General features: G+C 39.6%; 2 protein-coding genes and 1 non-coding gene across 5 annotated transcripts; all 3 read left to right on the top strand.

The window, feature by feature from the left end:
- The first annotated feature begins 5434 nt into the window (after positions 1 to 5434).
- Positions 5435 to 9645, top strand: RPL34 (ribosomal protein L34). Of its 2 annotated transcripts, none has more exons than XM_009207335.3 (5): positions 5435 to 5490; positions 6887 to 6960; positions 7041 to 7140; positions 7453 to 7556; positions 9515 to 9645. In XM_009207335.3, the coding sequence occupies exons 2-5, from the start codon at positions 6896 to 6898 to the stop codon at positions 9597 to 9599; spliced, it is 354 nt and encodes a 117-aa protein (XP_009205599.1). In that variant the 5' UTR covers positions 5435 to 5490; positions 6887 to 6895; the 3' UTR covers positions 9600 to 9645. The 2 variants fall into 2 exon arrangements, with proteins under 2 accessions (XP_009205599.1, XP_009205598.1); XM_009207334.1 differs by having other exon boundaries at positions 5480 to 5602.
- A 24787-nt stretch (positions 9646 to 34432) lies between these two features.
- OSTC (oligosaccharyltransferase complex non-catalytic subunit) lies at positions 34433 to 51901 on the top strand. Of its 2 annotated transcripts, XM_003919592.5 has the most exons (4): positions 34433 to 34646; positions 39411 to 39504; positions 41335 to 41532; positions 50870 to 51901. In XM_003919592.5, the coding sequence occupies exons 1-4, from the start codon at positions 34508 to 34510 to the stop codon at positions 50886 to 50888; spliced, it is 450 nt and encodes a 149-aa protein (XP_003919641.2). In that variant the 5' UTR covers positions 34433 to 34507; the 3' UTR covers positions 50889 to 51901. The 2 variants fall into 2 exon arrangements, with proteins under 2 accessions (XP_003919641.2, XP_021794381.1); XM_021938689.2 differs by lacking the exon at positions 41335 to 41532.
- On the top strand, positions 35989 to 36093 carry LOC116274258. Its single transcript, XR_004182894.1, has one exon. It is a non-coding gene; the product is annotated as a U6 spliceosomal RNA (small nuclear RNA).
- Positions 51902 to 72089: the final 20188 nt, after the last annotated feature.

Genomic DNA, 72089 nt, shown 5'->3' with positions numbered 1-72089 from the left:
ATAGTGTAAATATACACTATATATTTATATCTATTATTTATTATATATTATATACAGTATATATATTTGTATATTTATATATACTATATATTTATATACACTATATATATACACTATAAATATATATAGTATATATAAAGTGTGTAGTGTTTATAAAGTTTACTATATTGTATAGTAATGTCCATTCACTCACCACTCACTCGCTGACTCACCCAGAGCAACTTCCAGTCCTGCAAGCTCCCTTCATAGTCAGTGCCCTACACAGGTGTACCATTGTTTATCTTTTATACCATATTTTTCTTCTACCTTTTGTATGTTTAGATATGTGCACATACACAAATACTTACCATTGTGTTACAATTGCCTACACTATTCACTGCAGTAACATACTGTACAGGTTTGTAGCCTAGAAGCAGAAGGCTATACTATAAAGCCTAGGTGTGCAGTAGACTCTACCATCTAGGTTTGTGTAAGTACACTCTATGATGTTCACACAAAGACGAAACCACACATTTCTCAGAATGTATCTCTGTCATTAAGCAACACATGACTGTAATTGGCCTATTCACAAATAATCACAGGATTAATAAAGGAATTTTGTAAGAGATCAAGTAAAAAGATTAAAAGCAGGAAAATAGCGTGAACCAGGAGGCGGAGGTTGCAGTGAGCCAAGATCACACCACTGCACTCCAACCTGGGTGACAGAGTGAGACTTCGTCTCAAAAAAAATAATAATAATAAATAAAATAATGAGAAAAATATACTATAGTCAATACATAAACCAGTAACATAGTCATTTATTATCATTCCCAAGCATTATGTACTGTATCAAGTCATTTATTATCATTCCCAAGCATTACGTATGTATCACATTATGTTTGTGAGAATTCTAAGCTTTATAGAAAGGCTATATGTAGTTGCTCTGGTTGACAGTTCCACATGAGAGCCCAGCCTTTGAAGCAGCCCAATCCAGGCATTAAACTAAAAAGAATTCAGATAATTCCACCCTCTACCCCCACCCCGTGATGATTAATTTCTTTTTTTTTTTTTCAGATGGGGTCTCACTCTGTCACTCAGGTTGGAATGCAGTGGTACCATCTCAGCTTACTGCAACCTCTGCCTCCCAGGCTTAAGTGATCCTCTCAGCCTCCTGAGTAGCTGAGACCACAGGTGTGCACCACCATACCTGGCTAACTTTTTGTATTTTTGGTAGAGATGGGGTTTTGCCTTGTTGCCCAGGCTGGTCTCACACTCCTGAACACCAGCAATCTGTCCACCTTGGCCTCCCAAAGCCACTGGGATTACAGGTGTGAGCCACCATGCCCAGCCTGATGATTAATTTCATGTGTCAACTTGACTGGGCTAAGAGATGCCCAGAGAGCTGGTAACATTATTTCTGTGTGTCTGTGAAGGTGGTTCCAGAAGAGATTAGCATTGGAATCAGTATACTAAGTAAAGAAGATTGCCTTAACAGTGTTGGTGAGTATCATCCAATTTGTTGAGGGTCTGAATAGAAAAACATGTGGAGGAGAGTGAAGTTTCTCTCTGCTTAAGCTGGGACATTCATCTTCTCTGTCCTTGAACATCAGCCCTCCTGGCTTTTGGGACTCTGGACTCAGACTAGGGCTCATACCACCAACTGTCCTGGTTTTCCAGCTTGCAGATGGCAGATTGCAGGGCCCCTCAGCCTTCATAATCACATGAGCCAATTCCTATAATAAATAAATAAATGTATATCCTATGGATTCTGTTTCTCTAGAGAACCCATGCACACCTTAGCTGTTCAAGTTACCCCTGAGTTGAGGCTCCAATCATTACATAGTAAAGGCAAACTATTCTCATTATACCATGTAGAAATTCCTGATCCATGTAATCAATGAGCATACTAAAATGGTTATTTTATGCCACTAAGTTTGCAATGGTTTGTTATGCAGCAACTGATTACCAGGAAAAATATCTTGAGATACAGTGATATGGGTACAGTATGCAACTGCAGTCCCAGAAAGAGAGTGGGGAATGGGGCAGAAACAATATTTGAACAAATAAATGGGTGATAAATTTCTAAACCTCATGAAAGAGATCAAGATATAGACTTAAATATCCCTATCAACCCACAGAATAAGAAGAAGAGCAAACCTAAGCATATCATACGAAAACTACTAGAAACTAAATCTAAAGAGAAAATGTTTTAGAGGACTACCAGAGAAAAAAGACAAATTCTCTTTAAAGAAGCAAAAAAATAATAATAATAATTTCTGACTTCTCAATAGATTATGGAAGTAAAAAAAAAATCCAATATAATTATATATTCAAAGTACTGAAAGAAAGAAAAAACAACTGCCAATAATGAATTCTATTTTTAGCATAACAAAAGCTGTTGGTGTCTTGTAACACATTCCTTCATTCTCCTTCTAATTTTGGCTTCATTTTTAGTCTACAGATTAGTAATCATAATCACATGTACAAAATCCCTTAAAAATTTTTTTTTAGAGACAGAGTCTCTCTATGTTGCCCAGGCTGGCAAACTTCAGCGGAAATGCAGTGGTGCAATCTTGGCTCCCTGCAACCTCCACCTCCCAGGCACAAGTGAATCTCGTGCCTTAGCCTCCTGAGTATCTGCAATTAGAGGTGCCTGCCACCACGCCCAGCTAATTATTGTATTTTTAGTAGAGACGAGGTTTCTCCGTGTTGGCCAGGCTGGTCTCGAACTCCTTGCCTCAAGTTATCCACCTGCTTTGGCCTCCCACAGTGCTGAGATTACAGGCGTGAGCCACCACACCCGGCTTAAATAATCTCATTTATTTTTTTAATCTCTCTTTGTTCTCTGTTCATTAATTTCTGTGTGCACTTACTACATATTTTACAAATTTTTGTGAAATTAAAATAAAGTGAACCTATCATACTTTTTTTGGCTTGGACTGGGAATCTTTGAGGTTTAACATTTGCTTATTTAAGGGTTTTTGGATAAAAGCTATTAATTGTAATGTGGTCAGATTTATTGGTCTTTTCTGAGTTTGTGCTTTTTGTGTCATATTTAAAAAATCCTTTTCTACTCCAAGGTCTATAAGATATTCACCTATATTTCCTAATAAATTAAAGCCTTATTATTGACTCATTTAAGGTTTTTTTTTTTTTCTGTGTAGAATGACTTAAGGATACAATTTTTTTTCTTTTCATATGTATAACCATTTTTCCCAACTTCATTTACTGAATAGTCACAAATCTTTCCCCACCAATCTATTACCTTTGTCATATACCAAAGTTTCATACATCTATTATTATTATTATTATTGAGACAGGATCTCATTCTGTTGCCCAGGCTGAGGTATGGTGGCACAATCATGGTTCACTGCAGCCTCAAACTTCTAGGCTTAAGTGATCCTCCAGCCTCAGCCTCCTGAGTAGGTGGGACTAAAGGCATGTGCTACAACACCTGGCTAACTAAAAAAAAAAAAATTGCAGAGATGGGCATCTCGCTATGTTGCCCAGGCTGATCTTTAACTCCAGGTCTCAGGCGATCTTTCTGTACCAGCCTCCTGAAGTGCTAGGATTAACAGGCATGAGCCACTGTACCTGGCTGTCTTTGAAGTTTTTAATAAGATCGCCATCTCTCTCTCAAGACTGATCAAGAAAAAATGCAAATACAAATTTAAAGAGAGGGAAAAATAGTATTATGGAACTGGATTAAGTATCTTAAGGGAAAACTACAATAATGAGACCACTATTCTTATCTACTGGGGTGGGCGAAGGCACGGACAGAGATGTAAACAACAATATAATGTGGCAAGGGCTCCCATCTCCTGTTCTCTTCTGCTCTGCAAAGTTTCTCTTGAAATATAGAGAACATATTGCAAGTAAATATATTCATTTGTGCATTTATTCAAAAACCACATTTGTCTCTCTATGCAAGCTTCCATCTCAATGCCTGGCACAGAGACGAAAAAGATTTCAGAAGACAAAAATCAAAGGACTGGAAAAGAGGGAAGCAGTTGATGACAAGGTCAGGGGAGAAGCAGCTATTTGAGAGTGAGCAGAGGGAAGGATATAACCAGAGCCTTCCATCTGGTGTTGTGACAAAGATGGCAGTGATGTGAGGCCTGATAGAATTAATAGGCCTCACAGTTCAAGACAGACTACATGCCCTCAGTCACTTGCCTGCTTTCTTGATTTGCCAGATGGATTAGAAATCCTAGAAGGAAATTTGAGTGGGTACTGGGATATTCTACCCAAATCCTCTCTTCTGGGGCAATGCAGCTGCCTCACAGCTCTCTTCCTCACTGGACGTTACCTTCAGCTTCAGGAAAGTGCTTCACCCATGGTCAGGGAGCAGCATGCCAAGAACTGGCTGATGTGGGAGCACAAAGGCAGAGCTTCCTAGCTTGTTTGGGACAACTATGATGTTTATCCTAATTCCAGAGCTCCCTGTTGGAACAGCTGAGGCCTCAGTTGCAACCACGTTGTGAATCACCTGACCCCACCTTTCTCAGCTTCCTGGAGGTGCATTCTAAGAGCGCGCCCCATAAACCAACACTCAAGTCTCTCTGAGGTGTGTTTCCAGGGAGCCTAATCTAAGACTAAAAACTTAAAGGTCCCTTTTAGCATTCTCCCTTAGAGCCCAGGCAAAGAGTTCTTTACTTTTTTAGAGGTCATGAATCCCTTTGACAGGGTGATGAAAGCCAGGGACCCTCCTCTCAGAAAAATACACACGTGCACTTAATGTAAAATTTTACGTACTGTTTTAAAGGTTAAACTTTACCACCCATGAAAAGCCTCAAGTAACTCTTTGTACATAATCATAAGATTAGCAATCATTTACTGAGCACTTCCTCTCTATAAGGCCCTGTGCTAAGTGTTTTAACTTCATAATGCCTTTGATCATGACATAACACGGCAGGGTAGTTCCTAATATCTTTCTTTTAGAGATTTAAGGGCTTGCTCAAAGTAACACAGCTAATAATTAGCAGACACTGGATTAAAATCCCAATTTGTTTGTAAAGCTTGTGCTCTGAATAAATGACAAGGAAAGAGAAGGGAAGGTTAAAGAAGGGAAGGTCCTCGAAGGTCCCTTAACCATAAATGTCAAGAGTTGGGATTTAAACACAGGTCTAACGACAGAGCTGGAGCCCTTTAGATTAAACATGTAGCTTCCATGGAAACGAAGGAAGTTGACTTTGTCCCACCTCTGCCCTTTGCGGCTTGTCATTTGCGTTTGTTTCTACAGCGATTCCCAATAGATTTCTGCGTGGCCTTGATAGAGACAGCCAGTTTGCATCCCCGCCCACAGTGGGGCGGCAAGTTGCTTGCCGTACAACGTGGCGGTTCCCTGCATCTCCGCCCACGTCGGAGAGGTGCGTCGGCTTCCGTACAACACAGATTCGCACTCTCCGCCGTGCCGCTGGTTCTGACGCAACTTCCTGTCCTGCGCAATTCTATTTGACCTTTGAACTCGCAAAGGCATTTTTCTTCCTCTTCCGGGGACGTTGTCTGCAGGTATGGCTGCTGTTCTATTTTCCCTGTCTTTATTTCCTTCACAATCGGCTGCCATCCGAGGAGCTGAGGAAGCCTAGCGCTCTCAGGAGCATTCATTTGAGCTGGCGTAGGGGTAAGGGGCACAACAGGGAGGTTGGTGGTGAGGAAGTTCCTTTCTTTGATCTTCGGAAATCCCTTGTTCTTGGTGGCCCCTCCAAAGCCGCGAGTAGCCAGAGCTCACCACTCGGGAGTTTGCTCCTTTCCAAGTGCAGCGTTTGGAGACAAACGAGTTGTGGTTTGGCGGTCTGAGACTGGGAAATCGCCGAACGTTTTCAGATTTTGCACCTACGTTTCCACAGCACGCCTGTACACGTCCTTAGTCTTTGGGAGGCCGGGGACCGGCAAGTTCGGGTGGTGGTTTCGCTATTTGGCTTCTGTTTCCAAGGCCCATGTCTAGGAAGAGAAAAATGTGTTAGAAGTTTCTATCTTGCTTTTGGAGATGCAAACAGAATAGTGGCTTCATAAATCACTCGCACTGACTTTACGTGTCAAGTTTTGGTGTCTGGTGGTTCTGTTTGAGTTTAATTTTATAGGGAGAGGCTTGTGACAACAAATGCAGGCTCTTTTAAATAACAAAATAATGTTATGAAGTGATTACAAGGTGCGGAATGGGAAGACAATTAGTTCAAATGTTGATTATGTTTTACTTTGGGTAGTTCACTTAACGAAGTTGCTCATATGCATATCTGTATAACCGCTTTGCTAAATAACATCAAGTTGCCAGAAGTGGGAAGAAAGCAGGTGTCATAACCCAAGGAAACTTGTGTAATACCAAAATTAGTATTAAAGGGTATGCCTTTACGCAGGTGGTGCTTTAGGGCAAGACATTGAACCCTGATACATGTTCCAGGCATTGTGTTGGGAGGGATAGCTCACGTCGTTTAATCCTAATGACAGCTGTATAAAGTAGGCAGTATTCCCATTTTAGAGAGAAGGAGGCTAGCTCCTTGCCCTGTGTATTCCCAATAAATGGCATAGTTAAGGATTGGACTTCAGAGTTCACTTCTTCTGCTCTTTGTTGAAAGCAGTGTTTCTCCAACTTGTCTCGTAGCCCTTTTCTGGACACCACTCCAAACAAAATCAGACTCTGAGTAAGGAGCCTGGTCATCACAATGTTAAGGAAGTACCACATTTGATTACCATCAGGAAAGCTAACGTTCTTGGCCTCTTGTTTATCAGTCACCTTTAAATACAAGTAGTTTTGAAAGGTGGAAATGTTCCATAAATAATACATCTTAATTTAAGGGTGTTACATACAAGGATTTGTACGTGAATGAAATAGACCACATAATGCTGTTTTGAGATTTTATCTACTATTACAATGGAAAGACTTGATATTACTCTGTTCTTAATTTAGGCACTCAGAATGGTCCAACGTTTGACATACCGACGTAGGCTTTCCTACAATACAGCCTCTAACAAAACTAGGCTGTAAGTATTTCTAAAAATTTTAAGTATATATTATCATTTACTCTACAAAATGCTAACCTATTGACTGTTTCACTTTCTAGGTCCCGAACCCCTGGTAATAGAATTGTTTACCTTTATACCAAGAAGGTTGGGAAAGCACCAAAATCTGCATGTGGTGTGTGCCCAGGCAGACTTCGAGGGGTAAGTGTACCTTTTACTTTGGGCAACCTAACAAGTCTTGAACTTGTTGAGCTTTCATCCCTTCATGATGGAATGAATCAAGGACAGGTTACCACTAAGAGGGTTGAGAATTACTAATCATCCATGAGCCAAATCTGCCAAGAACGTAGACTTTTTAAACCAATCTGAGAAATGCGGTGAAATGCCTTTCAGATAAATCAGTATACTATTTCCCTTTGTAACCTACTTTAAACTTGCCCTTAACACTTAACAAAATTTAGGGAAATTTCTGTTAAAGCATCACAAAATAATCTTAATGTTTTTCTTATGCAGGTTCGTGCTGTAAGACCTAAAGTTCTTATGAGATTGTCCAAAACAAAGAAACATGTCAGCAGGGCCTATGGTGGTTCCATGTGTGCTAAATGTGTTCGTGACAGGTAAGTTAAATGCTTAAATGGGCTTTCTTTAGCAGATTCTTGTGTGTGTATGTTACACTGTGTGCTAATCAGTACAATGGTGAAACAACTCATTTTAAACCAGTTGCATTCTTGAGAATCCTTCCTTCACTATGGATAATTGATGCTGCACAAAGCAAGAAATGATATTCAGAGTAACAATTTGGGGACATATTTATGCTAGATGTGGAGATTAAAAGGAACTTGGTTTTGTTCAGGAAGTGGGTAAGAAAGTCTCTTAGTGGTTTGGACAAACATAGATGGAGTGTGGAAGGTGTTAAAAGTGTAGGAACAGAAGAGCTGTGTGTTCTCATGTGCCTGGAGCATAGGGTTTCAGGAGATGATGGACAACAAAGATAGAAAAGCCAGATTATGGCCAGGTGCAGTGGTTTACGCCTGTAATCCCGACACTTTGGGAGGTGGAGGCAGGCAGATCACCTGAGATTGCGAGTTTGAGACCAGCCTGACCAACATGGAGAAACCTCGTCTCTACTAAAAATACGAAAAGGCGTAGTGGCGCATGCCTGTGATCCCAGCTACTCAGGCTGAGGCAGGAGAATTGCTGGAAGCTGGGAGGCACAGGTTGTGGTGAGCTGAGATTGCGCCATTGCACTCCAGCCTGGGCAACAAGAGCGAAACTCTGTCTCAAAAAAAAGAAAAGAAAAGCCAGATTATGAGGGATTTTGCAGAATAAAAGGTAGATTAGCTTTATTTATTTATTTAGAGACAGAGTCTTGCTCTGTAGCCCAGCCTGGAGTGCAGAAAGGGCATTCCAGGCAAGGAAAGTACAGACTGATATGGCACATTGTGGGTGAAAATGGAAATGTACATTGGATTTAAGTCATGAGTTTTAAGCTGAGGAAGTTTGGCTTTTTTCCCCCAGCCTTTGGTTCTAAAACTTTGCTGAACACAAAATCAGATGGGCACATTTATTAAAAATTTATTAAAAATACAAATTCTCAGGCCTTATCTCCTGAAGATTTGAACTTAGGTTTACAGGATAGCCTAGAAGTTAGCATTGTTAGCTGTGATGCTGAGCAGGTCTACGTGTGGTCTGTGCTTTAAGTAAGTTAAGGGAATTTTTAAGTGACATCAGTTGTATGTGTCTCTGATAGGATCACTTGGGGGAGATTTGAAGAAATTAGAAAACCCAGAGTTTTGAGGCTAGGTTATTTGATAACCAGGGTTACCAATGGGAAATGGGGTGGGGGAAGGTTTAAGTTGAAGCAGGAGGAGTGCTTTACCTCTCTTGGTAACTGATTGAACAAATGCTAGGAAGACCTGCTTTTTGCTAGGTCCTGTACAACACTGTAATGATAGTGATCTGTAAAATGCACTCCCAGATGGAGGTTCAAAGACGAGAAAATCTTTCCAAATTTAATCTTCATAAACTGCCTGTTAAATAGGTGTGAAACTATTTTGTACCTTAATATACAGAAGGTAACTTGTCCAGTGTGCAGCTAGTGTATGGTGGAATTGGCCGTAAACAGGCTCTAAAATCCTAGCTTTTGGTGAGGTTGCTAATATCCCTTTACCTTTTAATTTAGTTTTTAGCACATAGCCCCTTCTGTGTTGTTTTTTACTGGGAATTTTCATAAATATGGTTAAAATATTCTAAGACGTTTTGCAAATCAAGAAATACCACTATTCCTGGATCCTAACAATAAATTAGAACTCTCATAAGTGGTCTCCTGTGGGGATGACTTTATAGTTTATCTTGACTGAGAAGAACAGATAACTACTGGCATGAAATTGAAGGATTATCCTGCTTTAAATGAATTTTAGCTTTTAAGTTTTACTCTGTATTTGTGGGCTTCCTGTAGTTTCCTGGGTTCCCTGATTGCTTTGCTTAGTTGTTTTACCATGTTTGCCTTCTCTATGCTAAATCAAAAATGAAGTTCATTTTAAAGAAACGATTAATTTGGTATTTTCCTTTCTAGGATCAAGCGTGCTTTCCTTATCGAGGAGCAGAAAATCGTTGTGAAAGTGTTGAAGGCACAAGCACAGAGTCAAAAAGCTAAATAAAAAAATGAAACTTTTTTGAGTAATAAAAATGAAAAGACTTGCTGTATGTATGATTTTTTTCTTTTTCTGTTATAATGTGTTAGTATACAAATTTTGCTTCTGTACGGTATTTGGAGACCCTGTAATTTTTAGATTACTTTTTCTTGTTTTTTTTGTTGGTTTGGTTTGGTTTTTTTGAGACGGAGTTTCTCTTGTTGCGTAGGCTGGAGTACAGTGGCACGATCTCGGCTCACCACAGCTGCTGCCTTCTGGGTTCAAGTGATTCTCCTGCCTCAGCCTCCCAAGTAGCTGGGATTACAGGCATGCGCCACCATGCCCAGCTAATTTTGTATTTTTTAGTAGAGACGAGGTTTCTCCATGTTGGTCACGCTGGTCTCAAACTCCTGACTTCAGGTGATCCACTCACCTCGGCCTCCCAAAGTGCTGGTAATAAGGTGCGAGCCACCACACCCAGCCAGTGGGTTACTTTTTCTGAAGAAACAACTGGTGGTCACTGATTGCTAGAATTTTTTTGGTGACAGCTCTACCGCTGCATTGGAGCATAATGTCCTTCCCTTTGTGGGCTAAGACTTAGGGGTGATTTGGGAGGAATGACCCTTCTATTTGAACCTTTAATACCTTTTGATCTTTATTATAGTATCTCCTTTACATCAGCAAGTTTCACGGCATAGAAACCTGGGTATTCTAGTTCCTTGGAATGGAACCTTTTTAAGATTGTTTTTTTTTTTTTTTTTTTTTTTTTTTTTTTTTGAGACGGAGTCTCATTGTGTCTCCCAGGCTGGAGTGCAGTGGCGCGATCTCGGCTCACTGCAAGCTCCGCCCCCCGGGTTCACGCCATTCTCCTGCCTCACTCAGCCTCCCAAGTAGCTGGGACTACAGGCGCCCGCTTAAACCCTCTGTTCTTTTAGGTCACTTCAGTTCAAAAATGGTATCTTGGAGAGCTCAGAACTCCTTATTTAACAAATGAGTGAGCTACTGTATATAAAACCTTGGGTCAAGGGTATAGTTTCTGATCTACATTGGATTTATTATCCAGACCAGAATATTAAAATTCAGACCTCATTTTTCTTGGGAACTATGTAGTGTTTTTGCCAGCTCAGACAACGTTTCACTCCTGCTGCCCAGCCTGGTGTGCAATCGTGACTTGCTGCAACCTCCACCTCCCGGGCTCCAGTGATTCTCTGCCCCAGCCTCCCAAGTAGCTGGGACTGCAGGTGGGCACCACCATGCCTGGCTCATCTTTGGTTTTTTTTAGAAACAGTTTTACTGTGTTCCTAGGCTGGTCTCAAAACTACTGGGCTCAAGCAATCTGCCTGCCTTGGCCTCCCAAAGTGCCAGGATTACAGGCATGAGCCACTCTGCCCAACTTGTTGGCTGGCAACTTTTTTTTTTTTTTTAAGTGGAGCCTCGCTCTTGCCCAGACTCGATCTCGGCTCACTGCAACCTCCACCTCCTGGGTTCAAGCAATTCTGCCTCAGCCTCCAGAGGTTTACAGGTACCCACCACCACACCCAGCTAGTTTTTGTATTTTTAGTACAGATGGGGTTTTGCCATATTGGCCAGGCTCGTCTTGAACTGACCTCGAGTGATCTGCCCTCCTCGGCCTCCCAAAGTGCGGAGATTGCAGGCGTGAGCCCCTGCACACGGCCAGGACCATCTCTTAAAGCCATAACAAGCTTATTCCAATCTCTGAGTAGAGAGCAGAGACCTTCAACCATCAGGGAATGCAGAAGCTGAAGTACCTGGGGAGTACAGTAAATTTTGACTATTTTCCTCAGTTGAGGAAAATGTATCTACTAACTGGCATGATGTAACTACTTAGCAGAGGAGAGTTACCTCTTATAAATAACGCTTTTCTGGCTGGACGCCATGGCTTACGCCTGTAATCCCAGTACTTCAGGAGGCCAAGGCAGGCGGATCATGAGGTCAGGAGATCGAGACCATGCTGGCTAGTACGGTGAAACCCGTCTGTACTAAAAATACAAAAAATTAGCTGGGCGTGGTGGTACACATCTGTAATCCCAGCTACTCGGGAGGTTGAGGCAAGAGAATTGCTTGAATCTGGGAGGCGGAGGTTGCAGTGAGCCGAGATCGCTCCACTGCACTCGCCTGTGCAACAGAGCGAGACTCGGTCTCAAAAAAACAAAAAACCAAAAAGAACATGCTTTTCTTAGACCAGACTCAGGGTCTCGCGCCTGTAGTCCCATTCCCAACACTTGGGATGCTGAGGTGGGAGGATCACTTGAGGCCAGGAGTTGGAGACCACCCTGGGCAGCTCGCCAAGACCCTGCCTAAAAAATAAGAAAAAAATAAGAATACCTCTTAAGGTAAAAGGCAAGAAAATAGGACCTCATAACACCTTTACCCCACTGCCAGCTAACTTGTTCTTGGTATATAAAATTTTTAATTAGCATTTTGCAGAAGAAGAGAGGAGTCACAGAACTAGTAAGTGGCAAAGCTGGCGCTTGAACTCACTTTTAAGAATTTCATTTTAACCACAGTACACCTGATTGGCTGTGTGCCTGACTCCACCAAATCTGTTTTAGTCCTCCCAGCAACTGCAACACCTTTATTCCTATTTTACTGATGAGAGAAGAGACAGAGGTTATAGAAAACCCAGAGCCATTTGTACTGTTGGTAGGATTTTTGCAGCTGTGTTGGTGAGTAAGTCTAATGATCGGGCACCCTGATAAATGCCAGCAGAATCAATGATAGCTGGGATTCCTGTTGTCAACATTCATAGTCTCAAACGATTGAGATCCGTTAGCTTTCCCCAAACACCTGCCAATCCCAAAGATTGTTAAGCAACCAGCATAGTAGAATTAATTATCTTGTATAATACTTAATCACAATATTGAAAATATTATAAAATGGGGATAGAATTGAAAAGCTTGAATTCTAAGGCAGATTTACATCACTTCCTCATGATTTAGGCTTACATATACTGCACCAAGCAGTTTTGTGATCATGTTTTATTGTGTTTGATGTAACAATCTAAAAAGTGGCACTTTCAATAATGTGCCTTAAAACTTAAATTCAATTAATTGGCTGCTCTTTAGGCCAGTCTAGTTTTTGAAAGGTTTGAGATGTAATTTCTGAAAAATTGCTGTGGAGGGGAAAGCCTGTTTGCCACCCCAGCCTGAGTTCTTGCTGGTGGAGGGAGGCTTCTCCCTCTCCTTGCTGCTGCAAGTTAGGTACAACAACATGACTGGCTCTAGCTGGTGGGAACTATCAAGTTTCAGCAAAATACGAAATGGGTGAACTTTGAGAAACATAAGGAAGTGAAGGAATTGAGGTGTACATTCTTTTCAAAGAATTTCTTGTATGTTAAATTGTTTTAATTACAAACATCTTTGTAGACTTTTTGGAACGTTTGGAAAAATAGAATGATAAAAAAATCTCAAGTTCGCTACTTAGTCTTTGTATTATTTTTTTGGAGACAGAGTCTCACTGTGTCACCCAGGCTGGAGTGCGGTGATGCGATCTCAGCTCACTGCAACCTTTCCCTCCCGGGTTCAAGCCATTCTGCCTCAGCCTCCCGAGTAGCTGGGACTACAGGCGCCTGCCACCACATCTGGCTAATTTTTGTATTTTTAGTAGACACAGGGTTTTGCCATGTTGGCCAGGCGGGTCTCGAACTCCTGACCTCAGGAGATCCGCCTGCCTCGGCCTGCTAAAGTGTTGGGATTACAGGCTCGAGCCACCACGTCCAGCCACTACTCAGTCATTTGTGATAGTTGGATGTTTTTCTTCCCATCTTGTTTTCCAGGAATAAAATAGATATTTTAAGTAAAAACTGGAAGCCCACTGCATATATAAACTTTCAACTCTTTTTTTCCTCCCACATAACCCCTGTGATTATATTTCTTTTCAAAGAATATTTTAGTAGCTGCATGCAGTATCAAATTCACATGCTATAATTTAGACATTCCCTTTATTTTGAACGTTTGGGCTATTTCCAATTTTTCTCTATTTTAAAACATGAGCATTCTTATGTATCTGATTATTTCACTTACACTGAATTATTTCTTAAAATTCACAAGCTGGTGTTGAAGTTCAGTATTTAGAAGACAAAGAGCATTGATTGGTGTTAACATAGTAACGACTCTGTCCGAATGACCCAGATGAATTCTGTAACTCTTCTGGGTTTTCATTTTTGTAAAAAGCAAAATGAAGCTCTTACTGAATCCAGTTCTAGGTGTGTGACAAAGTATTCTTGATAGGTTCCTAAAAAGACATGTGAATGTAGTCAGTGGTCTTCTTTTTAAAGTCTAATATTTCTCCTTCCATTGAATTGCTTATAGATTCTGTTACAAGGTTGAAAGGGTTCTTTTAACCTTAAAAACATTAAATCTCCAAATGTTTAAATAAGCAAATCAAGTTTGTTTTAGTAACTTAACAACATCCTATAATCTTTACCCTAATGATTAAGAGCTTGGGCTTCCAGAGTTTTGATAGTCAGGGCTATGTCCAACTTTCACTGTAAACTATGCATCTTCAAACCAACTAAAATCACATAATCCTCACAGAATAAGATTGTGAAGCAGTTCTGAATGTTACGATTTTTCTCTAAAGTAGATTATTTATTGCTGGTAATAATTATTCTGCCATTATTAGGTCCAATAGTACAAGTTGGTGTGTTGGAGCTACCTCACCTCCGCTTGCGAGAGCCAGTTGTGGGCATCTCTTTCCAGCTTTGCATCCAATGACGTCTGGTTGGCACCTTGAGACTGTTACGGTGAGAGTATTAACACCTCAGCAAATGCTACAAAATCCTGTTTTCCCCCAGAGAGCTGGAGGTTAAATACTACCAGCACATCCCTAGATATTACTCAAGTTATAGTCTGTGATCACAACTACTATAGTATGCTCTTGGTACCAGGAGCTCTGATATATATGTGGTACATGTTTGATAATGACTTGTACTTTACAAATTTTTGTTGTAAGTACTTATTAATACTGTGATTCTGTAAAGAGTTTGGGGTTTGATTTTATAAAATCCAAAACAAGCCTTTGATTGAATCCAGTTCTCTGTGTGACCAGTTCTCCGCATGAATGGAAGGGAAAAGAATTAAAAATCTTGCAAAGGGGAAAGTTTCATCTTCTTAAAAACTAGATGTGGTAAACAGTATTCTAAACCAGGTGTAGAAAAGCTAACACTATCTGGCTGGACACGGTGGCTCACGCCTGTAATCCTAGCACTTTGGGAGGCCGAGGTGGGCGGATCACGATGTCAGGAGATGGAGACCATCCTGGCTAACACGGTGAAACCCTGTCTCTACTAAAAATACAAAAAATTAGCTGGGTGTGGTGGCAGGCGCCTGTAGTCCCAGCTACCTGGAGGCTGAGGCAGAAGAATGGCATGAACCTGGGAGGTGGAGCTTGCAGTGAGCCGAGATTGTGCCACTGCATTCCATCCTGGGCTACAGAGCAAGACTCCGTCTCAAAAAAAAAGAGAAGTTAACACTGTCTTTATGAATTTCATTTCTGTCTCAGTTCACGCTACTGTAACAAACTACCACACAGACTGAGTGGCTTGAACATTTATTTCTCACTGTTCTGGAAGCTAAGTCCAAGATCAAGACACTGGCAGATTCCATGTCTCTTCCTGGTTTGCAGATGGCCATCTCTTTGCTGTATCCACACGTGGTGGAGAGATCACCTATCTCATGTCTTTTCTTAGAAGGGCCTCATCTCGTCATCAGGGCTCCATCCTCAAAATCTAATTATAATACCTCCCCAAAGCCTCACCATCCCATTGGGAGTTAGGATTCCAACATATAAATTTTGAGGGGGACACAAACATTCAGTCCCTAACATTTTCTAAATTAAAGGATAAGATCTGCGATAATTCTGAATGAAAAGATGCTTTTTGGGTTTCCAAAATATTAGCTATTCAATAATTTTTAGTAAATCTTCTTAAATGTTTCTTAACCTAAAGGATTATGTAAGTGTTTTTGCCAAACATTTACATTCTTTTATAATTGCTTTGGCTTTCATTCATTCACTCGACAAATATTAGAAACTACCCTGTACCAGAAACTGTGCTGCTGGGTAAGTGTTAATACAGTAATCAACAAAGCAGATGAGACTCTTCTCTTGCCTCGTGGCACACAGGAGAGACAATGTTAAATGGGGAACATAAACACATTTGTTGTTGCACACACTAGGATTATAGTCACAAAAAGAAAGTCCACAGTGCTGTGAAACAATATGGAAAGGGAACCTCATGGGGGAGTTAAGGGAGGCTTTTTCTGAGAAAATGATGTTTAAGCTCACAACAAAGATAAGTAGGTGTTGGCTGGGTGACAGAAAGGGAGAACACTCCAGATATAGAAACCAACATGTGCAAATGCCTTAAGTCAAGAAATAGCTTGTACGAAAAACAAAACACAGGCAATCCAATTCACTCTCAATATTTAGAGGCCAATAAACCTGAAATGTGTGAACTAATCGTTAATCACTAAGAAGGAACATCCCTGTCAGCACATAGCTTTCAGTATACCTGTGTGGCCCCAGGGCTACTTTCCCATCCTAAGGGAGACCAGCAAAAGAAAAGCTTTCCTAAACTGTTTTAGTTAGGAGCAAATAAATCCTCCTCTGCATTAGGGGATATTTAAATTATGCAATCCCCTAGATAATTTAGGCACCAACTACCTACCATTAAGGAGGAAAAGGATCAAATTTGTTGACCAAATTCCCTTGATACTCATTCAGCTTCTATATTCCTTGGCCTGTGCAAATAGCCTAAAGGCTTTACTCTCTCAGCTCTCTCTCATTCTAGGGTTGAAAATAAGCTTACAGCTTGACTTGTCTAAAGAACAAATGGTCTTGAAGAAAATTCACATGTTTATTGCATCTTAGTGTAAGTCATATAAAGATGTCACAGGCCATATGGTCTCTCTGTCACAACTCAATTCTGCCATTGTAGAGTGTCAGTAGCCCTAGACAATACATAAACAAATGGTCATGGCTATGTTCCAATAAAGTTCTGTTTACAAAAACTGATGTCAGATTTGGTCCTTAGCTCATAGTTTGGGACCCTGCTCTAGATGACTGCTTCTAGCCACAGCTGCCATCTGATTGTGATTGCATGACAGACCTTAAGCAAGACCAGCAGAAAACTGCCTTGTTAAGTCTAATCAGCCCAATAAATGGTGGGAAAAAATAAAATGGCTGCTTTGTAAATCCCATTCAATTTTGAGGTGATTTGTTAGATAGCAGCATACCACTAAAACAATGGTACAGTGCAATGATCTTTAAATATTTTTACTTGAGTACTCCTTAACATTTTGGAAAGTTATGTAGACTCTTGCACATTTTCAGATTGTTATCTAAAAGTTTTCACTCAAAATATAAATCCTTGCAAAGGATATAATTTCCAACAGAGTGAAAATTGTAATACTTTTAAAGAGAACTTTTATCAATTTTTAAGCATATCAAAAGGTCCATAGTAGCCATTTTTTGAGTTTTTATATATGTATTTATTTATTTTTAACTTTTAAGTTCAGTGGTATATGTGCAGGTTTGTTATATAGGTAAACTTATATCATGGGAATTTGTTGTATAGATTATTTTATCACGCAGGTATTAAGCCTAGTACCCATTAATTATTTTTCCTGATCCTCTCCGTCCTCCCACCCTCCACCCTGCGATAGGCCTCAATGTGTGTTGTTCCCCTCTGTGTGTCCATGTGTTCTCATCATTTAGCTCCCACTTATAAGTGAGAACATGCAGAATTTGGTTTTCTGTTCCTGCATTAGTTTGGTAAGGATAATGGCCTCCAGCTCCATCCATGTTCCTGCAAAGGACATGATCTTGTTCTTTTTTATGGTATAGTAGCCGTTTTCAAAAAGACAGAAATAAGCTTTTCTGACATTTGGAAGTTTTATATTCTTTCTTTTTCTTTTTTCTTCCATTTTGTTTTGTTTTGTTTTTTTTTTTTAGAGACAGGGTCTTGCTCTGTTGACTGGGCTGGAGTTCACTGGTGCCATCCTAGTTCACTGCAACATCAAACTTTTGGGCTCAAACAATCCTCTGCTTCAGCCTTCCAAGCAGATGGGACTACAGGCATGTACCACCACACCTGGCTAATTTGTAAAATGTTTTTTGTTTTTAAAAAAAAAAAAAGATGGAGTCTTGCTGCATTGCCTGGGCTGGTCTCAAACTCCTGGCCTCAAAGCAATTCTCCTGCCTCGACCTCCCAAAGCAATGGAATTATAGATGTAAGCCACTGTGTCACCCCTTTTTCTTTTTGACATATATATGTATTTTTAGGTGGAGTCTTGCTCTGTTTCCCAGGCTGGAGCACAGTGGCGCGATCTCAGCTCACTGCAAGCTCCGCTTCTGGTTTCACACCATTCTCCTGCCTCAGCCTCCCAAATAGCTGGGACTACAGGCGCCCGCCACCACACCCGGCTAATTTTTTGTATGTTTAGTAGAGACGGAGTTTTACCGTGTTAGCCAGGATGGCCTCGATCTCCTGACCTCGTGATCCGCCCGCCTCAGCCTCCCAAAGTGCTAGGATTACAGGCGTGAGCCACTGTGCCCAGCCTTTTTGACATACATTACCATTCCATTTCCTCCATAGAATTTTAAGCTAATATATGTTTATGTTGAAATATTTTCCTGATTGGCAATTCCCACAATTTTCTATCTCTTTTTTTTTTTTTTTTTTCCTTTTTTGAGACAAAGTCTAGCTCTGTCGCCCAGGCTGGAGTGCAATGGTATAATCTTAGCTCACTGCAACCTCCACCTCCCAGGTTCAAGTGATTCTCCTGCCTCACCCTCCCTAGTAGTTGGGATTACAGGCACTCACCACCACGCCCGGCTAATTTTTGTATTTTTAGTAGAGACGGGGTTTCGCGTGTTGGTCAGGCTGGTCTCGAACCCCTGACCTCAGGTGATCCACCCGCCTTGGACTCCCAAATTGCTGGGATTACAGGCGTGAGCCACCGCGCCCGGCCCTACAATTCTATCTTTAAGAGAGAACAAGCAAAAGAGAGAGTCATGGAGTCTTGCCACTCCTTTATCCCATGGATAAAATAAGGTGTTGATTGCTGCCTCTTCAACCATGCTCTCTGTGTCATTCTCAAGGGATTCCCTCAGGAAAATTCATTTTTTTGACAATGTGGGGCAGATGAAAGAGGATAAGGTTGCTAAATGAAAATCATCATCATTCTCCCTCACCCCATTCAATATTATCTCTGAGTTCACGTCGTCCCCTAGTGACAGCCAGGATATCCTGCTCCAATGCCTAACGTTTCCCTTATATGTAAGATGGGAAAGACACCAAGCCCCTGATTTTTAAAATTTCTTCACAATCAGTCAAGTTTTATTTACAATTCGTTGACTATACAAAGTGCTAATGTAGGCACTAAGATGAACAAAATAGACAAAAATCCCCGCCTTACTGGAGGTTACCTTCCAGTGAGGGCTGACAATAAATGAATGAAGGAATAAGTAATATGTCAGTAGGTAAGTAAGTAAAAAACATGATATGAACAATAAATGCTATACAAAATAGAAAGCAGGTAAAAGGGATAGAATGCAGGGCGAAAGTAGGGGGTTGCAGTTTGAATACACTGGTGAGGGGAGGCTTCCCTAAGAAGGGGACATTGAAGCAAAGACCTGAAGGCAGTGAGGAGGGTGGCCATGAGGATATGTGGGAAAGAGCTTTCCAACAGAGAATAGTCTGGAGGCAGGAGGAGGTCCTGAAGCTGAGGGAAAGCACAACAGAAATGAGGTTAGGGAGTTCTCCAGGCGCCAGGTTGTCTGGGTCCTTACCATTCATCTCTAGGATCAGTGCGGCCCTCAGACAAGGGGCCTCTCCTCTGGGTCCCGTGCTTTAGAGGGTGCTGCTCTGGCTTTCTCCTGCCAATATCCCACCCCAAAAGCAAATAATTCAGTGGACCAATGGGCATGCTAACCCTAAATGTGTGCTCCCCTTCTGGACATAATCCTGGAACCCCTGCCCAAGACACCCAAACCCACGCACATGCTCGTTTCATGTGAGTCAACGTGTTCCCTCCTTAAGGAGTGTTTATATTTTTAGTTTTGTAATTGCTGATGGTGGGTTGAAAGACTGACTTCTTCTGAGGGAATTTCAAGCAGAGGAAGCTGGTAACTCAGTCTGTTTAGAGTCAAGGATCACTCTACTCAATATAACACAAAGCTAAGAGGTAATGCAAAGGACAGGATCAGCAGTGAAGAAAACACTTGGGATTGCCATGTCTTCAGAAATTGGCATCAGAAGCTCCCATGAGGTTTGTCTTCTGAAATTTCCTTTTCTGTTTCAAAAATCTGAACTTAACAATATTGTCAATGGTCTCACACTTTAGATTCACTAGGGATTCTTCTGGGAAACTTGTTAAAATTCAGGTACCCGAGCTCCATCAAAGATGTTCCCAAACAGAACTTCTGCAAATCAGACCAAGAATTTTCATGGTAACAGATTTCCTAGCTGATTTTCACCCAGATGGATCTTGAACTGTCCTTTCACAACGATGTGGTACAAACTGTGTATGATTGGGTGTTAGACAAACATGGGTTTAAATCATAGGTCTACTATTAACTAGTTAGGTGACTAAGCAATTTTCTTACCTTCTTTCCATCTTAGTCACCTCACCTGTAAAAATGAAGATAAGTAATCATAATTTCAGAGGTTCTGAAGGTTGCTGAAATACCTGGTGTTGTCCATGTCACAGAGCACATGGTTCATGGTAGAGATGCTCAGTAAGCCTCTTTCCTGCTTGCAGTACAAGAGCTGTCTTCTTACCTACTTACAGAGAAACACGGAAAGTATGTCAAGATGGCCAGGATGAAGTCTTCTCATTTTGAACGATTGAAGAGCAGTGATAATATTGAAAATAAACCAGAAAGCCAACTGATACCCTCCTGTATCATGTTTTACCCAAAATGATTTTTTTTCTCTCTTTGTAAGAAATTACACACACACCCACACACACACAGACGGGCTGATAGTATCAAGCTGTCTTTGATTACTTCTGGGCAAATGCATGGCAGGGCATCTGAAAACCACAACTGGAGACATCATTTCTGATGGGCCTAATGCTCTGGGTATTTCCTTTCAGCTGAACTTGGGGAAAGTACTTTGATATAATGCACATATGGAAATATTTTACAACATTCTTTAAAAGTTAGATACTTTATTCAGGATATATGTAAAACACACTTTTCAATGTGTATGGCTAAATTCCTTGTCATTTCTAAGCTAGAATATTTTTGTTTTGTTTTGTTTTGTTAAATTGATCTCAGTGTGTAAGAAAGGACCATATTGACAGCCCAGGAGATAGAGTCTTTTTTCTGAGCTTCTGGCAGACAGCAGGAACAGCTGCTGCTTAAGCATACCCCAAATGTTTTACCTCTGGAAAGATCGTTTCTGGAGGTGAGCAGGCACTTTGATTTCCCATTCTCTCTGAAAGGTGTCAGTGGGAATGGTGGGGGAATAGCTGGCCATTTACTTGGAGTTTTGGTTCTGAGGCCATCGCCACATTTCACATGTGCAATCAAATTGCAACCTGGCTTCTGGTTCAAATTATTTTGAAGTGATTAAAGCCTGTTGTTTTAAATGCCTTCCTAATCTTAGGGTAAAACATTCCTTGGGAAAATGTTCTTCAATCGCAAGAATCTAACAGTGGTTACTTTCAGGGAGAAGCAATAGGGAAGGGGAGAAGATGATAAGGGGAAGGTGACATTTGCTTTGCATTTTTAAAATTATTTGTACTCTTTGAATTTATAACTCCAAACATGTCATCTTATTTTTTAAAAAGAGGAATCATCTGTATAATGGTGTTGTAGACCATTTTTGTTATTAATTCTCTTTAAATTTCTGAATTGAAAAATGAAATCTAGTAAGTATACTTTTGAAAGCTTAGCTAGAAATTATTTATTTTTAAGATTCAATTACCAAAACGTGCCAAATACACTTTTTTTTTTCTTTTTTAGTTTACAAGCCTATGTGTAAAATATTTGTAAGGCAACTAGATATAAAAAATACCATGGGTTTGATATTTTATTCATCTGAAAATGATGCTTTCACAAGATTTTTTCTTTCATCATTAAAGAAGTAAATCATTTGCATTTTAAAGATATGCTCAAATGCTGTGGGATGCAGCTTTTCCCATTTATGTAATGTTTAATTGCATTTACTTGATCACAGCATTGAGGCAAGTTTCTTTAAAATAAGTTTGCCTTTTCATTATGCTTGTGAATATAGTTTGTAAATCTCAAAGTATCAAAAATACACTTGGTTGAGGATAAAATTATGCAGGACTATGGTTCCTATAAAAGAGAACTCCTGCCCTACTGTGGCCACAGAAAGGAATTACATGTGGGCAGCTGTTAGAAAACCGCTGTTGTTATTTAGTTGAATTGCAACAGCTTTGCAAGTGAGGTAAAAAACGTGTAGATCTACAGTTATTTTTCTTTAACACGTTTTAATATCTATGTGCATGTGTGGGTGTTTTTTTTTAAATCTGGGTCCCTAATGTTGCAAAACAATTTATTCTTCACAGTGGCTGTTCCAACTCTACCTCTCTTCCTAATGCAACACTCAGTCTTACACCCAGCAGCCTTCTAATACCTGTAAATGTAGAAACTATCAGTTATGAACTTCTGTAACTCCCTTTTCATCTTTGGCACCTCAAAACTTTAATGTCTGTAAAAGCATGGGCTTTGAAATTGGCAAACCGGAGCTCTATCAATTTCTGGCTGTGTCAACTTGAGCATGTTGTCCAATTTCTATGAGCCTCAGTTTTCTTATCTAAAAAATGAAATTAATAATGCCTAGTCCAAAGAATTATTGGATGGATTAAGTAAGACAACCTAATACAACTCCTGTGCATAGTAGATACTAAGTGTTGGTTGCCTTATGCCTCTACTCTTCTTTCTGCTCTCTTTTCTTTAGCAGATGGCATGCATCTTTTCCAGGGTAAATTTTACCGCTGTTGAACTCTATCCCACACTCTCTTGCCATGACCCTGATTCTATTCAGTTACTTAACTCCTTCCCCTCCCTCTGACATCTTTGGTCCCTTCCTCTCCACAGTTTTATTCTCTCGTCTTATACAAACATGCCCAAGTCTCATCATCCGTAAAAACCTCTGTCATTACCACTTCAGCTGTCTTCTTTTGTTCATACACAGCTGTGTTGAGTGCCATGTATCATTCACTACTATTATTTTTGAAATCCCTATCACTACTTCTGCCCTCTGCAATCTGGCTTCTCCTGCCAACATGCTACTGAAATTAATGAATTAATTCATCTAATATTTACAAGCATTCATCATGATACCATGTCCCAGGCACTGTGCTCAGAAACTCAAGTCATTATAATACTGTGTGCTTGACAATATATTGTACTTACTGGCCAAAAGTCACCAATGTCTAATTGTCAAGCTAAATGTCTTCTTTCAGTTTCACTCTATCTGACATGCTGGAAACTTCCCTTTCCAAGGCTTCTTTGCTACCGCTCCCTTGGCTCTTCTGTTCCTTTGATCTTGCTGTATTTACTTTGTAGTATCCTCCTAATCATGGGGGTGATTCCCTAGGCATCCATCTTCAGCTTTCTTCTCTCTCATTCTTTTAACTTTACTCTGTGAATTTCCTATAATTATACACTACATTTGGTGTGTGTGTGTGTGTGTGTGTGTGTGCGCGTGCATTTTTCTAGGAAGGAGTTCATAGAAGGAGTCCACCTTATGTGCAGTCACATTCTTCCACTGTGATGACTTCCATTATCGTCTACATGCTGCTGATTCCTGGATCTCCAACCCTAAACCTCTTTCCCATGCTCCAGCGACCATCTTCCTGACTCTGCCAAGGTCCCTCCTGGAGGGTCCTTCTAGAATAATCATTCTTATCAGGCAGGTGGCAGAACCTCTGTCTCCCACTCCTTGCACGTCCCTCCGTGAGGCTGGGATGGGTTGAGGGTGATGGGAGGGGTGCATGTATAATCCGAGTCCCTGGGGTGCAGAAGCTCTGTTCTGACCTTGCCTCTTGCTATCCATGGAATTACTGCTTGACCCTGGCCATTTTCCCATTCTCCCCTGGTTCCAGGAAAAGTCTTCTCTGGTCCAGCTCTTGGACACAGCTGTAGTGTTGCCTGGAGCCATTGTTACACAATTCACTTTCATCAGAGCCCTCTCTTTCCAGAGTGTTCAAGCCCTACATTTATTTTTAATCAAATTCTCATATTTCTATCTGCACAGAAAGATCTTATGGTGGGGTGCGGTGGCTCACGCCTGTAATCCCAGCACTTTGGGAGGCCAAGGCAGGCGGATCATGAGGTCAGGAGATCGAGGACATCCTGGCCAACATGGTGAAAACCCATCTCTACTAAAAAATATTAGCTGGGCGTGGTGGCAGGTGCCTGTAATCCCAGCTGCTTGAGAGGCTGAGGCAGGAGAATCGCTTGAACCAGGGAGTCAGAGGTTGCAGTGAGCCGAGATCAAGCCACTGTACTCCAGCCTGGTGACAGAGTGAGACTCCAGCTCACACACACACATACACACATACACACACACTATATATACTATATATCTTTTATAGCGTTTGCTTTACCACCACCCTCCCTGCTCTCCTCACTCCCAGTCTGTCTCAGCCCCTCGCTATCTCTCATCTGGACTTCCACACTAAGGTCCTAAAATGTTTCTGTGCCTCAGGTCTTTCTGTCACCTCATCTATTCTTCCAGACACAATACTAATCATTTCAAGTTTTAAAATCCTTCAATACTTCTTTATGTCTAAATAATGAAATCTAAAAGCATCATGACATTGAAAGACCCTCTCTATTCAGGCTTCTTCTTTTTTAGGTTGCATCTCCACTTTTATTCCTCCATCATCACCATCACTCTGTTATCACCTTCTTTGGGGCTTTCCCATCTCTCTGCCTTTGCTCAGCCTTGCCCACATGCCTGAAAGCCTTTTCCCAACCCAGGAATCCAGCTCTTCGATCAATGCTGCAGCTCAAATGTGAGCACTTCTGTACGCCTGCCTTTTCCTTATCTGTTTGAGAATTTTTTTTTTTTTTTTTTAGACGGAGTCTTGCTGTGTCACCCAGGCTGGAGTGCAATGGTGTGATCTCAGCTCACTGCAACCTCCGCCTCCTGGGTTCAAGCAATTCTCCTGCCACAGCCTCCGAGTAACTGGGATTACAGGCATGTGCCACCTCACCCAGCTAATTTTTGTATTTTTAGTAGAGGCAGGTGTCACCTTGTTGGCCAGGCTGCTCCTGACCTGCTATTCCTGACCTCAAGTGATCCACGCTCCTCGGCCTCTCAAAATGCTGTGATTACAGGCGTGAGCCACCGCACCCTGCCTACCTGTGAGAATTAATCACTATTTCCTCAGGTCTCTCCAAGTCCAGTTGGCCCAAACCTCCGATAGGCATGTGCTTCTCAGGCAGTTCTGCCATAGCGTGCATTCTCCTCAGTCTAGGATAACAGTTTCTTGGGGATAAGAGTTATGCACTGGTTATCTTGGCACTGACAGCATTTAGGACAGCTTGTTTCTGCTACGTGCTCCATAAATGCTTGATGAATGAATGAATGAATGAATGGTGAACGTTGTCATCACCAGCACTACTGCCTACTGTCTTTTTTTGTTTGTTTGATTTTGAGATGAAGTCTCTCTCTGTTGCCTAGGCTGGAATGCAGTGGCAAAATCTCGGTTTACGGCAGCCTCCACCTCCCAGGTTCAACTGATTCTTGTGCCTCAGCCTCCCAAGTAGCTTGGATTACAGATGCCTACCACAATGCTCAGCTAATTTTGTATTTTTAGTGAGAATTTTGCCATGTTGGCCAGGCTGGTCTCGAACTCTCGACCTCAGGTGATCCACCAGCTTCAGCCACCCAGTGTGCTGAGATTACAGGCATGAGCCACTGTGCTCAGCCCTGCCTGCTGTCATTGATTCCCATCTTGGCAAGGAAATGGAGGGAAGTGTGTGAGATTAGGCAGATGCTTTCAGAGTACATCCAAAATTTCCACAAAACAAGTATTAAAATATGGAAAGTTGTAACATAGCAAAGAAGGCAGTAATGAATAAAAATAACCAAATTTTACTTCCCGTTTAGCTACTTACTTCTCTCTAGCTAGCAGTAAAGACAGCATCTTGGTTGGCATAGTGAGATTTGTTCAGTTTCCTAAACAATGCACCCTAGCTGCAATGTGGAGAGAAATAGAAGCAGGACATCAGGTGGATCTGAATTAATAAGTGGTGGTGGAGGTAGAGATGAAGGAACAAACTAAATAAACATTAAAGAAGTGCAGTTGCTAAGATGACACCTTGAAGGATCAAAGGAAACAGAAGAATCAAGGGTTCATTTATTAATTCATTCAACTTATTTAATGACTCCAACTATGTGCCAGCACTGTGAGAGGTGGTAGGAATTTCATGGTGAAAAAGATTTTGTCTCTGAATTTGAGACCCTGAGTTTCTGATATTACAATTCACTGTGTAATGGTATATAGTAATAAACATCTAATCACTCCTGCTTGAATGTAAGCAGATATGAGAAGCATTATTATGCATCTCTTATAGAATACAGCAGTGAACACCTGGGTAGAGAGACAGATGTGCTGGTGTAAGACCAGAAAGTACTTTGTGTTCTTACAAAGTACTATTATAAAAGTTTATTTTAATTACAAAAGTAATATATGCTTATTACAGAAAAATTAGGAAATACAAGTAGTTTCAAAGAAGGGAAAAATAATCTATAATCACATCACATAGACACAGTCATCTTTGTGTTCCTTCAGACTTTTTTCCAGTGGAAAATGCATACAATAACAAATGAGCCAATAGTCTACAAACATTTTGTGGTCTGATTTTCTTCATTCTAAACCTGTTGTGGAGGCCAGGCATGGTGGCTTATGCCTGTAATCCCAGCACTTTGGGAGGTCAAGGTGGGTGGATCTCTTGAGCCCAGGAGTTTGACACCAGCCTGAGCACCATGGTGAAACCCTATCTCTACAAAAAAACACAAAAATTAGCCAGGTAAGGTGGTGCGTGCCTGTAGTCCCAGCTACTTGGGAGGCTGAGGCAGGAGGATTGCTTGAGCCCAGGAGGTCAAGAATGCAGTAAGCCATGACTGCACCACTGCACTCTACCCTGAGTGACAGAGTAAGACTCTGTCTCAGAAAAAAAAAAGGCTATTTTGGACATCTGTCCATTCCAGAAAATAAACTTCTACAGTGTGCTTTTTAATGGCTGTATAATATTCCACTGTATGAATGCTTTACAATTTTTTTAATTAATCCACTATTTTTAATTGGGTATTTTTAGTATTGCAGAAATAACTGAAGATCAGTTGGAAAGTTACTTCACTAGTTAAACAATATGTTTCTTAAAAATAATGATGTCTTTTATGGCCCATACTAATTTAGAGCTCAGCAATGAAGGGATTCTGGGAGATATAGTTCAGCTTAGCTAGGTTAACACAATACAAATCCACCACAGATGATTCCTTATCAACTAAATATCTATATAAACCTTTCAGAACCATATTTGGCTCAATTTTTCTTTTCTTTTTTTTTTTTTTAAGAAGGAGCTCACTCTGTTGCCTAGGCTGGAGTGCAGTGGCACGATTTTGGCTCACTGCAACCTCTATCTCCTGGGTTCAAGCAGTTCTCCTGTCTCAGCCTCCCGAGTAGCTAGGATTACAGGTGTGTGCTACCACGCCCAGCTAATTTTTGTATTTTTGGGATTTCACTATGTTGGCCAGGCTGGTCTTGAACTCCTGACCTCAAATAATCTGCCCACCTCAGCCTCCCAAAGTGCTGGGATTACAGGTGTGAGCCACCACACCTGGCCTAGTTTAATTTTTTTTTTTTTTTTTTGAAATAGAGTTTCACTCTTGTTGCCCAGGCTGGAGTGCGATGGCGTGATCTCAGCTCACCACAACCTCCAACTCCCGGGTTCAAGCGATTCTCCTGCCTCAGCCTCCCAAGTAGCTGGGATTACAGCCATGCACCACCACACCTGGCTACACCCAGCTAATTTTGTGTTTTAAGTAGAGATAGGGTTTCTCCATGTTGGTCAGGCTTGAGCTCCTGACCTCAAATGATCTGCCCACCTCGGCATCCCTAATTGCTGGGATTACAGGCATGAGCCACTGCGCCTGGCCTGTTTAATTTTTAAATGAGAGCAATAACAACATTATGCTTCCACCTAACATAATGTAACTATCCCTCATACAATTGAAATATGCTCTCTCCCCAAAAGAAGAAACAAACTCCCTTTATCCATTTTGGGGTGATAATCATCTCTCTTCTAGATGATTCATATTCTCTGTTTGATACCCAGTGACTTAAATACTGAGAGCTTAAATATTATCAACAAATTGTATATTACATTTGATTCGAGAATGGGAGCCTGAAAAAAATTGGGTAATATATACAAAAACATATTTGTATCAAAATAAAATACTCCTAACTATTACAGTGCTTATTCCTAAAACTGCTTACATGGTCATAGCTAATATTTATAACTACATTCTTCCACTACCCATTTCATACTGTGTTTGCCCTCAGCAAAAATCTCAGCTGGTTGTGGTTTCTTGCCTGTTGGAGTGACCTAAACCTTAATCCTTGAAAGGTCTAAGCCACTAACAGTCCTGCCTCTATTGGGTTGCTGTAATTTTCCATTGAAATTTATCACAGGATATGGGATTACTAAGGCATCTCAGGGGATCTACTGCATTCCAGGCTTACTCCTCCTTACTACCATTTTGTGATGACAGTCTAATTTCCTCTTGATTGTCAAGATAAATCTGCCTAGCCCATAAAGTATTCTTTTATTTGTTTTTTGATTCATTGGAACGAGGATTTGTGAAGTGGCTAGCTGACAGTCTCAACTCTCAAATTAATGGAACCATTAACGTGTTCCTTGGTGGAAGTATTCTTCTTTGGCACTAATACTTCTAGATCAGTAGAGCCCTAAGTTGAGTAAAGGTGAGAGGAGCAATACCCATTCCCTACACATGATTTCTGTACTTGTGAATTCTAGCTGTGAGAGAAATATGCTGCTTACTGATTTACTGCATATATGCATCTTAGAAGACATGGACCTACTCCCAAAGGGGTTGCCACCTTAACTGAGTTTTCAAAAGACCATTCCACCATTTCTCATACTAAGACTAGTAAGTTTCATGAACATGAGCCAATGGCCACAATTCATTTGCTGTTAAATGAGTTCCTTGGCCAGAAGCAATGCTGTATAGTGAACCATGGTGATGACTATGGCATTCCCTAGGCCTACAGAATAGTGATTTTGGTAGCAGCATTGTGGGTAAGGAAGGAACTTTGTTCTAGTGTGTTTACTTCAGTAAAAACCAAATGCCTACTGGACATGGTCCTATATAATTAACTTGCCACCAGGTCTGGCTCATCCTCATGTAGAATAGTGCCATATTGTGGGCTCATTGTTGGTTTCTCCTGTGGCAGGCTGGGCACTCAGCAGTGGTTCTAGCCAGATCAGCCTTAGCGAATGAAAGGCTGTGCACAGCTTCAGTCCCTCCTGCCATGGCCACTTTGTCTGTAGGTCCTTCGGGCAAGGTCACAAATGGATATGGAAAGAGGCTGACTGATGTCCACAGAATGGGCCATCTTGTCCACCTGATTATAAACATCTTCCTATGCAGAGATTGCTCTTTGGTAAGCACTCACATAAAGCACAAATATCTTTACATTTTGTACCCGTACAGGAAGGTCTATCCACATGCCTCTCCCCCAGACCTCCTCAGTAATTTTCCTATTGTGTTCCTTCCCATTTTTCAAACATCTAACTAAATGATTGAACTGCCCACGAATCACTGTAGATCTACAACTGTTGCTGTTCCTCCTTCCAGGCAAAATGAACAACCAGGTACACTACTAAAGTTCTACCCAGTGGGAAGATTTTTCCTCACCACTTTCCTTCAGGCCTATCCTTCAAAGTGAGGCTGTTGTGCAAAGCCATCTACTTTCAGAGAGTGCCAGCACATTGTGTGGAACTATCTGTAAATCAGGCTTTTCTTCTTCTTCAGTCAACTGGTCATAGGTTGCCTGAAGGTATAATGCCATAGATATAGGTTGAGAAAAGAGACAATGTGGCAGGAATGTGGGCCATGTGCATTTGGAACTATTATTTGTACAATTTACTTGTACCTTCAAGATCTACTTGAGCTTGATCTCATACACAATGTTTTCATTTGATGATGGAATGTTGCTGTAGACACCCACATTTATTGGATGATAGATTAGACAATGCCAAATTGTCAAATGATGGGTAGTTCAAGTTTCATGGTAGCTTGTTGCCCATAGTCAATAGTTTAGTCTCTACTAAGGCTCAGTGGCAAGCCTGGAGTCATTTGTCAATGGAGATTATTTCTCGGCAGAGGATGACATAGGTTTGTGCCAAAGCTCTAAGGCTCTGTGCTGTAGTGGCTTGTCAAAAGCTTCATAAAGCATGCCTATCTACCACAGACATTACAAGTAATATTGGGTCTACTGAGTTGTATGGCCCAAGTGGCAGAGCAGTTTGCTATTGAAGAACCTTTGCTTATTCAGGATCCCAGTCAAAACTAGCAGCTTATTGGATTGCTCAGCAAATACATCAAAATAGTATGACCAAATGAAGTATATATTGCCTCCCAAACTCTAAGTGGTTCATCCATTGAGCATTGTGCAGCGAATATCCTTTATTTTGAAAGAGGTATTTTATGTGTTACAGATCACCTAACCCCTAGACATTTCCCTGAGGAGACCCTGACATTTTATTGTGCTTATTTTCCATCCTCTGACATGCATTTGTCCTACCAATATATCTAGTGTAGTTGCTACTTAGATCACTATGTCTAATTAGCATATTATCAATGCAATGTCATAGTGTGATATTCTGTGAATGAGAAGGCAATCAAGGTTCCTGCAAATCAGATTATGACAGAGCTGGAGAATTGATATAATTCTGAAATAGAGCTGTGTTGCTGACTCTGCCAGTTGAAAGCAAACTTCTGATGATGATCTTTACCATAGGTATAAGTAGAAACAGCATTTGCCAGGACAGCTAACAGGTGCCACGAGATGTGTTGATGTACTCCAGTGACAAAACCACAAGTGGAATAGCAGCTGCAATTGGAGTAACCGAATGATTAAATTTACAATAATCCACTGTTGTTCTCCAAGGTCCATCTTTCTTTTGCAAGGGCCAAGTTAACTGAGTGAAATGTGGCAGAAATCACCACTCAGCATCTTTCAAGTCTTTGATAGCACATCAGTCACTGCAGTCACTTTAGATTTATTGTTTCTGTACGTAAAAGCAGTTCTACGGTTACACTTAGACTTTCCTACCATAAACGTCCTCACTATATGGGTCAGGAAACCAATATGGTGATTCTTCCATTTGCTGAGTACATTTATCCCAATTGTACATTCCAGAACTCAGTGATCTCACTAACTCTGGAAGGAGAAGTAAAATTATAGTAGTGATAATGGGAAACTTGTTCCATATGTGTCTCTAATATTTGAATAAATTAATTATTTTACGTTGGGCATGTACCTTTGTTTTACTTGCATAATATTATTTCTTATTTTCATTATTTATTTATTTTTATGAGATGGAGTTTCTCTCTTGTTGCCCAGGTTGGAGTGCAATGGCGTGATCTCGGCACACTGCAACCTCTGCCTCTTGGGTTCAAGCCATTCTCCTGCCTCAGCCTTGCAAGTAGCTGGGATTATAGGTATACGCCACCATGCCTGGCTAATTTTGTATTCTTTAGTAGAGATGGGGTTTCATCATGTTGGTGAGGCTGGGTTCGAACTCCTGACCTCAGGTGAGAAGTCCTCCCAAAGTGCTGGGATTATAGGCGTGAGCCACCGTGCCCAGCCATTACTTGCATATAATTTTAAAAACAACCTTCAAAATGTAAAATAACTACAACAATAACACCAAACCCCACAATATTGCATTAGAAAGAGTTTTTATTTAGATCATGAGACTTAATAGTGTTTCGTACTCATGCTTATATAGAACCTAGCGGGAAAGAACATAATTCAAGAGACTGTCAACCAAACTGCAAAATGTCTTCATAAATAAAAATCCAGGTTAATATTAGTATTATTATCCTACATAAAACAAAGCTACTAATTTCCTCTCCAACACATATTTAAATAAACAGAAATCAGTAATCTTTGTAGCCTTTGTAATTCTGGTTTGTTTAGAATTTAGTTAAAAACTTATTTGTGGAGCTCTCCCTCTCTTTTGACTGGCGGAACCATTTATGACTTCAAGGCTTTTTATTAAAATGTTCTACAATGAACACAGAAAGCTTGGTAGATATCACCTTTACGCTTTTTTCTTTGAATATATATTTGCTTGTGCACAGTAAGAATGATTAACATTTGCTTTTATGTGTAGCTTAAGATGACAGCTCTTCTGTATATTGTAAACTGTGTTTCTCTCAACATTTGTCCTTCATCTGTAAAATAGACAACTACTGAATGATTAGATTAAATGTTTGTTTAAGGGCATGCTGTAATGCCCACTGTTATATTCATTATTTCTTTGGTTTTCAGTTACAGAGTTTATGTTATGTTTAAATGGAACATTTTTCTGTAGGAATTGTGGGTTAGGACATGGATGATAACAGATATGCATATCTTACTCATGAAAGGTCTCTTTTATGTGTGGCTTATAGAATTTTACAAACTCATGTTGAAAAATATTTGAAAGCTTAAGAGGTTAAAAAATAATAATGAATTGGTTCCTGGAGCAAACTTACTTTTTGGAAAGTGACAGTAATAATTCAACATATAGATGAATGCAGTGTATTCTGACCTGGCAATTTTATTATTTATGATATAATAATACATAATATTGCATAATAAAATAAATAAACAATAATAAATAATATTAGCTAATTTTTTATTTTGAAATTATATATTAATAATTTTTATGTTTTCCACAATGTATGGAGAAATTACATGTCCCTAATATATACAGGAAGAAGGATAAGTATATAAACATATACCATCTTAAACATCTTAAATCTATTTTATTTCTACAGCAATTGCCTTTTAGGTCTCATCCGATCACAGACTATACTATACTTTTTGAGTTTATTTCCATTCCCAGGAGTCGGTTTTGTCATATGTAAAGCAGTTATACTAGTATTTACCTAACAGAATTGTCATGAAGAGTATATAAGCACAAATGTAAATCACTTAACATAGTAACTGCCAAGCAGCAGTTAATTAATGTTAGATTCCTTTTTAAGTTATAAAGGCAATTTAAAAACCTTTAATCCCGAAGTTTTTCCAAAGCAAAATATTTTATTTTTATTTTTTTCTTCATACCAAAGCAAAATATTTTAATTGTTCCAAAGTGTTCCTTACTTATAAAACTGTGGGAATTTCAGAAACATTCTGCTTTACAGTGCCCAGAGAAGCTTCCTACATATAAACGCTGGTTCTGGTGTAAATGCATTTATTATTGGTGTTATCATTGGCCTTTACATAACCTAAGATTCGCGTGGCTCCATTAAGACATAGGTAATAAGACTCTGGGGGAGACTCTAACTAATGAACCGTAAGGGCAGCAAGCCTGATCTGTTCTTAGAATTGGATCCTACAATGTTTTGATAGTATTTTCATTATGGTCTTCAATTTCTTAACAATTGAGTTGTTAGCTAATTAGAAGTGCAGAACCAATACATGGCATCCTGTAAAAAAAAAAAAAAAAAAAAAAAAACAAAACAAAACCACGGGCTTAGTAACAAGCAAATAAAAAAATATAAAAACATTGGCTCTATAATGTGTCAGTATGCTCTGGACTTATGTAATCAGTGACTCTTAACTCTTGCTCCAAAAGGAAGTTAACATTTGTAGAGTCTTAAAAGATTATATAAAAAAGAAAGGCAAAACATTAAACAAAAAACGTTTTAGACCTTCTAGTCCATCCCTAATGACTAATTCTCCATCATATATTTTCATCCATTTGGATTGTAAATGTTGCCCAGACCAGAGATGGCAGTGGCTCACACTAGGGTGGTAGTAGTGGTGGAATGGTGAGGGGCAGATGAATTGGAGATATTTCGGTAGTACAGCCAAAGAGACCTACCAATATTTTGAATGCAGAAGGTCAGTTAGTAAGGAGAGAAATGCAGACGACTTTAAAATTTTTGGCCAGAGTGATTTTACCTTTTACCGACATACAGATGACCAAGGGAGGAGCAAAGTTGAGAGGATGAGTTATTCAAAATAGTATTGTGGTCATGCCAAGCTATCAGCATTAAGGCATCCCTGTAGAGATGTCCTGTTGACATTCGTGACCCAGAGTGAATTAAAAAAAAAATTGATAACATACTACTTTAGTAGTTATTATTAATTCTTATTATTACCACGACTACATCGGGGAGTAAAAGCTCAGCAGCCTCCGGCTTTTCCTATCCCTGAAAAAACCGCTAATATAAAACGCATTTCTATCCAAAAGTTCCCATTCATCCTCCCGCTCTGGGAACCGGGAGCGCCTCTGTCCAATCAACTTCCAAATCCCCTGCGTCAGCGAGTGGGCGGGGCTCAGCTAGATTCGTTGGCCTCCGCTTCTCTGGCTTGGCCACGTTAGAAGTCCCATAGGTCCTTGAAGGTACACAAATCACCTATATATTCATTAGAAAAATGTAGAGGGCATTATCACAATTTAAGTTTAACTAGATTAAATAATTTACAACATTTTCCTCATATTATTTATTTGTTTTATTTAGTTTATTTTATTCTATGAATATAATAACCACCTCCGAGCTTTACGGATCTGCGGGTCCTTTCCGCGCGCACGCGCAGTTGTTAGGGAGGGCGGGCCTGTTTCCGGGTGGCGCGTGGGGCTTGAGGCTGAGAACGGCCCTCGCTGCCACCAACATGGAGACCTTGTACCGTGTCCCGTTCTTAGTGCTCGAATGTCCCAACCTGAAGCTGAAGAAGCCGCCCTGGTTGCACATGCCGTCGGCCATGACTGTGTATGCTCTGGTGGTGGTGTCTTACTTCCTCATTACCGGAGGTAACTCGGGCTGTCGGCTGAGGCGCAGAGAACTGACCCGCCCCGGGAGGCGCATCTGTTCCGCTGACTCTCAGCCCCGGGGGAAGCATCGCTCTGCTCTGGATCCTTTCTGAGGGTGGAGGGGAGTTCTGGGGTCCGGAGTGTTAACGTCCAAGTTTATTCGCCCTGACGCCCTGTCTTGAGAGAATTCGTGTTCTCACTCCCATTGCCTTACCTCTGCTAGCACCCCCCATCCCAGGGATCCGAGTCAAATATATTTTTCAAGGCCAAATTGTTGCTTTTTTATTGCTTACCATATGTTGTTTGATAAAGGTCCCGAGAAAGTCTAGTTTGGCCAACTCCGCTTCCATGGTTCATTGTTTGATAAAGGTCCTGGGAAAGTCTAGTTTGGCCAACTCCGCTTCCATGGTTGGTCAAGAGCTTGTGGGACTTTTAAACTTGTCTTTGTCCTGGACTCTTGGAAGAGACTTGACAATGTTTAGTTTTGTTGGTTCAGACCTACCGTCCTGTGTTGCCTTTTGCATGACCTACAATAAATATGAATGGAATTTTCCGAAATCACAGGTTTGATAAATATTTGGGATCGGAGATGAGATTTGCAGACTATACTGTGTTTCAGTGGGCAGAAGTTGAGAATTAAAAAAATAAGATAAACAGCATTACTATTAAACGCTTCTGAATTATCTGTCATCTTATTCTGTCCTTTTCAAATAGAAAATTGCAAAGGGGCGTTGCCTTATGTACTGGTGAGTTGGCAATCCGGCTGGTCTTTTCAGAGCCACTACCCTTTCAGGCCACAGTTCCAAGATTTACTTAGAACTGTGCTACTGTGTACATTTAGATTTGGGGAAGTGGTGTACTTAACTTGGAAATTATAAAATTAATTTAGATTTTGGGAAGTGGTGTACTTAACCTGGAAATTATAAAATTAAAGCTACGGATTTGGGACAGCAAAAGTAGTTCTACTTTTAAGGGAGTGGCCATATATTGTTACTTTCATAGATGTTTTGTGAGAATAGTTGGCACTGAAGGGGGGGATTCAAACTGAGAGAGCTTGAGTTCTAGAAGGCACCTTTGAATTTACCCCCTTTCCCCAATCTAGATTAGTGAGAACTAACTTATGTTCCTTTAAATAAATTACATTTAAATATTTGAGTTACATTTAAATAGTTTTTTGGTAACAAGATACTATCTAGCATTGCATTAACATTAACCATTAACATTTGCTCATCTACTTAATAGCTACTGTACTGAATAAACAAAATTTAAAATGCATGTGGCTTTTAAAAATAATAGACTTTTAAAAATAAATAATATAGAGTAATTCAATGTTATTATTGAGTGCTCGCTTCGGCAGCACATTACTAAAATTGGAATAATAGGGAGAAGATTACCATGGCCCCTGTGCAAGAATGACTCGCAAATTCGTGAAGCGTTTCATATTTTTGCAGTTCACGAAGGTCATTGGACAAAAACAAAAAAAACCTCATTATTCAATAATGATAATGAATATGCTAGTTTCTTTCCTGTAACCCTTACTTCCCTTGGAGTCGGATTCTTTTTGAGAAGCCTCAGTTTTCTTTCCCTGTTGATTATTGTAATGGGGAGATCTCTGTCCCAACCATTGGGGGAAAGTGGAAAGGATGCCTTTTAGTGGCCAGGTCTGTGAGGTATCAGGTATGATGAATTGGTTTTGCCATTGGAAGGGAAGAAGTCTCTTCTAAAAACTGAGTGCACCTTTACAAATAAACTATTTGTTGCTGACAAATAGTCAGCAAATAGATATTGAGTCCCTGTTAAGTTCCAGGCACTAGGTACTGGAGATAATAGAACAAAACATAAGGACCCTGACCTCCTGAAGCTTATAATGTCATAGTTGAGACATGTTAAATGTCACATAATTTTTTTGTCCATTAAAAATGGTCACAAAAACAGGCCAGGTGCAGTGGCTCATGCCTATAATCCAACACTTTGGGAGCCTGAGCCGGTTGGATCATTTGAGCCCAGGAGTTCGAGGCCAGCCTGGGCAACATGGTGAAACCCTGTCTCTACTAAAAATACAAAAAATTAGCCAGGCGTGGTGTTACACGCCTGTAGTCCCAGCTACTTGTGAGGCTGAGGCAGGAGAATTTCTTGTAACTGGGGGATGAAGGTTGCAGTGAGCCAAGATTGTGCCACTGCACTCCAGCCTGGGCAACAGAGCAAGGCCCTGTTTCAGAAACAAAAAACAAACCCCAAAATTAGCCAGGCTTGGTGGTGCGCACCTGTAGTCCCAAGTAGCTGGGACTACAGTGCAGGAGTTTGAAGTGGGAGGATTGCCTGAGCCTGGGAAGCTGAGGCTGCAGTAAGCTGTGATGGCACCACTGCACTCCAACCAGGGTGACAGAGCAAGACCCGATCCTGTCTCAAAAAATAAAAACGAACAAAAAAATGGTTACAAATACGGTGAAAGAAAAGAACAAGAGGTTTTTGAGAAAATAAAGGGAGTTGGAAGCATCATCTGGATTGGATTGGATTGGATTGGATGTGATTCCTTAGGAAATGATATGTAAGCCAAAATCTGAAGAGTTTGGGGAAAGGATATGCTAGGCAGAGGGAAAAGTAGGGCAAATGTGAGACCAAGAGACCAATTAGGTGGCCTTTGTAGTTGACATAGACTATACAAGGTTTATAGTAGTGGAGATTAGGATAATATAATGAAAGATATGTTGGAAGTAGATTCAGTAGGTCTTGAATTTACTGGGTGTAGGGGAAGAATGAAGTGGGAAGGAATCTTAAAGGTTTCTGGTTTGAGCATCTGAATAGATGGAAGTATCATTTCCTGAGATTGAAAAAACAAAGTTTTTGGTGGAAAATAGTGCACCAGAAGTTTTTCTAGGGTAAAATTAGTTGGATATGTCAAATGTACAGATGGAAGTCTAGACCTGAAAAAAGAGGCCTGTGTTGAAGTTGGTAAACTAACAGACATTTCTGGAACTCCCATGAGACATTGAAGAGCATAGGCAAAGTCCCCGTTCTTGAGGAGCTTACATGTAATTCTAGTGGTACTGGCATTATTTGAGAGGCCTTGGCACATCACACTGAGAGTCTTTAGCACATGAAATTGAAAGCCCTGGGAGTTCATTTTGAAGAAAAGTAGGACAGTGGACCAAGCCCTGAGGGCCTCCAACATTTAGTGGTTTTATAAAAGAAGAGGTCCAATAGAGAGGTGGCAAGAAACCATGAAGAGAAGTATCACAAAAGCCATAAGAAGAGGTATTTTTCAATAAATTGGTTTAGTAAACTGGATTGAGTGCTTCTGAGAAGTCTCCTAAGATGAGAACTGAAAAGTGTCCATTGAATTTGACAACATGGAGATCATTGGTGACCTTAGAAAGAACAGTATCAATGGTTGCAGAAGCGAGATTGGATTGAGTTGAAGAATGAAGGGTAAGTAAGAAAGGGGAGATGGCAAGTTTGCCTAAGTCTTTCCAGAAGAAAGTCTGACTCCCTTTCAAAACACAAAGATAGAAATAGGATGTTAGCTAGGAGGATCTGAAGTCAAGGAGGATTGATATAGGGAAGGAGAGCTTGAAAATACAGGAGAGAGGAGAGATACCCAAAGGAATAAAGTCCCTGAGATTACAAGTGGGAATGGACTCCTGATAATTGCAGAAGAGATCCCACATAATAGGAGGTAGGAATCTTCCTCTATGTAGCTGGAAAGGAGAGGGTGAGGATGGATGCAGGTACCAGGTATTTGTAGATTTGGTGGGGAGAAGACAAGGGAATTCCTATAGGATTGTTTTGTCAGGCTAGGATAAGGGAGATAGGCTTGTTATGCTTAAAAAAAGCTGGAGATGAAGATGTTTGAGAACAGTGGAGAAGGTAGAGTAGATGTTGACAGTGGGAGACTGAGAAAACTATTAATGTTGATGAACATTAATGTTAATGATCACAATGACATTATGACATAATGGTGGACGTTAATGTTAATGATTATGAATCTCTAGTATTGCCATTCTGCCTGATGGCGTGGTTTTAAAATGGCCCCTTGTTTTACATTTAAGCAATTTCTCTAGTTATTTTTCAATTTATAGAAACAAATCTAAGTATATCTGAGACAATTTTTGTGAACTGAAGTAGAGCCTTTAATTTTAAATCTCCTTTATACTAAAGTCATTCCTGAGTATTAGCAACTGTTACTGGATGAATTTCCTTTATGAAATGTGTACTTCATTTAGATATCATATTGTTTTCGAAGTAATTCTAAAACATTGAGTTGAATGTCTGAATGATTTTTCAGAACCTTAGATTAGTTGGGCCACATTTGGTTCTAATAATACAATCAAAACATTCATATTTAAATGAACCTTGGCCGGGTGCAGTGGCTCACACCTGTAATCCCAGCACTTTGGGAGACTGGGGAGACTGAGGGAGGTGGATCACCTGAGGTCAGGAGTTCAAGACCAGCCTGACCAATATGGTGAAACCCCATCTCTACTAAAAATACAAAAATTAGCTGGGTGTGGTCGTGGGTGCCTGTAGCCCCAGCTACTCGGGAGGCTGAGGCAGGAGAATTGGTTCAACCTGGGTGGCAGAGTTTGCAGTAAGCCAAGATGGTGCCACTGTACTCTCAGCCTGGGCAACAGAGCGAGACTCTGTCTCAAAAAAAAAGGAAAAAAAAAAAAAAAAGTAAATGAACCTTAAGAGACAATGAAAGCTAAAATCCTGTTTTCAAAAATTAGGAATACAATCTAATCTGTTCTGCTGTCTTTCTTATAGGAATAATTTATGATGTTATTGTTGAACCTCCAAGTGTTGGCTCTATGACTGATGAACATGGGCATCAGAGGCCGGTAGCTTTCTTGGCCTACAGGTAAAAGATACCTTTTTGAATGATTTGGTGGTGGGAAAGGTTGCTGGGGTATGCCTGCAACCTTTGGGATCCATCTATATTTAGACAACCGCTGTTTAAAAATGCTGAATTCTGAAATGGCAGAAAGTGAGTCAACAACAAGAGTATATTATTTATTAAGAAATAAGGTATTTCATAATGATTGATGTATCACGAATTTACAGTGGGGTGTCAGTTTAAACTACATTTATAAATTGTTCTAGGGGTCAGCGAACTATAAGCTGCTTTTTTTTTTCCCCAAAAAAAGTTTTATTGGAGGTAAACATGCCCATGTGTTTGTATATGATCTATGGGCTGTTTTCAAGCTACAGTGGCTGAGTTGAATAAGTGTGACACAAACCATATAGCCTGCAAGCCTAAGACATTTACTATATGGGTATTTAAGAAAATATTTTTGGACTATACCCTGGTCTATACCATTAAATAACAAAAATAGTTTTGAGACTTGAGGGTTCTGTTTCAGCAGTGAAACCCCATTCCAGTGTGGTTTTGTTCACCTAAACAATGCTTATATTGCTTTCTAAAATTTACTTAATAAATGTCTACCTAAACATAGCTATATGTTCCTATTTGCAGTAATGCTATTTATGCATAGAATATTTCTGGAAAGATTTATTGTTATTCTCTGTGGTTGGGAGTTAATGACAGGTTGATGGTAGAGAGGTTTTTTTATAGTGCCCTCTTTCACGCTGTTTGAATTTTGAACCTGATGCATATATTGTGTTTTCAATGAAAACAATTGACCAAAAAAACAACAACAAAAAAAACAAAAAACCCTCTTTACATATGCCTATGTGTAATCATCCCTTTAATAAGAAATTTTCTTTTTGAGGTCCCTGAACTATGAGAATTTGATAAAAGCTCAGTATCCCTGGAAAAATCACACACGTGCACACACACACACACACTTTTACATATAATTATAGGGGTTTGTAGCTCACTGAAGTTCTTACGGGGCTCATGGAGCCTTATTTAAGAACACTTTCTTTTTAAAATATTTCCATTTGAAACAGGAAGTTTATTATTAACATAAAACTTCAAGAAACACATCTCACCAATTCAAAATTAGTTTGAAATTGATAGTAGAAATTTAAATAGCATAACTTTTTTTAAAAAAGCTAACTTAGACTGGGTGCATGGCTCACGCCTGTAATCCCAGCACTTTGGGAGGCCGAGGTGGGCGGATCACGAGGTCAGGAGATTGAGACTGTCCTGGCTAACCCGGTGAAACCCCATCTTCACTAAAAATACAAAAAATTAACCAGGCGTGATGGCACTCACCTGTAGTCCCAGCGACTCAGGAGGCCGAGGTAGGAGAATTGCTTGAATCTGGGAGGTGGAGGATGCAGTGAGCCGAGATCCCGCCACTGCACTCCAGACTGGGCAGCAGAGCAAGGCTCTGTCTCAAAAAAAAAAAAAAAAAAAAAAGTTAAGCTGAAGTTCTGGGTAAAGCATTCATATACATAAAATATGAGCATTTTACATAAATGGTTGTGTTAATTGAGGTGTTATAACTTTTTTTGAATGTGAATTCCATGAAGACAAAGATTTTTGTCTGTTTTATTCATTGTTGTATCTCCCAGAACCTAAAACAGTGCTTGCTACCTAATAGACTCAATAAATATTTGTTGAATGGACAGATGAATATCCAGAGGTATAGTGAAATAGTTGTAAGGGTAAGAATAAGAAATACAGCACAAAAATGTTTTAGCACAAAACGGAGATAGGAATTTCAACTTAGGGAAACATTTCTATTTATTATCTTCCTATGGTCATTCTTTTCTTTTCCAGAGTAAATGGACAATATATTATGGAAGGACTTGCATCCAGCTTCCTATTTACAATGGGAGGTTTAGGTTTCATAATCCTGGACCGATCGAATGCACCAAATATCCCAAAACTCAATAGATTTCTTCTTCTGTTCATTGGATTCGTCTGTGTCCTACTGAGTTTTTTCATGGCTAGAGTATTCATGAGAATGAAACTGCCGTAAGTTATTTGTGTAATCAGCAACTTATGTTGCAAAGTGGTAAAATGATTACCTGGAAAACGTAAAGTCATAGGAGATTTAATTTAACTTTCATTTACATGGGTGAAAAATCCAGAAACCAAATATATTTGTGACTTGGTCAGGTTATAGCTATAGTTAATAAAAATTGAAACTAATAGATCTTCTTAGTTGTTATCCCCATGAATGTTCATGAGAAAATTTAGTTACTTTGTCCTGGCATCAATGACTGAAGATAGTCATTGTTTCTTTCTTTTTTTTTTTTGAGACTGAGTTTCACTCTTGTTGCCTAGGCTGGAAATGCAATGGCACGATCTTGGCTCACTGCAACCTCTGCCTCCCGGGTTCAAGCGATTCTCCTGCCTCAGGCTTCTGAGTAGCCGGAATTACAGGCACGCACCATAGCACCCAGCTATTTTTTGTATTTTCAGTAGAGATGGGGTTTCACATTGACCAGGCTGGGCTTGAAGTCCTGACCTCAGGTGATCCTCCTGCCTCCCAAAGTGCTGGGATTATAGGCATGAGCCACCGCGCCCTGCTGTTATTATTTCTTTAAAATGCCTTTTGGCTAATCTGTAACACAGGATTCCATTAGTATTAATGGTAGGGAATAGCTTCAAATCACTCATTGTTACTGTTCTTTGAATATTGGTGGGAAGAAATTATGCTGTGAATGGGAAAGGAGAATTATTGCCCTTCAAAAAGATAGGAAAAGGATGTTTATATATTTGCGTGTGTGTGTGTTTAATGTGTATTTAAAGATTATTTTGATTCAGAAAACTTTTCAATATCTTTAGAAGAAAAATAAAATGGTTTATGGCATCTTTCATAATTCTGTTTATGATTATTTGAAATGTGAACAAATATCACATTTCCATATATACTGATTTAATCTATGGATGCATTAGTAACTACAGTAATGACAGGAAATTTGGCAAGCATACCGCAAAGATTAGCTCTTAGTATTTTATTTTTTTGGAACTGTGTTAAACATCAAGTGTCAACTATATTGATTTCTTAGTGTGTTTGAATTTTACAAATTCACTTGTTCTGTGACTTAACCTGTCCATTGTCTGTAACACCCCTGGGGTAGAATGGGCAAAAGTACTTATCCCATTTTAGTCCTGGTGGGATGGGAGGGACAGCATGAAGGTCTTTGTCAGCTGAATATCTGTGTGGCCATCCAGCTGCCTCAGTTTCCTCTGGCAGCAGCTCCTTTTTTTTTTTTTGAGACGGAGTCTAGCATTGTTGCCCAGGCTGGAGTGCAGTGGTGCAATCTCGGCTCACTGCAACCTCCACCTCCCAGATTCAAGTGATTCTCCTGCCTCAGCCTCCCAAGTAGCTGGGATTACAGGCGCCCGCCACCACGCCTGGCTAATTTTTTGTATTTTTAGTAGAGACAAGGTTTCACTATGTTGGCCAGGCTATTCTGGAATGCTTGACCTCATAATCCACCTGCCTCAGCCTCTCACAGTGCTGGGATTATAGGCGTGAGCCACTGCGCCCATCCAGCAGCTCTTATTTTCATCTGGGGAAGGCATTTCTGGCCATTGGCTAAGTTGTATGAAGACTAAGGTACTCCAGCTTCTTTTTTTTGTTCTTTGTTTTTTGCTCCTAATAGCAGTAAGTCACCATAGCCTGGTAAGGTATACTGGTATAGAAAAGACTGAAGTTTTCATTAGCAGAGCAAGAAAAGAGGAGACTCCCAGATAGTATAAAGAGGTTATTGAAAGACTCATGCCTGTAATCCCAGCACTTTGGGAGGCCGAGGCGGGTGGATCACGAGGTCAGGAGATCAAGACCATCCTGGCTAAGACGGTGAAACCCTGTCTCTACTAAAAATACAAAAAATGAGCTGGGCGTGGTGGCAGGTGCCTGTAATCCCAGCTACTCGGGAGGCTGAGGCAGGAGAATGGCGTGAACCCGGGAGGCGGAGCTTGCAGTGAGCCGAGATCGTGCCACTGCACTCCAGCCTGGGCAACAGAGCGAGACTCTGTCTCAAAAAAACAGAAAATTAACAACCTAAACAAAAGAAACCTTTGGAGGCATGTGTCAGAACAGAGAAAGTGTCCTGGTTTTGCTTATAGAATCAGATTTGTTCTCATTCTACCTACTGTTTTCATTCTACGTAGTGTTTTCCTTCTTTATAGTTTTAGGTCCTCTTCCTAGGAATGAGTCTATTAAGAAAATAGGTGTTTATCTTTTAGCTCTGGCATTTGACTTTCAGGATAATAGAGCTATCTCCTACTGACAGAAAAGCTTTGACAAGCGTTTAACACTCTGGATTTCTTTCATCTTACTTTTGCAATCATTTATGTGAACATTGGTCTTCCTATCCACATTCTATAGGCTAGTGTGTAACACTGTTGACTAAATCCAAACTTCAGGCTAGGGAAAAAGGGTATACTTTCTGGGTTTCAGTTGTGGATTATGTTTAGATCTAATCAAAACAGGACAGTGGTCCAAACAGAAAATTGCTACTTTCTGTATCTTGTTATGCAACTAAATCTAAGATTTGAATTTTTAAGATGAATTTATGGCTCCCTTTGTGATATCATTTCTCATTTGCAGCTCCTAATGCCTGGTATCTTGGGTATGGAGTGGGGAGAGATAATGGACAGTTTTATATAAGACATGGAAGTAATGATACTACCTTTCCCGGAATATTTGCAGGCCCTAGAGGAGATGATGAGCAAGGACTATTGTCCTGTATTACACACAACAGGGTGTGGTTACTATCCCAGCAAGGAAAGGGTGTATCTTTCTTCTTTCACGCAAATTATCTATGATGACCTAACAGTTTGATAGTAGTGAGTGGAAAAACCACAGCAATAAAAAAGATGTCAAAAAAACACCAATAGCCACTGGTTTTTCCAAATCAACTAAGTTTCTGGCATCTGAGATAAGGATGGCTGTATCATAAGGTGTACCATGATAACCTCCAGGGTGGAATTCTTTTTTACAAAGATGTTACTTTTAGCAAGAGATGCCTTTGAAAAGGAGAAAACAGTAGCACTGAAACAGTATTACTGGTTCTGTTTTCTGATTTATGCTTTTTTGAGACGTGATGTTCCCCCATTGATATAATTTTACTAATTAAAACATGTTTTATTTGATGTTTTGACTTTTAAGAAACGTGGATGCTAATAAAATAAATGACTGTTGGCCAGGTGCAGTGGCTCTGGCCTGTGATCCCAGCATTTTGGGAGGCCGAGGTGTGCAGATCACTTGAGGTTAGGATTCAAGACCAACCTGGCCAACATGGTGAAACCCAGTCTCTACTAAAAAATAAAAAAATTAGCTGGGTGTGGTGGTACACGCCTGTAATTCCAGCTATTTGGGAAGCTGAGGCACGAAAATTGCTTGAACCCAGGAGGCAGAGGTTGCAGTGAGTCTAGATTGTGCCACTGCATTCCAGGCTGGGTGACAGAGTGGGACTCCATCTCAAAAAAAAGAAAAAAAAAAAAGAATGACTGTTTATTAACTTTGCACACATAGCAGTACATTTAAAAGGAAAAAATTAAACCATAGTCCCTAATATTTTTATTAGTACAGTCTCAAAGGAGTAGTTTTCATTGCAAAAATGAAAATGTTCTAATATAATTTATGAGGTAACATATGTTAAACCATGTATGTATGCATCTGTATGTTTGCTGCATTTTAAATATACACAGACTCAAAGAAAATGATGTTCGGTTACCGAATAGAAGACTGGTATAAGTTTGAACTTGGTTCTTCTGAAAAATAATGAATCTTCATTAGATTGTCTTTAGCCTCCACTCTTATGGCGTGGTCTCAACTTACTACTACCTCTGCCTCCCAGGTTCAAGCGATTCTCCTGCCTCAGCCTCCCAAGTAGCTGGGATTACAGGCATGCCCCTCTACGCCAGGCTAATTTTTGTATTTTTGGTAGAGACGAGGTTTCGCCATGTTGGCCAGGCTGGTCTCGAACTTCTGACCTCAAGTGATCTGCCTGCCTTGGCCTCCCAAAGTGCTGGAATTACAGGTGTGAGCCACCAAAAGCAGAATCTTAAAAAAGAATAAAAATAAAAGGTGGCCTGTGGTGGCATGGTAATGCCCTAAAATCAGGCAAGGTGTTCAACTGGAGATGGAGGGATGGGTTCCTACATTCAGGCAAATTTGTTATAAAGCTGTATAAAACTAGTTGAAATAGAGTCTATCATATAATTGAGGACAAAAGACCTGCCTTATTTCAGCTGGCAAAAATGGCATTTTAGCAGTTTCACCTAGTGTTTATTAAGCTTGAGAAGAAAAGCTAAGGAGCTTCTGGATAAATCCTGCGATCATGAGATCAGTTCAGAAAACAAGTTCTCTTAAAGGGAGAAAGGAGTAAAAAATATGAATGTAATAATATTTAAACTGACATCATTTAGAGAATGATATGATGCATGTATGTGATTCCATGTAATTGAAAATACATAAATACTAAGACATTGTATTCGTTTTTGACAGACCTCTTTCTAAAGTGTTTGTTGTATTACATGTTAACACTCACATTTGTATGTGGCAAATATTTATTATTTGATAACTATTATTTGCTGGACACTGAGATTAAGCATAATTTAACCTTCTCCACTGAGGGTCATTTTACCTTTCTGTTATGCATAGTACTACTATTCAGTTTTGTTGATTTCACTGACCTGTCACTTCTCATGGCGATCAGTATATACCTATTGTAATTTCATCCTTTCTCTCTTCTTCTTTTCAGTTTGCTGGTTATTCTATGACTTGAGGGAATAGATAGCCTAGCTATTAATTGCCTTTTAAATCAGTCCTGGCTGAAGGAGAGCTTAATGGCTTGGCTTTGTAACCATACTTTCAGATGTTTGAGAGTCTCTTTCATTTCCTTCCAGATTTGGAGCTGTATTTTAGAGAATTAAGACTGTAGAGAAACTGGCAGCTGGATTGTTTCAGTGGCTAAAAAGCTTATATCCAAAGTTCATTTTTAGCAAATAAGGGAGGTAATTCATTCTAAAGAAACAAAACATTTGTACAGCTGCTGAGGACAGTGTGTAGTAGAGAGGGTGAGGAATTTGGAGTCCAGTTTCGGCCTGCCAGTTAATAGCTCTGAGACTTTGGATTAGTTCTGTGAACTCTCTTGGCCTCAGGTTCCAAACCTGTTAAATGAAGTATAATAATATACCTTGGGGAGTTACAGTCGTCAAGATTAAATGAGAAGGTGTGCTCTGAAGCATAATGTAAGTGTTAATCAATGTCAGTGGTTTCATTCTAAAGATAGAGTCCTAAAAATTCTATGTCTCAAGTTAGATGATGGCCACAGTTTCAAAAATAAATGAATAAACCATTACTGTTTTTGTTTTCTTTTGTTTTGAGATGGAGTCTCGCTCTGTTGCCCAGGCTGGAGTGCAGTGGCACGATCTTGGCTCACTGCAAACTCTGCCTCCCGGGTTCACGCCATTTTCCTGCCTCAACCTCCCTGGTAGCTGGGACTACAGACGCCCGCCACCACGCCCAGCTCATTTTTTGTATTTTTAGTAGAGACGGGGTTTCACTGTGTTAGCCAGGATGGTCTCGATCTCCTGACCTCATGATCCGCCTGCCTTGGCCTCCCAGAGTGCTAGGATTACAGGCGTGAGCCACCATGCCCGGCCTGAATAAACCATTACTGTTTCTAAAAGAAGAAAGTGAGGTTTCCATTTCTAGGAACATTGGAGTAGGTAGTAGACAAGGCATGAGGAGACTTGTGTTTTAATGCCGATTCTGTTCTTTTCTGGTCTTGTGATTTTGAGCAAAGCACTTAATTGCTGTCACACTCTTCAACTGTAAAATGAGACTAATCCTTGTTTCACACACCTTTTTAAGATTGTTGCAAGGGTTAAATGCAATAATGAATGTGGTAGTGTTTTGAGAAATTTCTGTTAGTGCTAACCTAGCACAGTGCTTGCCTTAATATACAGAGGCACTAAGTGATTATTGAAATCATAGCCTTAAAGATTAAATAGAAGGGCCTTCATGGTGACTTATCCTGTCTCTAGTTGGTTTTTGAGTACTTGATTTACTTTTTATTGTATTTCTCTACAATTTTACTTATGTAAAATTCTCACAGGCCTGAATATAAGATTATGAAATTTCTGGGTCCTGAGAGGGGGCTAAATGTTTGAGTATATATTATAGTTAGTGTATTTCAACAATTTTATTTTTATTTCCTACCAAGAAGTATAGTAATGTATTTGTTCTTCTTTTCTTTTTTCTAACATGGTATCTTTATAGCATTATAATATTTCTTAGTATCTCCAAAATTGTCCTTAAGGTAAAACTTTTAAGTTTGGCAGCTTTGAACAGGACATGTCTATTTAAATATTCTTTTCTATCTAAATATAGGTTGACAAGCATAGGTCACCCACTAGTTACAAGGAAGGATACCATAATATATAGCTGTATTAAGAGATAGAGTACAAAGTATATATTCGTATATAGGTATATGCAAATGATAAGAAGTTACTCCTAATGAGTCCTTAGTACCCTTGTTTCATAGTGTAAGCTAGCTGTTGGGTAACTTCTACTATAGAGTGTAAATATTAGTGGATGCTTGCTTGAACCTTTTTTTTTTTTTCTTGTGAAGCTTATGTTTTAAAGTATCCTTTTTGTGACACATCAGGCATTATAGTAGCAAATTTATGTAAGGTCTTTAAAGTCAATGTATATATCCAAAGAACCTTTTAATTTTTAATTTTTTTTCTTTTTTTCTTTCTTTCTTTTTTTTTTTTTTTTTTTTTTTTGCGGGGGACAAAGTCTGGCTCTGTTGCCAGGCTGGAGTTTAGTGGCACGATCTTGGCTCACTGCAACCTCCACCTCCCGGCTTCAAGCAATTCTCCTGCCTCAGCGTCCTGAGTAACTGGGACTACAGGCATGCACCACCACACCCAGCTAATTTTTGTACTTTTAGTAGAAACGGGGTTTCACCATGTTGGCCAGGATGGTCTCAATCTCTTAATCTCGTGATCCACTCACCTTGGCCTCCCAAAGTAGTGGGATTACAGGCGTGAGCCACTGTGCCCAGCCAAACCTTTTTATTTTTAAATTTTTGTTCAGTTTTGGATTTGGGAGGAGGTGAGAAGTATTGGGTTGTAAAGGTGGTTGTGTTAGATGAAAGTTCTCTTTATTCGGAGTGTGGATTGGCCAGGCTGATATAGCAGAAAGAAAAGAGTGTATGAGTTCTAGGTTGATTGCATTAGCTGAACATAAGTCTAAGTCATACAGGGAGTCAAGTGAGTTCAGTAGCTGAAAGGGAGGAAAGTCACATTCTTGAGTGTTTGCTGTGTGCCAAGCACTGGAGGAGACCTAAGTATTATCAAGTAGTTTATAAATCCTACGTTACCAGTGAAGAAACTTGGGACTCTAAAAATAGCAGCTAACATTTGTCAAGTGCATATAACTATGAGTAGCAAGTACTGTATGAGTAGATTCTGTTATAATCCTTAAAACTCTTTGAGGTAACTCCATTTTACAGATGAGGAAACTGAGTGAGGTTTACCAGGCTCACGCAGTGAGTGGTAGAAGCAGGGTCAAAAGGAGAGGTGTTCTGAAGCTGTCAGTAAGTGTAGGGTGTTGTAAACCGCCCCTGCTTTTTTGTGTGTGTGTGTGTGTGTGTGTGTGTGTGAGATGGAGTTTCACTGTCTTCGCCCAGGCTGGAGTGCAGTGGTGCAATCTTGGCTCACTGCAACCTCCACCTCCTGGGTTCAAGCAATTCTCCTGCCTCAGCCTCCCAAGTAGCTGGGATTACAGGTGTCTGCCAGCATGCCCAGCTAATTTTTGTAGTTTTAGTAGAGGTGGGGTTTTGCCATGTTGACCAGGCTGGTTTCAAACTCCTGACCTGGTGCTCCACCTGCTTCAGCTTCCCAAAGTGCTGGGATTACAGGTGTGAGCTACCATGCCCGGCCCAGTAAACCCTTTCTTAATGTGGATACTTGTACATAATTTTTCCATTTTTTTTCCTGATCCTGTAGATTCTTAATTAATAATAGACTTTAAGGGTTTATTGCCAAAGGAAAGGTTTGGAACTTTTATGACACCAGATTTAATGCTTTAATTTAAAGGAGATTTCAGGGCCTAACTTGCACATTTAATAAAAGGATCTGTTTGACCAGCATGAAGTTTGACCTTACCAGCAGGTACAGCTAAAGCTCCTATTATCCAGACTTTTCCTGAAGTATTAGAGGTTCAGGGGCAGATGTTTGTACACACTGTTTTTTGAAGTCTCAAAGGCTCACCTCCCAGTCCTAAATAGCTTCTGATTTTCCCACTTCTCTTCTGTTAATATTAGAGTTTTTAGAAATCCAAACCAGTTTCTTTCCATAAAAAGCAGTTTGATTTTTGTTGCACTTCTGAGAGCCCAAAATAGATTGATTCTGACTCTTAACTTTAACTTTTAGACATCATTTTCTTTTCTTTACTTCCTTTTCTTATTCTGTGTTGTTTAGCACATTGCTTTGTAACTTTAAGAGGGAAGGGCCAGGCGCAGTGGCTCACACCTGTAATCCTAGCACTTTGGGAGGCCGAGGTGGATGGATTACCTAAGGTTGAGCATTTGAGACTAGCCTGGCCAAGACAGTGAAACCCTGTCTCTACTATAAATAGAAAAAGTTAGCTGGGTATAGTGGTGGGTGCCTGTAATCACAGCTACTTGGGAGGCTGAGGCAGGAGAATTGCTTGAACTCAGGAAGTGGAGGTTGCAGTGAGCTGAGATTGTGCCATTGCACTCCAGCCTGGGCAACAAGAGCAAAACTCCACCTCAAAAAAAAAAAAACAAAAACCAAAAAACTTCGCCGGGCTTCACGCCTGTAATCCCAGCACTTTGGAAGGCCAAGGCAGGCAGATCACCTGAAGTCAGGAGTTCCAGACCAAGCTGGCCAACATGGTGAAACCCCATCTCTATAAAAATACAAAAGTTAGCCAGGCGTGGTGGCGTGCACCTGTAATCCCAGCTACTTGGGAGGCTGAGGCAGGAGAACCACTTGAACCTGGGAGGCGGAGGCTGCAGTGAGCTGAGATCACACCATTGCACTCCAGCCTGGGCAACAAGAGCAAAACTCTGTCTCAAAAAAAAAAAAAAAAAGAAAAAGAGGGAAGGATAGTAGAACTGAGGCTCAGTAATTTATTTGTATATTGGGGTGAGGGGGGCAAGATATGAAATAAGGACCATAATGAAGAACATGGAGTTATATTTTTGGATTGTTATTTTGTATCATAGAATTTGTTTTGGCATTTTGAAATAGTATAATAATAATATAAAAACAATTCTTTTCACTTTTTGTGCTGATAATTGTATTTCTGCAGGGGCTATCTGATGGGTTAGAGTGCCTTTGAGAAGAAATCAGTGGATACTGGATTTGCTCCTGTCAATGAAGTTTTAAAGGCTGTACCAATCCTCCAGTATGACATGTGGAAAAGAATGAAGAGCAGCAGTAAAAGAAATATCTAGTGAAAAAACAGGAAGCGTATTGAAGCTTGCATTAGAATTTCTTCTTGGTATTAAAGAGACAAGTTTATCACAGTATTTTTTTTTCCCTGCTGACCTATTGCTATACCAACAATGTTGAGTGGCATTTTCTTTTTAGTTTTTCATTTCTTAAAGAAAATATACTCCATATCTACAACTATAATATCAAATAAAGTGATTGTTTTTTACAACCCCCTTAACATTTTTTGGAGATGACATTTCTGATTTTCAGAAATTAACATAAAATCCAGAAGCAAGATTCCATAAGCTGAGAACTGTGGACAGCTGATCAGCTTTACCTGTGGTGCTTTGCCTTTAACTAGAGTGTGTGATGGTTGGTAGATTATTTCAGATATGTATGTAAGACTGTTTCCTGAACAATAAGATGAATGAAAGGAGCAGAAATAAATACTTTTTCTAATTAATACCTTTCATGTTTGTTTTTTAACTGACAATGTTAAGTTTTTGGTCTATTAATCATTCATTCCCATCTTATGACTTTCTGTAGCTACTTTGGTAGCCTAAGGTTTCAAAATATGGTTGGCAGGATGCCTTGAGAGTTAGCATCTTTATATCCTTGTAAATATTCAAGCACAGGCTGCATATCTATGTCAGAGTTGTCAATGTGAATGTGCTAGATGAGCACATGTAAAAACATCTCTGGACCAATCTGGTCTTAATTTCCTCTATGCAGTCCTTTCGGTTCTTTCTGGCTGGCCATGGGCTTCACTTCTCTGATGACTCAGTTCATTCTTTCTTAAGATCTTTAAGTTTATAGTGAAATTTTCTCTCAAGTGAGCTTTTTTCCTGCTTATTGCAAGGCTGATTTAATTATAACAATTCTTGAAGTAAAAAAAGACATTCAAAAAGTTCTGAGTACTTTTTTCATGGTAGGCAGCACTGAGAGTGTCATGGTGAGTAAAATGAATAAAGACTGTGCCCTCATAGAGCTTACATTCTTGTGGGGAAATCAGTCAGTATACTTAAAATGTTTTAAACTGTCAGATACTAATAAATTCAACGAAGGGGAAAAAAGCAAGGCAAGTGAAGGTCTGTATTATAGAGAATAATGAGAGAGATGGAGAAAAAGGGTTGCCATATTCCAAAGCCTTGAGAGAGGAAAACAGTACCTGTATGTACTTAGGTACTTACCAGCTTAAAAGGCTTGATTCAATAGTAATAACTTTTTTTTTTTTTTTTTTTTGGTCATTTGCTGTATTTTAAAACCTTGTTCGAACTAGGTGGACAGGAAGTAACTCATAGGTGATTATGGCTTTAAAAGTCTGCTTTTTGTCATATTGATTGAGTAGTGAACAGTTCCTATTTAAGTACCATAAGATGGTGCTGTTGTTTTTTTCTGTTTCAAGCTCTTAAGGCTTTTCAGGGAATAATAAATGTATATTTACCAAATAAAGTGAAATATATTTAAAATAATTATATTTTAAAATATAATCAATAATAAAAACTTTTAAATCAATGTGTAAAATGTGTTGCTGGTAAAAGTACAATGATTATGTGAAGAAACAAAATCATTGTACTAGGTTTAAAATGTTTTGGGGACATGAAACCAAAATGTCACAGTCTGAGGGAAAGCCTGCCAAGCATTATTAACATGAAAGAGGTTAAATAGGTGAGAGAGTAAATTTACAGACTAAATTGGAAATAAATAAATCTTTGATTTTGTCACAGGAAAGATACCCCAGGGAGAGGCTACTAAAGTGTAGCTAGAAGTGCAAAATGTTTTAGTAGAGCATAACTCCAGCAAAAGGAGAAGGAAGGGTGCAGAATTATGGGAAACTGTTAGACAGTGATGCAGAGTTGACAAAGCTGCTGTCAGCCCAGTGGGAGCTCCGGAGCAGAGACTCCCTGTTAGAGTGGTATGTTGGGCAGAAATGGGTAGACTACGGTCCCACCGCATTGTTAGGTCATTGGCTGGGGATCACCTCACCTGGCTAGAAAGTTGAGGTAGACTTTCTGAGTTACTGACACAGCCAGTAACTGGGAGCTATCAGCTAGCCACAGCTGGGTAGCGAGTCCTTTCTTGAGGGGAGATCTGAGCAGCACATCTCTGCCAAAAATTTATAAAGAAAACATCCTATTTATAGAATTAAAATGAAATCCTATATAATTCACTTAGAATGATTATACTGTGATTATTTACTTGAATTGCAAAGTTAGAAGTAAAAGGTGCTCAGTAAATGGTACATTTCTGAAAGGTAAAGTTGGAAGAAAAATATTCTTTTTGCTTGAACGTTGCTCTGAATAGCAGAGCAGTTGTTTCCATTATGTGCTGCTATTTTCTGGTGCAGAAGATCAGTCTTTGAACATAGTAATAAGAAATATACATTTATTTATTCAAAGGAAGTCATGTGCCAGATGCTGGATTACATCTGAATGAGCAAGAAAAATACAGCATCTGTCCAGGTACTTACAGTCTGCTGAATACACACAAATAGGCGCAAATTCTCTTTGTTGTGGGAGCAACACCTAAACCCAGATTTGAGGTAAGGGAAGGCTGTAGTTTGTTGTTGGAACAATGAGTTACTAGTCTGCTTAAAAGTTTCGAGCACTGATACACGTTTGTCCAAATCTTTTACTCATTTTTCTTACATACTAAGACTTAATTGCAAGGAAGAGAAACTCAAGCTATCTTAAAGAGGATAATATGTTAGGATACTGGAGAATCATGATACTAAAGACAAGCATGCAGCAGGGAGTACTAGAATGGGGAATGTGGTACTGGAAGGACTCTTGTTCATTTCTGATATATTGTATGGGTCTGTGTAATGCTTTCCTCTCTGTAAAACTGGTCACTTCCAGTTCAGAGTGGTGAGAATCGTGACTGCTAACCTATCTTGATTATTATGCTTGACGCCTTCAGCCACCACAGAGGAAATTTCCTTGATTCCATACAGACTCAAAGTCCAAAAGTGCCAGAGAAAAGACTAGTTGACCAGTTTGGTTGATGTATTTACCTAGAGTGTTCTTACATGTTGGAAAATACATTCAAAGAGTTGGGTTAGGTTGTTGGCTTGTGCTTCAAGGTCTGAACAGTGGAAGCATTAATATGCACCAAGGGATGATAGTACTTGCTTTTCACCATATTTTTTATTTCTTGTAACACCGGTAAATTTGCTAAGATGCTTTCTTCATACACCATGTATGTCTTTGTTTTGTTTGTTTGTTTTTTTAATATCATGGATACATAATGATTGTACATATTTACGGGGTCCATGTGATATTTTGATACAAGCATACAATGCGTAATGATCAAACCAGGGTAACTGGGGTATCCATTACCTCATGTATTTATCATTTCTTTGCATTAGGAACCTTCCAATTCCACCCTTTTAGTTACTTTGAAATATATGATAAATTATTATTCACTATAGTCACCCTATTGTGCTACAGAACACTAGAGCCATCCTTTTATCTAATGTATTAATTGAAAAAGGTATCATTTTAAAATCATTAGAATTTTTTTTTTTGGATGGAGTCTCACTTGCCACCCAGGCTGGAATTCAGTGGCACGACCTCAGCTCACTGCAACCTCCACCTCCCAGGTTCAAGTGATTCTCCTGCCTTAGCCTCCCAAGTAGCTGGGGTTACAGGCACATGCCATCACGCCCTGCTAATTTTTGTATTTTTAGTAGAGATGGGGTTTCACCACATTGGCCAGGCTGGTCTCGAACTTCTGACCTCAAGTGATCCACCCGCCTTGGCCTCCCAAAGTGCTGGGATTACAGGCATGAGCCACCACACCCAGCCAAATTATTAGAATTTTAAGTAATTCAAATTGGAATGATTCCAATAATAGAATTAACTAAATGTAAAGTAAACAGTGCTACCATCTCAAGTAGCAAATATAATTGCATTATGTGGTATCTGTCTAATAGAGTAGCTGCTGGCTACATATGGCTATTGAGTATTGGAAAGGGAGCTAGTCTGAATTGAGATGTGCTGTAAGTATGAAATGCATGTTGGATTTTAAAGACTTCATATCAAAAAGTAAAATATCTCTTTTTATGTAGATTACAAGTTGAAATTTTTGTGTATATTTAGTTAAATATCAAAATTAATTTCATCTTTTTATCTTTTTAAATGTAGCTACTGGAAAAGTTTAAAATTAACATATGTGGCTTGCTTATTTCTGTTGGACAGCACTAGTGTAGACCAATGGGTCTCAAACAGAGTAGAGAGTTTATTAACACACAGATTACTGGGCCCCACAAATTTATATAGAAAACCTATGATAAAGAAATACTGGTCCAGGCGCAGTGGCTCAGCCTATAATCCTAGCACTTTGGGAGGCTGAGGCGGGTGGATTGCCTGAGCTTAGGAGTTCGAGACCAGCCTGAGCAACACGGTGAAGCCCCGTCTTTACTAAAATACAAAAAATTAGCCAAGCATGGCAGCATACGCCTGTAGTCCCAGGTACTTGGGAGGCTGAGGCAGGAGAATTGCTGGAACCCAGGAGGAGGAGTTGCAATGAGCTGAGATCGCGCCACTGCACTCCAACCTGGACAACAGAGTGAGACTGCATCTCAAAAGAAAACAAAAAAAAAGAAATACTGGCCTGGCATGGTGGATCACACCTATAATCCCAGCACTTTGGGAGACAGAAGGAGGTGGGCGGATCACTTGAGGTCAGGAGTTTAAGACCAACCTAGACAATATGATGAAACCCTGTCTCTACTGAAAATACAAAATTTAGCCGGTGTGGTGGCACGTGCCCGTAATCCCAGCTACTCGGGAAGCTGAGGTAGAAGAATCACTTGAACCCGGGAGGTGGAGGTTGCAGTGAGCAGAGATCACACCACTATACTCCAGCCTGGGTGACAGAGCGGACTCTGAAAAAAAAAGAAAAGAAAAAAGAAATGCTGTTTATAGAATTAAAATGGAGAAAACCTATATATTTTGCTTAGAAAGATTATACTATATTTGTTAATGTTTATTTGAATTGTTAAGTGTGAGGTAACTGTTTCTGATTCAGCAGGTCTGGATGAGGTCTGAGAATCTGCATTTCTGAGAAGTTCCCAGGTGGTACTGATGCTGCTGATCCAAGGACCACATTTTAAGAACCACTGCTTTAGACTAGGGGTTAGCAACCATTTTCTAAGTAGGGCCAGATAGTAAGTGTTAGGCTTTGTGGGCAATACAGTCTCTGTCCCAACTACTCAACTCTGCTGTAGTAATATAAAACAGAAGAGGCCAGAGGATACATAAGCAAATGAGTGTAGCTGTGTTCCAATAAAACTTTATGGATGGATAATAACATTTGATTTTTATTTATTTTTATTATTATTATTTTTAATGAGACAGAGTCTCATTCTGTCACCCAGGCTGGAGTGCAGTGGCATGATCTTATTGGCTCACTGCAACCTTTGCTTCCTGAGTTCAAGCAATCTTCCCACCTCAGCCTCCTGAATAGCTGGGACTACAGGTGTGCACCACCACTCCTGGCTAATTTTTTTTTTTTTTTTAGTAGAGATGGGGTTTCACCTTGTCCAGGCTGGTCTCAGAGTCCCGACCTCAAGCGATTCGCCCACCTTGGCCTCCCAAGTGTTGGGATTACAGGCATGACACACTGTGCCCGGCTGAAATTTGAATTTTATATTTCATGAAATATTCTTTTGATTTTTAAAATATAAAAACAATTCTTAGCTTAAGAGCCATATCAAAAAAAAAAAAAAAAAAGCCTATCCCTGCTCTAGAATACAATTGTAAAGGGAAGTGGGTGGCTAGAATAACGAGGCTATTCTTGAAACCACGTTGGCTTGCACTGGGGATTTTGAAACCAAACCAGAGAAAAGTGGTTGGTATTAATTTACTGGAGAGGTATTCATTAACTGTCTTCAGGTATCATAAAGACTGTCATGCAGTTCATTCTCTGTCATTCTAGAGAGCAAATCCTAAGAAAGTTATACTTTTATAGAATAGAGAGAGAGTATTTGAAACAATTAGTGCTTCTTCAAAATGAAATGCATAAAGGGCATAAGCAAGTAATTCTTAAAAGACAAAACACATGAAAATATATTTAGTGTTTACTCACATACTGAGTGCAAATTGGTATAATCTCTTTAGAAGACAATGACAATGTATTAAGTCTTGAAAATATGTATGCCTTTTGTCCTAGCGATTTCCATTTGTAAGAATTTATCTCCCCTGAGATAACCAGGGATATGCATGAAGATGTATGTACAAGGGTGTTCACTGTAATGTTTCTTAAAAACAGCAAAAATGAAAGCATACCAAATGATCAGTGATAGGGGAATAGATAAACCATATTGAATAGAATATTATATCACCATTAATTATTTTATAGAGGAATATTTAATAAAGTAGTAACTATTCATGATACATTCAATGAAAAAAAATTGGGTGAGATTCCATTTTTGTTAAAGAAAAAAAGTAAGGCCAGGTGCAGTGGCCCCTACCTGTAATCCCAGCACTTTGGGAGGCCGAGGCGGGTGGATCACTTGAGGTCAGGTGTTTGAGACCAGCCTACTAAAAATACAAAAATTAGCTGGGTGTGGTAGTGTGCACCTGTAATCCCAGCTATTAGGGAGGCTGAGGCAGGAGAATCATCTGGAACCAGGAGGTGGAGGTTGCAGTGAACCAAGATTGTGCCACTGCACTCCAGCCTGGGCAACAGAGGGAGACCTTGTCTCAAAAAAGAAAAGAAAAGGAAAGAAAGTAAATGTGTGCATTAAAAAATGACTGGAAAGACTTCTGACATTTGCATATAACAGAGTAAGACCTATTCAATGACTTCCTTATAGTAAACAACTATAAAATTGGAATGTAATACAAAAAGCAACTTCTCAAAGCTCTGAAGAGTGAGAAGATTCTGCTGAGGAGTACAAACAGGGAAGAAGGGAGGACAGGAGCTAAATGAAGTAAATTTTCTTGGCCTACTGCAATTAGCATAATGTGTGAATAAGAAGAAATACTAGTGACCAGGGTAACTATGGCTGCTGAAGAGAGTGGGGGACTCCTGAAAGGAGATGTTTAAATTTTATCTAACCACATTCTGACTGATCTCTGAACCACACATGCACAAAATAGATTCAAAGCAGCTCAGAGAGTAAAGATGCAAATTAAGACGAACTGTCACCGAAGAAACAAAGTTTCCATTCAAGTCCAACATAGATAATTCCTGCTAAAGCAAAACCTCTGTCATAAAAAATAACTTTAACAAATGAGCATTAGTAATGTCTAGAACAAATCCAAAATTACCATACAAAATAAAAGAAAATGGAGCACATCATTATTATTATATTTTGGAGACAGAGTCTTGCTCTATCGCCCAGACTGGAGTGCAATGGCATGATCTCAGCTCACTGCAACCTCCACCTCCCACGTTCTAACGGTTCTCCTGCCTCAGCCTTCCAAGTAGCTAAGATTTCAGGTGCCTGATGCCACGCCCAGCTAATTTTTATGATTTTAGTACAGATGGGGTTTCACCATGTTGCCCAGGCCGATCTCGAACTCCTGAGCTCAGGCAATCCACCCGCCTTGGCCTCCCAAAGTGCTAGGATTATAGGCGTTAACCACCATGCCCAGCCAAAAGGGAATACATTCTTAAGAGAAAAGAAAACCAACTGAAATAGACCCTGAGATGAACAAGGTACTGGAATTAACAGATCAGGTTTTTATTTTTTGGTTTTTAAAATTATTTTATTTTATTTTTGTGAGACAGGATCTCACTCTGTCACCCAGACTGGGGTGCAGTGGCATAATCATGGCTCACTGAAGCCTCAACTTCCCACCTCAGCCTCCAGAGTATCTGGGACTACATGGTCGCACTACCATGCCCAACTAAGTTTTTGTATTTTTAGTAGAGATGGGGTTTTGCCATATTGCCCGGGCTGACAGACAAGGATTTTTAAACAGATAATGTAACTGTACTCAACATAGTAAAGTGAAATATGCTAAACAATGGGAATAAAAAAGAAATCTCAGCAGAGAAATACACATATTAAAGAGTTAACTGAAAAACCTATGTTCTGTGCTCCCAGAGGTGAAAAAAAAGAAAAATCTAGAACTGAAAAATAAAATCTCTGAGGCAAAAATTCACTGGATGGACTTAGCTAAGTGGAGATGACAAAGGAACGAGCAAATGAACTTGAAAATAAATCAGTAGAGATTATCCAAGATGAAGAACACAGAAAAAAAATTAAAGAACAGAGCTTCTGGAACCTTTAGGTAGTATCAAATGGTGTAACATAACTGGGATCCCATAAAGTGAGAGGAAAGAGCATATGTTGGAAAAAAAATTTGAAGAAACAGTGGCTGAAAATTTCTCAAATTTGACGAAAGTTAGAAATTTACAGATAAAAGATGTTCAATAAACACAAACCAGAATAAACATTAAGAAATTCATGCCAAGACAGATCTCGTAGTCAGACTGTGGAAAGCCAGAGATAAATAGTAAATCTTGAAAACAGCAAGATAAAAACAATATTTATTTTATATATTGGAGAACAGCGTTTGACCTCTCACCAGAAACTATGGAGCACAAAATAGACTGGCACAACATATTTAAAGTGCTTTGTATGTGGGGGCTTGGGGGTAGAGGTGAGGTTGGGGAAGTTGCTTAACCCAGAATTCTATAACCAATGAAAATTTTCTTTAAGACTGAAGATGAAATACAATTTTCAAATGAAAGAAAACAAAAAATTTGTCCAAAGACCTGCACTAAAAGAAAAAAGCTTTTCAGACTGAAAGGAAATAATGCAAATGGAGATTTAGATCCTTATAAAACAATGGAGGGTGTCAAATGGTGGATATATGGATCAATGCAAAAGGCTTTTAAATTTTTTTCCTAATTTCTTTTTAATACATACAACTTTATACTAAGAATAACAACTGTATCTTGTAGGGTTTATAATGTACATAGCTATAATAAGCATGATAGCATAATGATTAGAGATGGGATATGGGTCTACAGTGGCAAGGTTGTATTATAGTACATAATATATAATATATATATTTTATATATATATGTATTTTTTTGAGACAGAGTCTCACTCTGTCATCCAGGCTGGAGTACACTGGTGTGATCTCAGCTCACTGCAACCTTTGTCTCCTGGGATCAGATAATTCTCATGCCTCAGCTTCCTGAGTAACTGGGATTACAGGTGCACACCACCATGTCCATCTAATTTTTGTATTTTTAGTAAAGACTAGGTTTTGCCATGTTGGCCAGGCTGGTCTCGAACTCCTGACCTCAAGTGATATGCCTGCCTTGGCCTCCCAAAGTGATGGAATTACAAATATGAGCCACTGTGCCCAGCCTCGCATAATGCAAAATTGAGAAGAGGCAGGAAAGGAGGAACAGAAATGAAAAACAGAGGAGACAAATAGAAAACAATAAAATGGTGGGCTCAAACAACCATACCCGTAATTGTATTAAATGTTACGGGACTAAACACTTTAATTGAAAGGTTAAGATTGTCGGGATGGATGAACACACATATACATAATCTATTATTGTAATGTCTTGTTGCTAAATTCACTCTTTTGACATTATGAAATTGAAATACACATACACATTTTTTTCTCTGGGGATATTTCAAAACAAAAAGTATGGTGCTGGGGCAATTGGATATAATAGATTTGTATGCACCTAATAACAGACCTTCACCATATGCAAAGAAAAATGGACAAAATTGGAGAGTGAAGCAGTTTCAGAGTTGAATATTTTTACATTTTCTATTTAGAAATTGATAGAACAACGAGACAAGTAATTAACAGGAACCTAGAAGACCTGAATCACACTATCAACCACCTTGATTCAACTTACATTTTCAAAACTCCACCCAACAATGGGTGTGCACATTCTTTTTTTTAAAGTGCACATCATATGTTTACCATGATAGTCCATAAGATCGGCCTTAAAGAAGTTGTAATACATTTGAAATGATTGAAAAAAGTTAATCTACATGAGGATAGACAAATAGGTCAGTAAAACAGAAGAGAGTCCAAAAATTGATGCACACATATATGACCCATCGACTTGGTAGAAGTTCCAAGGCAATTCAGTGAGGAAAAAATAGTTGTTTTTTTTAGACAGAGTCTCTCTCTGTTGCCCAGGCTGGAGTGCAGTGGCATGATCTCAGCTCACCGAAACCTCTACCTCCTGGGTTCAAGTGATTCTCCTGCCTCAGCCTTCTCAGTAGCTGGGATTACAGGCATCCACTACCATGCCCAGCTAATTTTTGTATTTTTAGTAGAGATGGCGTTTTGCCATGTTGGCCAGGCTGGTCTCAAACTCCTGACCTCAGGCGACCCGCCCACCTTGGCCTCCCAAAGTGCTGGGATTACAGGTGTGAGTCACCGCCCCCAGGAGGAATAGCCTTTTTAACAAATGGTGCTGGGGCAATTGGATAACCATATGCAAAAAAAGGAAAAAAAAAAGCTTCAACCCTTCCCTCACCATATACAAAACTTCATGAATTACATGGATCACAGACTTTAATATAAAAGCCTGAATCATAATACTTCTAGAAGAAAACATGGATGAAAAATGTAGTGACCTTGGGCTTGGCAAAGATTTTTAAATATGATACACAAAAGCATAAGCTATAAATGAAAAGAACATCAATCAACTAGACTGGATCAAAATTAAAAACTTTTGCTTTTCAAAAGATACTATTAAGAGAATTAAAAGGCAAGCCTTAGCCTGTTGGAAGATACTTCCAAAATATTTATCTGACAAATGACTTGTATCTAGTTGTATATCGTTGTGGGGTGAGGTTTGGGGAGCAGAGTGGGAGGTATGAGAGGGAGGAGTGACAAAAGGTCATAAGGAAACTTTTTTGGGTGATGGATATTTTCATTATATTTTACTTTTTTTAAAAAAATGTAGGCTACCTTGGTAGTTTATGAAGGAAATCAATAGTATTAAAAATTGGATGTAAAGAATGGATACCATCAGATACCCATGGATGAAGAGAATGGGAAGACGCTCGTTAAGATCAATTGAACAGGATGCCTCAGGGCATTACCAGGGCCCCAACTCCTTCCAGTGGCTAAAAATGCAAAGAAAAAGATGGAAGGGAGGGAGGGAGGGAGGGAAAGAAGGAAGGAAGGAAGGAAGGAAGGAAGGAAGGAAGGAAGGAAGGAATTATAATGCTTAAATTATACTTACAAATTATTTTTCCTGAAATAAGAGATTTGAAACTATTTTGAAAGATCATGTAGTAACCGGAAAAACTGAACCAAAATGATGGACTCCAAGATATATCTTAATAAAATTATTTTAAACTTTTAAAGTTCAGGGGATATTGCAGACATATGCCAAAGATTATCCCTCCATATGCCAAGCTTTTCATTAACTTGACTAAAGGTTACAAGTATAGTACTAGGATCCTCTCCTGAGTGGACACAGACCCATCTGCCTTTTAACCAAGAGAAGTTGGTTCTATCTGTGAGGAGGCACTGAAAACATTACTGGGCTGATCAGTGCCCCTCAGCTGGCTTTCTAGATGACAAAAATTCTTTTTAATTCACATAGTCTACCAGTCTGTGGAACTTGAAAACAGCCAAGGGAACTCTAGGGAGATAAAAAATGATCTTGTCTTGACACAGCTTATCAAAGAGCAAAACTCTGGGCTCTATTCATAAAGTATAGTACTCCATCAATTTAGTTATCATAAGTAAAGTTAAGGAACGTGCCTATGAAGTACCATTTCAAGTGAAGACCAGCTATAACTTCGCATATATACTCATCAGTGAGAAAAGATTTTAAAAAGAGGATGCCAGACGGCATCTTTTCCTGAATTTATTAACAATGGTGTTGCAAGTGCTCTTTTGTGAGCCCAGCGCTACATCACCAAGGACATACCTAGCAAGGAAGTGAGGGTAATATTTTTCTGTTTAATGTTTCATAATTTTGGCCTTTTAAAATGTCTGACTTGAAGAAAATAAATCAGTCATATTCAAGATTAATCTATACAACATGTTTTACAGTATTTTTAAGTTTGTATTTTCAAATTTAATTAATTGACAAATAAAAATTGTATATTGTATGTATCTACAGTGTACAACATGATGTGCATGTGTGTATATATATATACACACACACATTGTGGAATGGCTATGCAAGTTAATTAATGTGTGAATTACCTCACATATTTACCTTTTGTTTTGGTGAAAACACTTAAAATCTACTCTCTCAGCAATTTTCAAGTATACAATATATCATTATTAACTATATTCACCACGATGTTGAATAGATCTCTTGAACTTATTCCTCCTGTCTAACTGAAATTTTGTGCTCTTTGACCAACATCTCCCCAATTCCCCCCACTCTCCAGCCTCTAGTAACCGCCATTTTACTGTTCAACTTTTCTAGATTCCACATTATATGTTCATTATCTTGATTGTGGCATAGTTTCCAGAACAAAGGTCAAACTTACCAGATTGCACATCTTAAATACATGTAGTTTATTTATATAGTTATTTACTTATTTATTTATTTAAGACAGGGTCTCACCCTGTTGCCCAAGCTGGGGTGCAGTGGTGTGTTCACGGCTCTCATTGCATCCTCCATCTTCTGGGCTCAAGTGATCCTCCCACCTCAGCCTCCCGAGTAGCTGGGACTATAGGTGCGCACCACTACACCTGGCTGATTTTTTGCATTTTTTAGTAGAGATGAGGTCTCCCTATGTTGCCCAGGCTGGACTGGGCCTCCTAGCCTCAAGTGATCCTCCCACCTCAACCTTCCAAAGTGCTGGGATTACAGGTCGTGGCTCACCAGGCCTGGCCCAAATATGTGTAGTTTAAAAAGAAAATGTCAATTATATCTTAAAGCTGTTTTTAAAACATCAAGTTTTTTGTTTATTTTATTTTATTTTATTTTTTGTTTGTTTATTTTGTTTTTGAGACGGAATCTCGCTCGGTCGCCCAGGCTGGAGTGCAGTGGCGCGATCTCAGCTCACTGCAAGCTCCGTCTCCCGGGTTCACGCCATTCTCCTGTCTCAGCCTCCCGAGTAACTGGGACTACAGGTGCCTGCCACCACGTCCAGCTAATCTTTTGTATTTTTTTTTTTCAGTAGAGATGGGGTTTCACCGTGTTAGCCAGGATGACCTTGATCTCCTGATCTCGTGACCCGCTCACCTTGGCCTCCCAAAGTGCTGGGATTACAGGCATGAGCCACGTGCCTGGCCTAAAGAGTCAAGTTTTTAATAGGGCATACCCTTGACTATAAACTTCTACTTCTTCCTTCCTCTTTGCCCATCCCTCAGTCCTGCTGCACCCAGTGGTCTAGCTACCTCTTTACAAGATTACCCAAAGTCCACTTGTTATCAAGTTTATGGAATTTAGTTCAGATAATTTGTTATAAGATATACAAGAAAATTCAAATTCTAATTTTATTAGCCAAAATGAGGTGTGCTCTAACTACTGTTGGCATTACCAGTGATGGGAACTTCCTTACCTCTCAAGGCAGCCCATTCCATCTTCAGATCACTTTGTCTTTTAGAAAGCTATTTTTTTGTTTTAGTTAATTTGTTTTGGTTCCACCCTTGTGTCTATACAGAACATACTTAGCCACACACCATAATGACAGACAGCGTTTCGAATATTAAAAGGCTGTCGTGTGCCTCCATTTTTCTCAGGTTAGCCATTTCTAGTTTTTCAGGCTCAGAAACATGAGGTCTGGTTCCTTTATGATCACTCTTGTCTAACTGCACTCTAGGTTGTCTATGTTAATTTGAAAATAAAGTCCCCAAAAGAATATGTACTGCTCTTGGAAAGCTTATGCTTAGACCAGTATAGCCATTTTGGTGGCTAAATACTTCTCCTAATCTATTAACCAATTAGATTTGGATTTGTATGCCACCTTTGCCAGTTACCAGCTGTTTCACCTTTAGCAAGTTAAATATTATCCGAGCCTCACTTTCCTCTTGGTAAAATGAAGATAACAATACCTACCCCATAGGGATGTTCTGATAATTAAATGAGATAATGCACAACCTCTGGAACATATGAGGTGCTCCACAAACGTTACTTCTCCACTTATCTGTAGTTATTTTCCCCCTCACACCCCATATTTTTTTCAATGCATAATTGTACATTCTCCTCTGGGGATGGAAGTGGTATAAATGTGCATACATTGGCAGGTGTGATAAATATAGTTGCATCATGGAATGTCTGCTTTTATTTCTATGTTCATTGAAAACAGTGTTTTTATGATTTATGTTGTATCTATTGCAGGGTGGAAATAGTTTCAAAGCAGCATGACGCCACCACTCGACTGAAGGCCAAGGAGCTGCCTTTGGGTAATAGATGGCACCTCCTCTTCATAAAGTCCATTTCTTTAGATGCCTCCTGTCGCGGATGAACCTTTGCACATGTCATTAAGTGCTTATGTTGGCAATTGCTCCATCTCAGAAAAAAAAGGTTTCTCTTTACAGTGGAGTGTGAGCACACAGAGCACTCAAGGTCTAACCAGGTTAATAGGTAGGAACAGCTACAAATCAGAGTCCCCAGCACTGTCTGCACTATTTTAACTGAGATGATAGGAAAATAGCTAACAAGTTTAACCCCCCATGGCAACTGCTGTACTGTATTTCTTCACATACACTTTACACTTGTATAATAGCACATTTCAACTTTCAAAAGCGGCCTCACATCTATCATCTCATTTAACTCTAACAAGGACCCCACCCACCTCCCAGATCTTGTAATATCATAACAAGAAAGAGCTGACTAAGTCAACAAAGGAAGGTACCATGCTGGGTACTTTATACATATGACTTCCAGCACTGACAAGAATCCATGCTAGTAGATATTACTGTCTCCTTGTAATAGGGACCAGCTGGGATTGAACTGAAGTCTGTCTAGCTCTAAAACTCTTGTACTTTCAACGGGGTCATCATACACTTATCCTACACTCTAATTCATTATTAAAAGTCAGTCTTTCCTATGGATAATGGTTACTTTGAGAGGTGGGGGTAGTGACCAGAAAGGGATGTAAAGGGGGTTGCTGGTAATGTTGTTTCTCCATTCGGATATTACTTAGATGAGCATGTACCCTTTGGGAAAACTCACTGAGTTGTACACTTAGGATTTGTGCACTTTATGTATGTTTGTAAGACATATTTCAACAGGAAACATTTTAAAGCTAGTTTTGCTTTGAAGGTGTAAGCTTTTTACTTACTTGTCTCCAGAATCTAACTCTTTATATGCCTGTATGTTGCAGTGGAAAAAGTGAGCTCATGATCATTTTGCTTATTTACAATGGATAAATGAGATCCAAATACACAGAGTCAAGGGAAGGAGTTGCTTCTTCTAAGAGTGATGCTTAATCTTTTGGGTCATGCATGAATTGAAGATTTGATTAAAGTTACAATAAAAAGAGAAATAAAACACGTACATTCTGTATCAGGAATGGTGCCAAATTCTTTACATATATTAGCTCCTTTCAGCTGTATCATAACACTGAGAGGTGGGTGCTATTATTTCCCTGTTACCCCCCTACCACACACACACACACACACACACACACTCACACACACAGAGTTTTCCCTGTTATTTCAGGGAGCTCATGAATGTCCTAAGGTACATCATCCAGAGACACAGCTTAAGAACCCCTATCAGGTTGAAAAAAAAAATGACAGAGGAAAAAAATTTTTAAAGCAATGGATTATGGAAAAGGACTCCGACTGTTAATTCAATTAAGTTATAGTTTGTCATTTTACATTCCTTTGTTTCCCCTATAAAGCTTGACTTCTTAGGCCGGGCGCGGTGGCTCAAGCCTGTAATCCTAGCACTTTGGGAGGCCGAGACGGGCGGATCACGAGGTCAGGAGATCGAGACCATCCTGGCTAACACGGTGAAACCCCCTCTCTACTAAAATACAAAAAAAAAAATTAGCCGGGCGAGGTGGCGGGCGCCTGTACTCCCAGCTACTCTGGAGGCTGAGGCAGGAGAATGGCGGGAACCCGGGAGGCGGGGCTTGCAGTGAGCTGAGATCCGGCCACTGCACTCCAGCCTGGGCAACAGACCCAGACTCCGTCTCAAAAAAAAAATAAAAAATAAAAAAAAAAAAAAAAAAAAAAAAAAGCTTGACTTCTTGTCATTTTTCTTTTCTTTTTTTTGAGACCGAGTCTTGCTCTGTCTCTCAGGCTGGAGTGCAATGGCACAATCTTGGCTCACCGCAGCCTTGACCTCCGAGCTCAAGCAATCCTTCTGCCTCAGCCTCCCGAGTAGCTGGGACTAAAGTCATGTGCCACCACACCTGGGTAGTTTTTTGTTTTGTTTTGTTTTGTTTTACCTGGCTAGTTTTTAAATTTTTGTTTGTTTGTTTTGTTTTGTTTTGTAGAGATGAGGTCTCACTATATTGCTCAGGCTGTTCTTGAACTTCTGGGCTCAAGCAATCCTCTCATCTCAGCCTCCCAAAGTGTGGGATTATAGGCATGAGCCACAGCCCATGGCCTGCTTTTATATACATTTTACTTTATAATATTTAATATACTCAAACATATATGAAACAGTTATGCATTATAAAACATAATAAAATGCATAAAGTCCTGTGATCCTATAACCCAATGTAAGAATTAAAATATTGCCAATACTCTTAATACTATATTTGTATTCTATCCTTATCCACTTCCCTCCCTTCCTTCTAGAGGCATCTACTGCCCTGAATTTGTGTTTATCACCTTTACTTTTTTATCTTTGTATTTCAATGCATATAAAAGCACTTCTTTGCTTTTTAAAGAATAGTGTTAACACATATGTATGAATACTTAAATATCATTTTGTTTTGCTTGCTTTTGAGCTATTACTTGACACATCAATAATTTAAAGTTGTGGGCCAGGCGTGGTGACTCACGCCTGTAATCCCAGTACTGTGGGAGGCTGAGGTGGGTGGATCACCTGTGGTCAGGAGTTCGAGACCAGCCTGGCCAACATGGTGAAACCCTGTCTCTACTAACAATACAAAAATTAGCCGAGCATGGTGGTGTGTGCCTGTAGTCCCAGCTTCTCAGGAGACTGAGGCAGGAGAACTGCTTGAACTTGTGAGGTGGAGGTTGCAGTGAGCCAAGATCTTGCCACTACACTCCAACCTGAGCAACAAAGTGAGACTCCATCTCAAAACAATAATAATAATAATAATAATAATAATAATAATAACAATAATAATAAAGTTTGTTGTATCTTCTACCATGGTTATAATTTTTAAACATATTATCAGTTTTACAAAATCCGATTGTCATATCTTTCTGGTGAATTCAGGTTTTCATCATTGTGTAGTGACCCTCTTCATATCATACTAATTTTTTGTCTCAAAGTTGATGGACTCTCATGTTCGTATAGCTAACTCAACTGTTTGCAGATGTTGTTTTGCCATGTATTGTTTTCTATAACTTTCTTTGAAACTTTTTTTCATTCTTATATTTTAGGGGTATTGCTTATGAATATCATATAGATTTGTTTATTTTTGTTTTATTCTGTCAATCTTGTCTTTTAATGAGTGAGTTCAGTACTACTTTCAGGAATTATGATTACAGAGGCTTCTCAATTTACGGTGGAGTCACGTCCAGATAAACCCATCACTAGTTGGAAATATGGAAAGTTAAAAATGCATTTAATATACTTAATCTATTGCACATCATAGTTTAACCTAGTCTACCTTAAACATGCTCAGAACACTTACATAGCCCCTAGTTAGGAAAAATCATCTAACACAAAGTTTATTTTATAATAAAGTGTTGAATATCTCAAGTAATTTATTGAAAATGGTACTGAAAATGAAAAACAGAATGGTCGTATGGGTACTAGAAGCATGATTTCTACTGAATGTGTATCACTTTCACACTGTCATAAAGTTGAAAAATCCTAAATTTAACTATTGTAAGTCAGGGACTGTCTGTATTATATATTTGGATTTTTCTATATCTCTTCTCACTTTATTTGTCTAACTTCTCAAAGTTTATTTCGCCTTCTTTCTCATTATTTTTGAGTTGATAGAAATTTTTAAAAACATCTATAAATGGCAGATTGTCATTTCTAAAAGTGACTGCAGCAGTAGCTCTTAACTCATATGTTTTATACAAAGTGACCTTGCTACTCCTTATTAAGAGAAGAAGATAATTTCTCTTGTTCGTGGAATGTGGCCAGCCTTGTCACCGCTTTGCCTGGTTAAAGATGGCCAAAGTGACTGCCAGTGCTGGGCATAGTTTTGAAACCGCTTGACAGCTTCTGCTTCCTGCCTCTGAGAATGCTGGCTCTTGGGATTCACCCTCTTGGAACCCAGCTGCAGGATCGTGAGCACCCCAAACCACATGGAAAAACCACATGTGGCCAATACTGTCAACATCAGCTGAGCTCAGAGCTGGCTGCTACAATCAACTGCCAGTCCTGCAAAGGAGCCTTCATGGACGTTAGTCCACCTGCCCTCTGACTGCAGCTACGTGAGGTACCCCAAGGGAGAACTACTCAGCTGAGTCCAGTCAGCCTGCAGGACCTTGGGAGATAGGAATAAACTGTTTCCAGCCACTAAAGGTTCAACTTGCTTTTAATCAGCAATCAATAACTGGGATGAATGTGTGTCTTTAGGACCAGACAGTGGATTGAAACTTCCAGGGTTTTGAAGAGATGAAAAATACAAGCCAGAAAGGCCTGGAGAAGACAATGAAAGGGGAGCTGTTGATGCTTCAAGACAGTAAGGTCAATGATCTTGGAGGCTGAAGAGAAGGGACTTTTGTTATGTAAAGGCGAAGTTTGCTAATGCTCTAACCATGTGAGGCAGTGGTGGTGGGAGGGCATAGAAAGGGCACCTAATGAACTCATGGATCCAGCTGGGGAGAAAATAGAAAGTGCCAAGTCAATTGTCTTCTACTGTATATTATGAAATACAAGAAGGGACAGATGAACTAAGGTTTGTTCAGTTTCTAAGCTGAGTTTAGAGGAAACAGAACCCAGAACAAACTTTCCAGGCAGCAAATGAAAACTTGTGTTTTTAAAACATAGCTTATCCAAGAAATGTTACTTACTTATTCTTTTTTTTTTTTTTTTTTTTTTTTTGAGATAGAGTCTCGCTCTGTTACCCCGGCTGGAGTGCAGTGGTGTGATCTCGGCTTACTGCAACGTCCACCTCCGGGTTCAAGTGATTCTCATGCCTCAGCCTCCCAAGTGACTAGGATTACAGGCACATACCACCAGACCCGGCTAATTTTTGTAATTTTAGTAGAAACGGGGTTTTGCCATGTTGGCCCAGGCTGGTCCCAAACTCCTGACCTCAGGTGATCTGCCCACATCAGCCTCCCAAAGTGCTGGGATTACAGGTGTGAGCCACCGTGCACAGCCTTATTCTTTTTCTTTAAAAAAAAATATTTTCTTGTTAAATTGATGACTAAAATTATAATCTTTGGTACATCACTATCTCTCTGTGTCTAAGCACAATAACTTCTACTTTTGTTATACTTTTTCAGTTTACAAAGAACTTTTACATACATTATCTCAATTCTCCTGACAATCCCGGTGTGAGGCATGTAGGAAAGTTATTTTTAGTCCACAGTATTAATAATAGCAACACCCACAGCCACCCTTTCATTTTCTCCAATTTTGGGATTCCTACTATGTGCCTGCCATTATACTTTAAATAGGTGATCTTGTATCCTCATGGTGGAGTATTGTGACTCACACATTAAGGATGAAGGACATTAACAGAGATACTTCAACCAAGAAATAGCTAGCAATGGTGGAAACTCCATTTGGACATTAGTTTAACGACAAGTCCAAACTCTCGTAATCAAGAGCAGGAAGCAATTTTAAACCAGAAAGCATCTTCAATATGTAGATTATTTTCACCTCACAAGATTTCATACTCATTGTATGACGGTCAATGTTTTTCAGACTTACTCTGTATGAACCATGATTTTGATAAACCACAGTATTTGACTTTTTCCACTTCCGGTTGGGAATTTGTCAGTGTCGTAAAAAGTGTCTTCATTTGTAAAGTAAGTAGGTTGAGCAGATTATCCCTAATACCCATTTCCTATTTGATATTCCTTTTAATATATATATATTTTTTTTTTTTGAGATGGAGTCTTGCTCTGTCGCCCAGGCTAGAGTGCAGTAGCACATTCTTGGCTCACTGCAAGCTCTGCCTCCCTGGTTCAAGCGATTCTCCTGCCTCAGCCTCCCGAGTAGCTGGGATTACAGGCACCTGCCACCGTGCCTGGCTAATTTTTGTATTTTTAGTAGAGACGGGGTTTCACCATCTTGGCTTGGCTGGCCTCGAACTCCTGACCTCGTGATCCACCCATCTCAGCCTCCCAAAGTGCTGGGATTACAGGCGTGAGCTACCGTGCCTGGCCCCTTTCAATATTTTCTAATTTTCTGACTTACGAGTTTTCTTATCACTATCTGCAGGGCTACAGGTGAATTCTCTTTGACCAGCAGATGGGGCTCTTGATATCTGAATAGTACTTAAGTTTCCTCGCTGGCTCAGTCATCATTTATTAGTCCTAGGAAGCATTTATTGTGTGTCTACCAAATGTGCCAGGCATTTGGCCTAAGCATAATCCTGCTGCTGCTTCAGATTTATATAATAATGTTCTTAGGCCTATCTCAAATTATTTTTACATGTGGTGAAGTTTTCAAAGGAGCACTACCATTTTATTAAGAAGGAACTTCTCCCTGTAGAAAACTGGATTAGGTGATTGCTGAGATGTTTCCCAGTGCTAGCTGCCACGATTTGAGGCCTGGGGTTAAGTAACCTTAGCAGTCCAGGACTTGTGAAGAAGCTGATATGTCTCATTTTCTGTGGCCTCCAAATACTGCTCAGGAGCTCAGTAGCTGGAAAATGTATTTTTAAAAGCAATTGTGATCATAAATAGGGTACAGAAGTCATGAGAAGTTTGATAACATTTTCAAATTATACATAAATTTTTGATTATTATTATCTTTTATCTATAAATAGATACCATCTTTTTTTCCCTAGGTACCAATTAAGTGATGCTTCAAAACAGGGAGTAGAAAAATTCAGATGTTTCTGAAATTTTATTTCTCTTTGCCTCTCGCAAAGCTCTCTAATA

This window comes from Papio anubis, chromosome 3 (assembly GCF_008728515.1).
Source record: "Papio anubis isolate 15944 chromosome 3, Panubis1.0, whole genome shotgun sequence".
Classification (NCBI taxonomy): Eukaryota; Metazoa; Chordata; class Mammalia; order Primates; family Cercopithecidae; genus Papio; species Papio anubis.
This window is presented reverse-complemented; position numbering and strand designations above follow the sequence as displayed.

Bases quoted from the DNA above. Each gene is read 5' to 3' on its own strand.
- RPL34 (XM_009207335.3), top strand. From the start codon at position 6,896: ATGGTCCAACGTTTGACATACCGACGTAGGCTTTCCTACAATACAGCC. The intron at 7,141-7,452 runs GTAAGTGTACCT...TTTCTTATGCAG, and splicing joins GCCCAGGCAGACTTCGAGGG to GTTCGTGCTGTAAGACCTAA. The intron at 7,557-9,514 runs GTAAGTTAAATG...TTTCCTTTCTAG, and splicing joins GCTAAATGTGTTCGTGACAG to GATCAAGCGTGCTTTCCTTA.
- OSTC (XM_003919592.5), top strand. From the start codon at position 34,508: ATGGAGACCTTGTACCGTGTCCCGTTCTTAGTGCTCGAATGTCCCAAC. The intron at 34,647-39,410 runs GTAACTCGGGCT...TCTTTCTTATAG, and splicing joins TTACTTCCTCATTACCGGAG to GAATAATTTATGATGTTATT. The intron at 39,505-41,334 runs GTAAAAGATACC...TTTCTTTTCCAG, and splicing joins GTAGCTTTCTTGGCCTACAG to AGTAAATGGACAATATATTA.